The following is a 72089-nucleotide window of genomic DNA, read 5'->3' on the forward strand; positions in this document are numbered from 1 at the left end:
CAAGGGACACTAAGGCTGTGAAGCCTAAGCTGAGTCCAGTCAATGCCAAGTTGCATACTTACACCAAAGAACTCATTCCGGTGATTGGCATTGCAGTCGTCAAGGTGTTGTATGATGGCGTGGCCCATGATCTACCGTTATGGATCGTTCCAGGAAATGGTCCAACGCTGTTCAGCTTGAAAAACTCAAATGGAATTGGAACGATATCAAAGCGTTATCATCGGTGGATGACACTTCATGTGCTCAAGTGCTGAGCAAGTTTCCCTTGCTGTTTGAACCGGGCATCGGCAATTTCACGGGAGCCAAGGTACACATTCACCTGGACTCGGGTGCAAGAGCCGTCCATCACAAAGCTCGGGCTGTTCCGTACATGATAAGGGAGGTGGTCGAAATTGAGCTGGACAGACTCCAACGTGAATGGGTCATATCACCGGTCGAATTTAACGAATGGGCCAGTCCCATTGTTCCTGTGTTAAAAATGATGGCCCTGTCACAGGATTTGTGAAGAATACAAAGTTACAATCAACTGATTTTCGAAACAGGATCAGTACCCGTTACCAAAGGCTGATGACCTGTTTGCAACGCTAGCCGGCAGGAAGTCGTTCACTAAACTGGATCTGACGTCGGCCTATATGACAACACATCGAAGAAACTTACGTGCATCAACAATCATAAAGGACCTTTTGGAATTCGCTCGGATGCAGCCATATTTCAGAGGAACAAGGAGCGTCTACTGAAGTCCATCCCTAGAACTGTCGTGTTTCAAGATGACATTCTGGTCACCAGTCGTGACACTGCCAAACACCTGAACAACCTTGAAGAGGTTCTACATCGTCAGGACAAAGTGGGACTCAGGCTGAAACATTCAAAGTGTGTCTTCATGGCACCGGAAGTCAAATTTCTGGGGAGGAAGATTGCTGCTGATATTAGGCCTATGGACTCGAAAACCAAGGCCATCAAAAATGCACCCAGGCCTCAGAATGTGACAGAGCTGCATTCATTCCTTGGGCTACTCAACTACTTCGGTAATTTCTTACCTAGATTGAACACTTTATTAGAGCCATTGCATATGCTACTCAGAAAAGGCGACAACTGGGTTTGGGGTGTCGAGAAAGCTACAAATCTGCTTTGCTCTAACAAGTTGCTGGTGCATTATGATCCGTGTAAGCATCTAGTATTGGCCTGTGATGCATCATCCTATGGGGTTGGCTGCATGCTCCAACAAGCTATGAGTCGGGTAAACTACAACCTATTGTGTATGCTTCGAAAAGTTTGTCAAAGGTGGAAAGAGCCTACAGCATGGTAGCAAAAGAAGCTTTAGCTTGCATGTATGGGGTTAAAAAGATGCATCAGTACCTGTTTGGTCTTTGTTTTGAACTCGAAACGGATCACAAGCCACTCATTTCATTGTTTTCGGAAAACCAAGATAGCAATACCAATGCATCCAGAGGTGGGTGCTGACATTATCTGCATATGATTATGTAATTCGCCATAGACCTGGCACCGAGAATTGTGCCAATGCACTGAGCCATCTGCCTTTGCCCACACCGGAGCTGGAGACGCCACAACCTGCAGATCTACTATTAGTTATGGATGCTTTTGAGAGTGAAAGAACCTTTGTCACTGCTCAACAAGTTAGGACCTGGACCAGATTTTAAATCGGTTGTAAAACATTGTGCCCTTAGTGGTGATTGGTCTGCTATACCTATGGAAATGTGGGATGAGACCAAACCTCGCAAAGACAAACTATCCATTCAGTCAGATTGTTTACTGTGGGGTAATCGTGTTGTTATGCCTAAGAAAGGCAGAGATAAATTTGTACATGATCTACACAGCACTCATCCTGGTATTATCATGATGTAAGCCATCGCCAGGTCTCACATATGGTGACCTGGAATTGACTCTTGTAATGTCTCTGCACCTTGTTACAAACTCACACGAGGCATGGATATATCAGACACGGTCACTCTGTGACCTTGACTTTATTTCCAGGACTGAAGAGTCCTGATCCTGGGTGGGAACTCCCCTTTTATACCTGGAAGCCCAGGTGAGGAGCTCACTCCCTGTGGTTAGGGTGTGCATTACAAGGGTACAGGTACAGTATGCATGAGTTACAGTTACATACTTAGAGTCATTGCAAGATGGTGAAATACTGACAACTCTGATCTGGAATCACGTGTGCATCAGTGTAACACTTGCATGCATCTAAGCAAAGTATCAGCAGAATCTCCGCTGAGTCTGTGATCGTGGCCATCCAAACCATGGTCGAGGATCCACATCAAGTTTGTGGGTCCCTTCCTGGATAAGATGTTTTTTGTTGTGGTGGATGTATTTTCCAAGTGGATAGAGTGTATAATCATGTCATCCAGTACATCCACAGCTACCATTGAGAGTCTTCATGTTATGTTTGGTACTCATGGTCTGCCCGACATCGTTGTGAGCGACGACGGACCTTTTAGTTACAGGACAAGACCCCACACGCTTACCAGCGTCTCCCCTGCTGAACTATTGATGGAGATGGCTCAAGACCAAGCTCTCTCTCTCGTCCATTCTGATTATGTTGAAAACAGACGTCAAAATCAGCAGTGACATTATGATCGTGCTGCTGTGTCACGCAACATCTATTAACGATCTTGTGCATGTGCTAAATTATGGTCAAGGTCCCAAGTGGGTCGCCGGTACTGTTACAGCCAAGGAGGGTAACAGTGTTTATTGTCATGCTCAAGAATGGGCAAACACGCAGGAAACATGTTGATCAGATAAAGCTACAGCACACCGAGGAACTGGAACAAGTTGAGGAAGATACGATCGGTGACCAACCAACCTATATTCATTCATCAGAGGACTCCGCCGTCATCAATGAATCTGGACTTTCAATCTCTGACATGGTCATTGCCCCTCCCATCCCATCAGCTTCCCACCCTCCAGTCATAACTGACTCAACACTTGCCCAGAACTGGAGTTGAACTGAGATGATCAATTTGTGAGCGGAAAGCCCCAGACCATCTTAACTTGATCTTGAAGGGAGATGTTGTCATGTATGTATGCTTGGGATTTCTAGCCACCAGGGACACCACTGTCAGAGGTGATTGGGCTGTACGCACACGTGTGTGGGCCAGGTATTTAAAGTAAGCCACCATGTAATGGGGGCACTGTGGGACTGAATAAAGTTGAGCTAGCTTTGCACCTTGAGTGATTTTACAGTATTCAGTCTATTGAGTTATTACATATGTAATACCATCCCAATGACTGCCTTCAGCCTTACCTATGTTTCCTCATCACCTCACCGAAGGGCACTGCTCAGCACCGAGCTTACAGCTCGCATCCCGCCGTAGGCAACTAAGCTCATACAGCAGTGCCTGGTCTCCAGTTGTCTTGGACCCCCTTGCCACTGGATTAAGACCTTGCTCAGTTAAGCCTGTACGGTAGCCGGTGTGCAATGGCCACCCCACGTCAAAAGAACTTACGCACAGGCATCTTCCACCCTTCCAAATGAAGTTCGGGACCTGGAATGTCAGTGCCCTCATGGACTGAACTGTTACAGTACTTGTGTCATCATTGGTCATTCTGGGACTGTACCTATAACTATAATGCTGCTATTCTGTGACAGGGAAGGAAATAGTCTTCTTTCTTTAATCTTTCTGGAGGATCAGAGGTCACCTTTCAGAAGCTAACTGCAAGCAACAACCGTGTCCCTAGGTTGCCAGAGGTATAAATCAGTCAGGGTACCTGCTCTGGATCAAGCAGTGTCCCCTGCTTGAAATGTACATTTGTAAATATCAGGTCTGAATAGAAACAGGCTCCAATGTGGTGGTCTCCACTGTCAGTGAATAATGGCCTCTTGAATGACCAGTGTCCATGGAACGGTACCGCCTCACAGCAAGAAACCAGTGGAGGTGAAGAAAAGCTAGTGAGAAAATGAAAATAAAAAAAAATAAATAAAAGAATTCTCAGTAAAGCTTACACATGAACAAAGGCAGGCTTCACTGAGAATTCTCTTGGTTCTCTGATATTGTTTCTATTTGTGACTTTTTAAATCATTTACACACACTTATGGGATCAACCTTATCCTTTGAAAAGTCTCACTTTCACTTGAGTGCATCAGAAGAAAATCACAACCTTGTTCTGCTAGTAGTGATTGGTGTGGTTCTAATATTTTTAGGAACAGCGAGCAATTCACCTTCCAATTGTGATACAAACTGCTTCTTTAGGGATTGCAACACAACACATTATCCTCATCCTACTTAAAAGGGAACTTAGGTACTTTAAAAAAAAGTTACAGCATATGATAAAACGCGTAAAGAATTAATGAATGTATGCCTTATTTTGTAATGGTATCTTGATCTGAATGAACCAAACCCTTGGGCAGCGAGAATGATTTCACCACTTTATAAAATCAGAGCTTAAAAATAAAGAGATGAACAATATGCCATTAGCACAGCAGAGCTCTGATGATGGTGGGCATGGATTGGAAAGCTGGGACCCTGACTTTGTGCCCAATTATGCAAAGCTTAGTTTTGGGGAGGATATTACTACTATAATCTGTTATTGTTCTGCTTGTTTTAAATTTTGTTTGTTGGTCTGTACAGAAATTCGATCAACCTACTTATACTGCAACATTATTGGGTCGTTTTACTCTAAATATATTTTGGCTTCTGTTACTCAAATTTTCATGACAAACCTGTATATCCTCAAGTGTGTTTCCACTGCCTGCAATATCTGGGTAGGTTTGATATCGTGCCCAGGCTAAAACAGAACATTTTAGATTTGCTTTAGGCCCTGGTTCTATTCCATGTCTCCGCAGGATCCTCCTCACATTTGTAAGTGGCAGAATGACACAACTTTGTTTTTAGGCTTTAATTACCACCAAATTTATTGAACAATAATTCAACAAGTAAGTAGATAGATGGTGCATAATATGGCCTGGAATTTCCTCTTCAGGGAAAGGTTTCAGCAGAGTGGTACATCTGCCTCCACTTCCATAGGCACGGCCCATCTTGGATCAGAACTCATTAGACATGCATGGTGGCCTCTCAGAGAAGGGAGCCTGCCAGGAAACTCCAGTAGTGTTACAGTGGGGATAGAGTAGGTAAAAGGGGCAGAGGTGCCCCCATCATCAGAGCAAAAGTCTTGGCCAAGACTGAGGCTTTCATTGGGTAAGACTCTGGAGCCATCTGGATGGAGCGACAACTGCAACAGACTTTCTCCACCCATTTGGGTATTTACCACCACTTCCTAGAGCATACCACACCTCTGTATGGCAATCCTGGGGAAATGGTAGTGGGTGGGGAAGGAGCAAGCTGTCACTGTTCCACTGGGGGGCAGGGGCAGGCTGTTCAAATCATCATAGGCGGTCCCTCGAACGAGGATGACTTGCTTCCACAAGTTCACAGATGTTTCAATGAAGGACCTGACATTTCAGTCCTGAACTCCAATTGAAGGGTTGGAAGATGCCTGTGCGTGGATTTATTATTATTATTATTTTTTTTATAAACGTGTGGTAACCGTTGCACATCAGCCACCACACGGGCTTGACAGAACTAGGTCTTGGTCCAGTGACAAGGATTAACCAGGACGACTGGAGACCTACTCTGCTGCACAGACCTAGTGCACGCACATATCGCAGTGTGGGCTGGCCCTGGGCCTTCGCCTCTTCTGGGCCCGGCGTTCCAGCTCTACTTATAGCCCCGACCTGCAGTGGTGTTCTCTCACAGGTCTGGGTGGTCCACGATGTGGTGAGGTGACAGTAGGCCTCACTGCATGGATTTTCTGACATTCTCCAGTGCGATCCTGTCCACTTATGGGTGCGTTTTGCAGAAATTACCAATATTTCGCAAAGATTCCTGGTACCTTCCCCCCCCCCCCCGCCGCGCCCCCCGCGCGCCCCCCCCCGCCCCCGCACCGCGCCCGCCCCCGCCCCGTGTTTGGACTCATAGGAAAGGGAATTTACTTTGGAACTCGATAAACATTTTGGTATCCTAGGAAAAACTGAGGTAGATACCCAAGAGCTTTACAAGTTTAAGATCTCTAAAGGAGCATTTTGGAACAGACTGCCAGAACAGGGGGGTGGGACTTCACTCAGTTTGGACATTGGAGCTAATCAAATTGTCTGGGAATTGTTCAGCCTTGAAACTTGCCCCTAGAAAACATTAGCATTTAAACAATCGACCATGGAAGAAACAGTATCACCCCACCCAGAGGATCCAAATGTCACATACATATTCCAACACCTTTTCAACAGGCATAGAAATATCTGGCTCAGGCCAGACTCGTACAATGGACGAGAGCTTATCAATTTCGAAAAGCCTATTAATGCCAGATTAAAACCAATTAATCAAGTTTCAGTTACCTGGAGTGCACAATCGAAACAAAGAGCTGGGCAAGATTTTTTTTTGGGGGGGGGGGGGGACAGCGGGAAAAGGAAAAAAAAAAAAAGAGATAAAGCCTTTTTGGGGTATATCTATTCCCCAGTTTTACAAGGAGAAACTTACAGAACACAGACTCGAACACTGACAGGACACAGACACAAGCAACAGGAGCTGGGGAGTGAAGAAATGGAATAGTGAAGGAAACGACTAGAACTCATCAAAAACTGACCGAGCATGAGGCCCACGAAACGGAAGGTTGTCAGCAACCAAATTGACAATCACTCTACAATCTACTTCTGAACGACCCAACGGGGGAGAAATTACCAAAAAGGACTAACTAAAACGATTCCTAACCAAAGAAATTGGGTACTTACCCCATACATCCAAAATGCAACTTACCGCATCAACGGATGCGCACCAACTGAAGACTACGCAGTCCGAAGTCCTCTCCTCCATCCGGGGTACGGCTCGCCGAGGCGGCCAAGTGCAGCGAACCCCGAAACCGCAATTCACCGGCAACTGTCAAAAGGGATTGGTGAGCATAGCCCCCGAACTCCCCCCCCCCCCCCCCCCAGAGCTATAACTTAGTTAGTAAGGGGAATTGAGAGGGGGGAGGCTAGGATAACGTGTAAATGTATCTGCATTCTCCTCTTTACCCCATTTAGAGTTTAAGCTGTATTCTTTTCCCCACAGGCTGTAATTTGACACTTTATTCAATGTGTTGTACCCCTCAGGATGTATTGGTATTACTATTGTGTGTGTGTGTTATTAAAGGTGTGCCTTTTTACTTCTTTTTAAACAAAATAAAGCCATACCTGCTTCCTACCTTGAAACCGATTGTCTGTCCAAGTCTGTCACAGTCCTTTCATAATTCCAGTGTCTAGAACCAAGGGTGTGGGAGCAATTCAGAACCGCTCAAAGGTCAGAAGGGAAAGCTGACCCCCTGAAAACCACCCCTTACAGTTTGCAGGAGAATTACCCCATATTTACAATAGATGTTGGCAATGCTAACTTCTTATAGTAGCAAATAGGAAAACCATTCCATTGACTTGTATGGCAAGTCAATGATTGAATTTTGATGTAGAAGCACAGATCAATATCCATCACAATCAAGTGCATCATTCCCACTGCACCAATGAAACACAACACAGATAATTGAAGAGTAGTTATATACTGGCATAAATAAATTTATTAAAATTTATATGATGAAATAGCATACTTACAACAGAAACTATTTACAACTTAAATAACACTTTAAAATTATTATTGACAGCTTCGAACAGTCTAAGTTACTTCCTTGAACAATAAAAACTAGAAAATAGCTGATAGCATTCATGTCAAACTATTGTAGCTTCTAATCTGCCCACGGCTGCTCTTAACAATTCCCAATACTCAATATTGCATGATTCAATCATTGCAATGCTCCTTTCTAGCTGATGCAAAAAAAAGTGACCAGTAACATGATAGAAATGTCACAATCTTTGGTACAGCTACAGACACACCTACTATGATGCATGACATCTGTGCCCCACATAAAAAGTGCACTAAAAATCTGTTACAGGCAGATCCCCATTTCCTCTCATAAATACTTATTTCATGATGGAACCATTGCAGTGCATTGGAAAATAAGGGTCCCATTCTACTAGAAGTTAAACAACTCACGGCATCTTCTTTTCACAGGCGGAAATAAATTCTCTGAATTCCCCGGAACAGAACTAAATGTACTACAGTGTGGTTCCAGTTTGTGATGAACATACATTATAAGGTAATAGTCCAAATGAAACAATGGTCAGGAATATCCCTGACAGCAGCAGGTATCTCATTGGTAGCAGCCGAGAGCCGTCTGAAAGTAACTGATAATATCTGAGATCTTCATTTAAGTCTCTTTCAACATCTGAAGTATAAAAGAAATGGAAGGTTAACCACAGATAAATTGATATTCAAGCCTAAACATCAAATGTGTCAGATATCTCATTGGTAGCAGCCGTGAACCATCTGAAATTAACTTGTAATGAGATCTTTTGTCTCTTACTATCTAAAGTATAAAATATTGGATGGTTAAGCACTGAAAAATTGATATTCAAGCCTAATCATCAAAAGGTGAGTCATAGATTTCATTATCTCCAAAATAGAGGTCACCTTTGGAGATTACCCCACTGCTCCCTACCTCACCCAAATCTCCTATGTACGTTAAACCAAAACCTCCATCTTGTTCCGGTTTCTCACTTCTGTTCCTTTCTACCCTCTCAAAGCTTCTCATCTATGCAACCCCCACCTTCTAACTCCTCATTTCTTCCCCACCCAGTCCTCCAGCCATCATTCCTCGCCTCTTCAAAGCCACCATCACCCTCGCCTCAAAAACGCCCAACCATCCATTTTCTGCAAATATCACTTCTAAAAAAAAGGTCCCTTAATGGATGCATTGGTTGTAATTTACCAAAATTCCCTGGATTCTGGGGAGGTCCCAGCAGATTGGAAAACTGCAAATGTAACGCCCCTATTTAAAAAAGGCAGACAAAAAGCAGGAAACTATAGACCAGTTAGCCCAACATCTTTGGTTGGGAAAATGTTGGAGTCCATTATTAAAGAAGCAATAGCAGGACATTTGGATAAGCAAAATTCGGTCAGGCAGAGTCAGCATGGATTTATGAAGGGGCAGTCATGTTTGACAAATTTGCTGGAGTTCTTTGAGGATGTAACGAACAGGGTGGATAAAGGGGAAACCAGTGGATGTGGTGTATTTGGACTTCCAGAAGGCATTTGACAAGGTGCCACATAAAAGGTTACTGCACAAGATAAAAGTTCATGGGGTTGAGGTTAATAGCATGGATAGAGGATTGGCTAACTAACAGAACAAAGAGTCGGGATAAATGGTTCATTCTCTGGTTGGCGACCAGTAACTGGTGGGGTGCCGCAGTGATCAGTGCTGGGACCACAACTATTTACAATCCATATTAACAACTTAGAAGGGACTGAGTGTAACGTAACCAGGTTTGCTGATGATACAAAGATGGGAGGAAAAGCAATGTGTGAGGAGGACACAAAGAACCTGCAAAAGGACATATAGAGAGGCTAAGTGAGTGGGCACAAATTTGGCAGATGGAGTATAATGTCAGAAAGTGAGAGGTCATGTACTTTGGCAGAAAAAAAAAATCAAAGAGCAAGTCATTATTTAAATGGAGAAAGATTGCAAAGTGCTGCAGTACAGCAGGATCTTGGAGTACTTGTGCATGAAACACAAAAGGATAGTACACAGGTACAGCAAGTGATCAGGAAGGCCAATAGTATCTTGGTCTTTATTGCAAAGGAGATGGAGTATAAAAGCAGGGAAATCTTACTATAGCTACATACGGTATTGGTGAGGCCACTCCTGGAATACTGCATGCAGTTTAGCGAAGGTTCACTAGGCTGATTCTGGGGATGAGGGGGTTGACTTATGAGGAAAGGTCGTGGAGGTTGGGCCTCTACTCATTGGAATTCAGAAGAATGAGAGGTGATCTTATCGAAATGTATAAGAATATATCAGGGGGCTTGACAAGGTGGATGCAGAGAGGATGTTTCCACTGATGGGGGGCGTCTAGAACTAGAGGGCATAATCTTAGAATAAGGGGCCGCCCATTTAAAACAGAGATGAGGAGAAATTTCCTCTGAGGGTTGTAAATCTCTGGAATTCGCTGCCTCAGAGAGCTGTGGAAGCTGGGACATTGAATAAATTTTTAAAGACAGAAATAGACAGTTTCTTAAACGATAAGGGGATAAAGGATTATGGGGAGCGGGCGGGGAAGTGGAGCTGAGTCCATGATCAGATCAGCCATGATCTTAATGAATGGCGGAGCAGGCTCGAGGGGCCGGATGGCCTACCCCATTTCCTATTTCTTATGTTATGTTCTTAATGTGTCACTGCCTCCCAGCTTCATGCCCAAATCTCCTAAATGTAACCTCTACTTTTCAGAAAGCACTGAAATAACCCTAGCCAGTAATGTATGACACTGTGACCGTGGTGTATTATCTCTCCTCGAAATTTACACCTACAGCTCACCAACCTTGTTTGTGTGCTCACAAGCAGTAATGTGGATTATTAGCAATACATGCTGCTACAAGTTTCTATACTGAAATGTCCATTAAGATTCAGGTTACAAGACTTTAAATATTTCTTACCACAGTTGCCTTGAGATCCCTGAATACAGTGCAAAATCCCATAGCTGCACCTACACCATGTACAATTTTTGCGCACCCATGCTCCTTCAGGAATATATTCACAGTTCCTGTCAGAGGGGAAAAAAAAGAGTAGACTATTCAGTATAAACTATCTACATGTATCCAGGTTAATGGATAGCTCTCATCAAATAAGACATTCACTCAAAATGTTTGATGTTTTTTCCTCCCCTTCTCACTTGAAGATTGATTCCTGCTAGGGTATGATTCACATTTTGGATAGTGTTGGGGTATCTCACCCAAGCAGTTTTCTTCATACATGAACCTAAACAGTGATTGTCAGCAAGCTAATTGATTGTGAAGGGCATCATACCAGAGCCTGATCTTGTTCTCACTAAACAAACACAAGCCCTTTCTAACAGAACTACCCAGATAGCAACAACAACTTGTTTTCTTTAGCATTTTTAACGTAGTAAAACATCCCAAGGCACTTCACAGGAGAGTTAGAATACAAAATTTGGCAGAGCCATAAGGAGATTTTAGGGCAGATGACCAAAGCTTGGTCAAAGAGATAGGTTTTAAGCAAAGGTTAGAGAGGTTTAGGGAAGGAATTCCAAGGCTCAAGGCCTAGGCAGCTGAAAGCACGTCAACCAATGGTGGAGCGATTAAAAATCGGGGTTGCTAAAGTGGCCAGAATTGGAGGAACGTAGCTATCTCAGAAGGTTGTGGGGCTGGAGGAGATTACGGAGATAGGGAGGGTCGAGGCCATGAAGAGTTTTGAAAATAAGGATGAGAATTTTAAAATCAAGGCATTGCTTAACCAGGAGCCAATGTAGGTCAGCAAGCACAGGTATGATGGGTCAACAGGACTTGTATAAGAACATAAAAAAAAGAGGAGGAGGAGTAGGCCATTTGGCCACTCAAGCTTGCTCCACCATTCAATATCATGGCTGATCTTCTACCTCAACTCCATTTTCCTGCACTATCCCCATATCCCTTGATTCCCTTAATATCCAAAAATATATCGATCTCTGTCTTGAATATTCTCAAAGACTGAACCTCCACAGCTCTCTGGAGGTAGAGAATTCCAAAGATTCAACACCCTCAGATTGAAGACATTTCTCCTCATCTCAGTCCTAAATGGCCAACCCCTTATTCTGGGACTGTGATCCCTGGTTCAACACTCCCCAGTCAGGGGAAATATCCTCCCTACACATACCACGTTAAGCCCTGTAAGAATTTGTATGTTTCAATGAGGCTTGTTAAAAAAAAAAGGAACGGCAATAATCATGGCCGATTTTAACCTTCATATTGATTGAACAAAGCAAATTGGCCAGGGTAGCCTTGAGGAAGAAGTCAGAGTGTATCCGGGATAGTTTCCTTCAACAGTACATTGCGGAACCAACCAGGGAGTAGGCTATCTTAGATCTGGTACTGTGTAATGAGACAGGATTAATAAACGGTCTCCTAGTAAAGGATCCACAAAAAGAGTGAGTGACCATAGCATGGTTGAATTTCAAATTCAGTTGGAGGGTGAGAAAGTTGGATCTCAAACCAGTGTCCTAAGCTTAAATAAAGGAGACTACAAAGGTATGAAGGCAGAGTTGGCTAAAGTGGACTGGGAAAATAGATTAAAGTGTGGGACGGTTGAGGTGCAATGGCAGACATTTAAGGAGACATTTCATAACTCTCAACAAAAATATATTCCAATGAGAAGGAAAGACTAAGAGAAGGGATAACCATCCGTGGCTAACTAAGGAAATAAGGGATGGTATCAAATTGAAAACAAGGACATACAAAGTGGCCAAGACTAGTGGGAGGCCAGAGGATTGGGGAAACTTTTAAAAGCCAGCAAAAACGACTAAAAAAAAAAGAAAGAGAGGGAAGATAGATTATGATAGCAAACTAGCATGAAATATAAAAACAGATAGCAAGAGTTTCTTCAGGTACATGAAAAGGAAGAGAGTGCTTAAAGTAGTTGTTGGTCCCTTAGAGGATGAGACTGGGGAATTAATAATGGGGAACAGGGAAATGGCAGAGAATTTGAACAAATCTTTTGTATCGGTCTTCATGGTAGAAGACACTAAAAACATCCTAATAATGGATAATCAAGGGGCTAAAGGGAGGGAGGAACTTAATACAATCACTAAAGTAGTAGTACTTAGTAAAATAATGGGACTAAAGGCAGACAAGTCCCCTGGACCTGATGGTTTGCATCCTAGGGTTTTAAAAGAAGTAACTGCAGAGATAGTTGATGCATTGGTGGCAATCTACCAAAATTCCCTGGATTCTGGAGAGACCCCAGCAGATTAGAAAACAGCAAATGTAACATCCCTATTTAAAAAAGGAGGCAGACAGAAAGCAGGAAACTATAGACCAGTTAGCCTAACATCGGTCATTGGGAAAATGCTGGAGTCCATTATAAAGGCAGCAGTAGCAGGACATTTGGAAAAGCAGGATTCAATCAAGCAGAGTTAGCATGGATTTATGAAGGGGAAGTCATGTTTAACAAATTTGCTGGAGTTCTTCGAGGATGAAATGAGCAGGGTGGATAAGGGGGAACCAGTGGATGTGGTGTATTTGGATTTCCAGAAGGTATTCGATAAGGTGCCACATAAAAAGCTACTGCATAAGATAAAAGTTCACGGGGTTGAGGGTAATATATTAGCATGGATAAAGGATTTGCTAACTAACAGGAAACAGAGATTCGGGATAAATAGGTCATTTTTTCGCTTGGCAAACAGTAACTAGTGGGGGGCTGCAGGGATCGGCGCTGGGGCCTCAACTATTTACAATCTATATTAATGACTTGGATGAAGGGACTGAGCGTAATGTAGCCACGTTTGCTGATGATACAAAGATGGGTGGGAAAGCAAATTGTGTGGCGGACACAAGAAATCTGCAAAGGGATATAAGTGAGTGCACAGAAATTTGGCAAGTGGAGTATAATGTGGGAAAATGTGTGGTTAGCCACTTTGGCAGAAAAAAAATAGAAAAGCAAATTATAATTTAAATGGAGAAAAATTGCAAAGTGCTGTAGTACAGAGGAACCTGTGGATTCTTGTGCATGAAACACAAAAAGTTAGTATGCAGGTACAGCTAGCAATCAGGAAGGCAAATGGAATGTTGGCCTTTATTTCAAGGGGGATGGCATATAAAAACAGAAGTCCTGCTACAACTGTACAGGGTATTGGTAAGACCACACCGAGTACTGTGTGCAGTTTTGGTCTCCGTACTTAAGGACGGATATATTTGCATTGGAGGCTGTTCACTAGGTTGATTCCAGAGATGAGGGGGTTGACTTAAGAAGATAGCTCGAGTAGGTTGGGCCTATACACATTGGAGTTCAGAAGAATGACAGGTGATCTTATTGAAAGTTATAAGATAATGAGGGGGCTCGACAAGGTGGATGCAGAGAGGATATTTCCACTCATGGGGGTAACTAAAACTAGGGGGCATAGTCTCAGAATAAGGGATCGCCCATTTAAAACTGAGATGAGGAGGAATTTCTTCAGAGGTTTGTAAATCTGTGGAATTCTCTGCCCCAGAGAGCAGTGGAGGCTGGGTCATTGAATATATTTAATGTGGAGATAGACAGCTTTTTGATAAATAAAGGAATAAAGTGTTATGGGGAGCAGGCAGGGAAGTGGACCAGAGTCCTTGATCAGATCAGCCATGATCTTATTAAATGGTAGAGTAGGCTCGAGGGGGCCAAATGGCCTACTCTTGCTCCTATTTCTTATATTCTATGTTATCACCCCTCATTCTTCTGAAAAGGTCTAATCTATTCAATCTCTCCTCATAGGACAATCCCCACATCCCAGGAATCAGTCGGTTGAACCTTTGTTGCACTCCCTCTTATGGCAAGTATATCCTTTCTTCGGTAAGCAGACCAAAACTGTACATAATACTCCAGGTGTGGTCTCATCAGGACCCTATAAATTTGCAGTAAAGCATCTTACCTGATTGAATTTTTTGAGGAGGTAACCAAGAAGGTCGATGAGGGTAGTGCGTACGATGTAGTATACATGAACTTTAGCAAGGCTTTTGATAAGATCCCACATGGTAGACTGGTCATGAAAGTTAAAGCCCACGGGATCCAGGGCAAAGTGGCAAGATCCAAAATTGGTTTGGAGGTAGGAAGCAAAGGGTAATGATTAATGGATGTTTTTGTGACTGAATAGATGTTTCCAGTGGGGTTCCGCAGGGCTCAGTACTGGGTCCCTTGTTTTTCGTTGTATATATCTAACGATTTAGATTTGAATATAGGGATTATGATTAAGAAGTTTGCAGACAAAACTAAAATTGGCTGTGTGGTTGATAAAGAAGAGGAAAGTCATGGGCTGCAGGAGGATATCAATCTACTGGTCAGGTGGGCAGAGCAGTGGCAAATGGAATTTAATTCAGAGAAGTGCGAGATGATGCACTTTGGGAGGACTAAAAGACAGACAGACAGACATTAAGCGGTAGGCCACTTAATAGTGTAGATGAACAAAGGGACCTTGGAATGCTTGTCCACAGATCCCTGAAAGTAGCAGGCCAGGTCGATAAGGTGGTTAAGAAGGCATACGGAATGCTTGCCTTTATTGGCCAAGGCACAAAATATAAGAGCAGGGAGGTTATGCTTAAATTGTATAATACTTTGGTTAGGCCCCAGCTAGAGTACTGCGTGCAGTTCTGGTCACCGTATTATAGGAAGAACATAATTGCACTAGAGAGGGTGAAGAGTGTTGGGTATAGAAACATAGAAAATAGATGCAGGAGTAGGCCATTCGGCCCTTCTAGCCTGCACCGCCATTCAATGAGTTCATGGCTGAACATGCAACTTCAGTACCCCATTCCTGCTTTCTCACCATACCCCTTGATCCCCTTAGTAGTAAGGACTACATTTAACTCTTTTTTGAATATATTTAGTGGATTGGCCTCAACAACTTTCTGTGGTAGAGAATTCCACAGATTCACCACTCTCTGGGTGAAGAAGTTCCTCCTCATCTCTGTCCTAAATGGCTTACCCCTTATCCTTAGACTGCGACCCCTGGTTCTGGACTTCCCCAACATTGGGAACATTCTTCCTGCATCTAACCTGTCTAAACCCATCAGAATTTTAAACGTTTCTATGAGGTCCCCTCTCATTCTTCTGAACTCCAGTGAATACAAGCCCAGTTGATCCAGTCTTTCTTGATAGGTCAGTCCCGCCATCCCGGGAATCAGTCTGGTGAACCTTCGCTGCACTCCCTCAATAGCAAGAATGTCCTTCCTCAGGTTAGGAGACCAAAACTATACACAATACTCCAGGTGTGGCCTCACCAATGCCCTGTACAACTGAAGCAACACCTCCCTGCCCCTGTACTCAAATCCCCTCGCTATGAAGGCCAATTTGCCATTTGCTTTCTTAACCGCCTGCTGTACCTGCATGCCAACCTTCAATGACTGATGTACCATGACACCCAGGTCTCGTTGCACCTCCCCTTTTCCTAATCTGTCACCATTCAGATAATAGTCTGTCTCTCTGTTTTTAACCACCAAAGTGGATAACCTCACATTTATCCACATTATATTTCATCTGCCATACATTTGCCCACTCGCCTAACCAAGTCACTCTGCAGCCTCATAGCATCCTCCTCACAGCTCACACTGTCACCCAACTTAGTGTCATCCGCAAATTTGGAGATACTACATTTAATCCCCTCGTCTAAATCATTAATATACAGTGTAAACAGCTGGGGCCCCAGCACAGAACCTTGCGATACCCCACTAGTCACCGCCTGCCATTCTGAAAATGTATGTATAACATAAGTATACTCCCTGTACACTATGTACAGTTACATAAGACTACTGGATGTACCTTCACACTGTATACACTATGCTTGTACCACCATAAGAACACAAGAACTATTAGGAACAGGAGTAGGCTATCTAGCCCCTCGAGCCTGCTCCGCCATTTAACAAGATCATGGCTGATCTGACCGTGGACTCAGCTCCACTTACCCGCCCACTCCCCGTAACCCTCAATTCCCTTATTGGTTAAAAATCTATCTATCTGTGATTTTGAATACATTCAATGAGCTAGCCTCAACTGCTTCCTTGGGCAGAGAATTCCACAGATTTACAACCCTCTGGGAGAAGAAATTCCTTCTCAACTCGATTTTAAACTGGCTCCACCGTATTTTGTGGCTGTGCCCCCTAGTTCTAGTCTCCCCGACCAGTGGAAACAACCTCTCGGCCTCTATCTTGTCTCTCCCTTTCATTATTTTAAATGTTTCTATAAGATCACCCCTCATCCTTCTGAACTCCAACGAGTAAAGATCCAATCTACTCAATCTATCATCATAAGGTAACCCCCTCATCTCCGGAATCAGCCTCGTGAATCGTCTCTGTACCCCCTCCAAAGCTAGTATATCCTTCCTTAAGTAAGGTGACCAAAACTGCACGCAGTACTCCAGGTGCAGCCTCACCAATACCCTATACAGTTGCAGAAGGACCTCCCTGCTTTTGTACTCCAGCCATCTCGCAATGAAGGCCAACATTCCATTCGCCTTCCTGATTACCTGCTGCACCTGCAAACTAACTTTTTGGGATTCATGCACAAGGACCCCCAGGTCCCTCTGCACCGCAGCATGTTGTAATTTCTCCCCATTCAAATAATATTCCCTTTTACTGTTTCTCTCTCTCTCTCTCTCTCTCTCTCTCTCTCTCTCTCTCTCTTCTTCCCCCCCCCCCGCCCCCCAAGGTGGATGACCTCACACTTTCCGACATTGTATTCCATCTGCCAAATCTTAGCCCATTCACTTAACCTAGCCTCTGTGTGTCCACGACACAACCCGCTTTCCCACTAATCTTTGTGTCATCTGCAAATTTTGTTACACTACACTCTGTCCCATCTTCCAGATCATCTCTGTATATTGTAAACAGTTGTGGTCCCAGCACCGATCCCTGTGGCACACCACTAACCACCAATTTCCAACCTGAAAAGGACCCATTTATCCCGACTCTGTTTTCTGTTCGCCAGCCAATTCTCTATCCATGCTAATACATTTCCTCTGACTCCACGTACCTCTATCTTCTGCAGTAACCTTTTGTGTGTCACCTTATCGAATGCCTTTTGGAAATCTAAATACACTACATCCATCGGTACACCTCTATCCACCATGCTCGTTATATCCTCAAAGAATTCCAGTAAATTAGTTAAACATGATTTCCCCTTCATAAATCCATGCTGCGTCTGCTTGATTGCACTATTCCTATCTAGATGTCCCGCTATTTCTTCCTTAATGATAGTTTCAAGCATTTTCCCCACTACAGATGTTCAACTGACTGGCCAAAAGTTACCTGCCTTTTGTCTGCCCCCTTTTTTAAAAAAAAAAACAGAGGCGTTACATTAGCTGCTTTCCAATCCGCTGGTACCTCCCCAGAGTCCAGAGAATTTTGGTAGATTATAACGAATGCATCTGCTATAACTTCCGCCATCTCTTAATACCCTGGGATGCATTTCATCAGGACCAGGGGACTTGTCTACCTTGAGTCCCATTCGCCTGTCCAGCACTACCCCCCTCTTGATAGTGATTGTCTCAAGGTCCTCCCTTCCCACATTCCTGTGACCAGCAATTTTTGGCATGGTTTTTGTGTCTTCCACTGTGAAGACTGAAGCAAAATAATTGTTTAAGGTCTCAGCCATTTCCACATTTCCCAGAGGATGCAACTGGTGGAGACCTAGGGGTCACCTGTACACAACAGGTAAACAGGTATAAAAGGGAACTCATTATGCTGTACCCTCACTCAGGAGCTGTAAAAAATGGACTAAGGTCACCACAGTTCAAGTACAATACCTTACCTCGTGGGGTAATGACTAGAGTGCTTAGACATAATACAGAGGAGCTTTACTAGGATGCTGCCTGGAAAGGAGAATCTTAGTTATGAGGACAGATTGGATAGGCCGAGTTTGTTCAGAGGAGACCTCATTGAGGTGCACAAAGTTTGAGGGGCCTGGACATAGTAGATAGTAAGGGTCTATTTCCATTGGTGGAGGGGGCATAGTTTTAAGGTGGTTGGTGGAAGGTTTAGAAGGGATTTGAGAGGGGGGCTTCTTTACGCAGAGGGTTGTGGGGATCTGGAACTCGCTGCCTAGAAGAGTGGTGGATGCAGAAACCCTCACCACTTTTAAGAGATGGTTGGATGGCACTTAAAGTGCCGTAACCTACAGGTTTACGGACCTCGAGCTGGTAATTGGGATTAGACTGGATGACCTTTTGTTGGCCAGCGCAGATATAATGGTAAGTACTGCAGGAAACAGAATACAGCCAGGGTGATCTCCTGGACTAGTTTCGATCGCCTGGATGGGTCAGAGGGAAATTTTCCCAGATATTTTCTCCCTAAATTGGCCTGGGTTTTGCCTCTCTCAGAAGATCACATGGCTCCGGTTGGGGTGGAGTGTAGATGTTTTTACTATAAGGGATGTTGCAGTGGTGTGGGGCGGACTGGTTAGGCTGGGTGCTCTTTGCCTTTCCGTCTGTCATGTATATAACCATCATGCAACAGTAATCTTCATGTAACTGTAAGCTTCATGCAACTCCTGTACACTGTATTTATACCCTAGAAATGCACACCCTGACCACAGGGGGTGAACTTGTGGGAGACACTCCTCACCTGGGTTTCCAGGTATAAAAAGGGGAGGTCCCACCCAGGGTCAGCACTCCTTGGTCCTGGGAATAAAGGTTATGGTCACAGTGATGGTGTCTGCAGTACATGCCTCGTGTGAATTTGTAGTAAGGTGCAGGGACACCACACCATCATTGTTCATGGGTTTGTATGTAACCTTTAGGGCGGCTAACGAAATGGCCTCCTTTTACGCTGTAAATTTCTATGTTTCTATCTTTACACTCATATTCAAATCCTCTTGCCATTTGCTTTCTTAATTGCTTGCTGGACATGCATGTTAACTTTCAGTGATTCGTGTACAAGGACACCCAGGTCCCTCTGACCAGCAACATTTCCCAATCTCATTTAAAAAATACTCTGCTTTGCCATTTTTCCTTTTTAAAAAAAAAAAGTGGATAACTTCACATTTCTCCACTTTATATTCCATTTGCCATAGAATCATATAAATTTACAGCACGAAGAGAGTAAATTTCGGCCCATCATGTCTGTGTCAGACGACAAAGAGCTATCCGGCCTACTCTCACTTTCCAGCTCTTGGGCCGTAGCCCTATAGGTTATGGCACTTAAGTGCACTTCCAAGTACTTTTAAAATGTGGTGAGGTTTTCTGCCTCTACCACCCTTTCAGGCAGTGAGTTCCAGACCCCCACCACCCTCTGGGTGAAGATATTTGCCCTCAAATCCCTTCTAACCCCCCCCCCCTCCCCCACCCCAAATTACTTTAAATCTGTGCTCCCTGGTGTTGACCCCTCTTCTAAGGAAAATAGGTATGTCCTAACCAATCTACCTAGGTCCCTCATAATTCTATACATCTCAATAAAGGTCTCCCCAATTAGGGATGGGCAATAAATGCCAGCCTTGCCAGTGACACCCACAACCCAGGAATAAAACAAATCAGTCTCTGGTTGAAAAGTTACCACTGATCTGAAGTGGGCAGATGTTAAACCTTTGAGGGATGTATTTAAGGAGAAGCCAGATAGGTGTACGAGGGAGAAAAGAATAGGATATACCAACAAGGTGAGGTGAAGCAGGGTGGGAGGGGGCTCGGGTGCAACAGAAACAGCAGCATGGACATGTTGCTGTGCTGCAGACCCAGTGAGCAACATGTCTTAAGCAGCGCCATTACCTGGGGATCGGGCACTGCCCTGCCTCGGCAAACAAACTCACACTAACGGGTGCACGACCAGCACCTGGGCCCTGAGCTGCTCAGACCCTGGGCCCTGAGCTGCTCAGACCCCAGCGTGTCTCTACCACCACCCCAACACCCCCCCCTCCTTTTTTCTTTCGGTCTTAATCGGTCCCGCCTGAACCTCAAAATAGCAGTGACTGCAGCATCGTCCAACACAGCACAGGCTCGGGGGACGGGGGGGTCGGGTGCGCACGGCGCAGGCAGGGCTTGGGGACGCACTTCCTCTCGCTCACGTGCCAGGCCCTGCCACGCGACGGTTGCAATTCAAATGCAGCCTAGAGCGCAAGTCGCAGGTCAGTGCATGTGCGCCCACCCGCCTGGGGGAGCGGGGGGCGGATGAGGGTCACAGGTCACGGCCATTGACTACTCACTCTTTGCTTTGTTGAGGTGCAGCGAGTGGTCAGAATCTGGCCCACTGAAAACCTTCCCTGGATACACATGGCTTCCCGTGTAGTGTTGCTCCCTCTTGGTGGCTTTTACACAGGTAACGACCTCCACCAGCAGACTGGCAATGAACAGAACTGTGCATGGCCTGCCCATTCCATTAGCCATGTTCTTGCACACTCACTTAGCCTGTCTATATCCCCTTGAAGCCTTTTTGCATCCACCTCACAACTTAAATTCCCACCTGACTTTGCATCATCAGCAAACTTGGATATATTACACTTTGTCCCCTCATCCAAATCATTGATATAGATTGTGAATGAATAGCTAAGGCCCCAGCACTGATCAGAGTTACAGGCTGCAACCCAAAATTGACCCGTTTATTCCAATCTCTGTTTTCTGTCCATTAATCAATCCCCAATCCATACTAGTATAGTACCTCCAATCCCATGAGTCCTAATTGTGTTTAATAACCTCTTGAGACAGCTTTTCAAATGCCTTTTGAAAATCCAAATACACCACATCCACCAGTTCCCCCGATGTATTCTGCTCAATACAACCTCAAAAAGCTCCAGTAAGTTTGTCAAACATGATTTCCCTTTCATAAATCTGAGTTGACTCTGTCCAATCCTATTATTATTTTCTAAGTGCCCTATTGCCACGTCTTTAATAATAAATTCTAGCATTTACCCTACTACTGATGTCAGACTAACGAGGTCTGTACTTTCCCATTTTCTCTCTCCCTCCTTTCTTAAATAGTGGGGTTAAATTTGCTACCTTCCAATCCATGGGAACCTTTCTAGAATCTATGGAATTTTGGAAACTGGCAACCAGTCAGACTCAGACAATTATGACACAGGAGGCAGCCATTCAGTCCATCTTGTCTGTCGGTCGAAAAAGAGTTACCCAGCCTAATCCCACCTTACAGCACTAGGTCCGTAACCCGATAAGTCATGGCTCTAAGTGCATATCCAAGTACTTTTTAAATGTGATGAGTGTTTCTGCCTCAATCACCCTTTCAGGCAGTGAGTTCCAGACCCCGCCTCTCGGTGAAAATGTTTTCATCATCTCCTCTCTAATCCTTCTATCAACTACTTCAACAAATCTATGTCCCCCTCTGCTAAGGGAAATAGAGTGAATAGGAAGGACCTATCTAGGCTCCTCATAATTTCACACACCTCAATTAAATCTCCCCTCAGCCTCATATGTTCCAAAGAAAACAACCCCAGCCTATCCAATCTTTCCTCAGCAAAAATTCTCAGTCCTGGCAACATCCCCATAAATCTCCTCTGTACCCACTCTAGTGCAATCACATCTTTCCCTAATAGGTCCAATTCATTCATTCGTTATCCTCTTGCTCTTTATGTAATTATAAAACATCTTTGGGTTTTTTTTAAATTATACTTGCCAGTATGTTTTCATGCCCTCTCTCTGCTTTCCTAATTTCCTTCTTAATTTCACCCCTATACTTTCTATACTCTTCGAGGCTTTCTGCAGTATTGAGCGCTCAATATCTGATACAAGCTTCCTTTTTTGCCTTATCTTACCCTTTGCTTCCTGCCACTGAATCAATGCACCTTGTCATCCAGGGGAACAGTTCTATCCTTTTCTTTATGGGAATATGTTTACCCTGAACCCCATGTATCTCCCTCTTGAATACCTCCCACTACTCGGATCTTCAAGTTGCTGTTTCCAGTCTACTTTTGCAAAATCACTTCTCAACCTAGTAAAATTGGTCTCTCGTCTCCCACCCCCCCACCCCCCAAAATTAGAACCTTTACTCCTGTTTTATCTCCGTTCTTATCTATAATTTTGCTAAAACTAACTGAATTATGATCACCACCACAAAAATGTTCTCCCACTGATGCTCCTGCCACGTGCCCAGCTTCATTTCATCAAAATAAATCCAGAACTGGCCCCCTCCCTCCTGTTGGGCATGAATAAGAACATAAGAATTAGGAACAGGAGTAGGCCATCGAGCCCCTCGAGCCTGTTCCGCCATTCAATAAGACCATGGCTGATCTGGCCATGGACTCAGCTCCACTTACCCGCCCGCTCCCCGTAACCCTTAATTCCCTTATTGGTTAAAAATCTATCTATCTGTGATTTGAATACATTCAATGCGCTAGCCTCAACTGCTTCCTTGGGCAGAGAATTCCACAGATTCATAACCCTCTGGGAGAAGAAATTCCTTCTCAACTCGGTTTTAAATTGGCTGCCACGTATTTTGAGGCTGTGCCCCCGAGTTCTAGTCTCCCCGACCAGTGTAAACAACCTCTCCGCCTCTATCTTGTCTATCCCTTTCATTATTTTAAATGTCTCTATAAGATCACCCCTCATCCTTTTGAACTCCAATGAGTAAAGACCCAGTCTACTCAATCTAATCATCATAAGGTAACCCCCTCATCTCCGGAATGAGCCTAGTGAATCGTCTCTGTACCCCCTCCAAAGCTAGTATATCCTTCCTTAAGTAAGGTGACCAAAACTGCACGCAGTACTCCAGGTGCGGCCTCACCAATACCCTGTACAGTTGCAGCAGGACCTCCCTGCTTTTGGACTCCATCCCTCTCGCAATGAAGGCCAACATTCCATTCGCCTTCCTGATTACCTGCTGCACCTGCAAACTAACTTTTTAAGATTCATGCACAAGGAAACCAAATTTTAATTTGATTTTACGTTTTAAAGTTTAATTTGTTTTCATTGCCGGTGCTTTTAGTGTCCCCCTCCCCTTTTATAGGGGGCACTGGAAAAATTTGATTTTAGCGCCCCAAAAAAAAACGAAAAAAAAAAGGGGCCTTGAAAATGTCTGCTGTGTCACCCAGGCGGGTGGCATGGTTTTAATGTTTATGTTTATTTTCAGGTAAACTCAAAAGAGTTTCATGCACAAGGACCCCCAGGTCCCTCTGCACCGCAGCAGGTTGCAATATCTCCCCATTCAAATAATATTCCCTTTTACTGTTCCCCCCCACCCCCACCGCAAGGTGGATGACCTCACACTTTCCGACATTGTATTCCATCTGCCAAACCTTAGCCAATTCGCTTAACCTATCTAAATCTCTTTGCAGCCTCTGTGTCCACGACACAACCCGCTTTCCCACTAATCTTTGTGTCATCTGCAAATTTTGTTACACTACACTCTGTCCCATCTTCCAGGTCATCTCTGTATATTGTAAACAGTTGTGGTCCCAGCACCGATCCCTGTGGCACACCACTAACCACCAATTTCCAACCTGAAAAGGACCCATTTATCCCGACTCTCTGTTTTCTGTTCGCCAGCCAATTCTCTATCCATGCTAATACATTTCCTCTGACTCCACGTACCTCTATCTTCTGCAGTAACCTTTTGTGAGTCACCTTATTGAATGCCTTTTGGAAATCTAAATACACTACATCCATCGGTACACCTCTATCCACCATGCTCGTTATATCCTCAAAGAATTCCAGTAAATTAGTTAAACATGATTTCCCCTTCATAAATCCATGCTGCGTCTGCTTGATTGCACTATTCCTATCTAGATGTCCCGCTATTTCTTCCTTAATGATAGTTTCAAGCATTTTCCCCACTACAGATGTTCAACTGACTGGCCAAAAGTTACCTGCCTTTTGTCTGCCCCCTTTTTTTAAAAAAAAATAGAAGCGTTACATTAGCTGCTTTCCAATCCGCTGGTACCTCCCCAGAGTCCAGAGAATTTTGGTAGATTATAATGAATGCATCTGCTATAACTTCCGCCATCTCTTTTAATACCCTGGGATGCATTTCATCAGGACCAGGGGACTTGTCTACCTTGAGTCCCATTAGCCTGTCCAGCACTACCCCCCTCGTGATAGTGATTGTCTCAAGGTCCTCCCTTCCCACATTCCTGTGACCAGCAATTTTTGGCATGGTTTTTGTGTCTTCCACTGTGAAGACCGAAGCAAAATAATTGTTTGACGTCTCAGCCATTTCCACATTTCCCATTATTAAGTCCCCCTGCTCATCTTCTAAGGGACCAACATTTACTTTAGTCACTCTTTTCCATTTTATATATCTGTAAAAGCTTTTAATATCTGTTTTTATGTTTTGCGCAAGTTTACCTTCGTAATCTATCTTTCCTTTCTTTGTTGCTTTTTTAGTCATTCTTTGCTGTTGTTTAAAATTTTCCCAATCTTCTAGTTTCCCACTAACCTTGGCCACCTTATACGCATTGGTATTTGATTTGATACTCTCCTTTATTTCCTTGGTTATCCACGGCTGGTTATCCCTTCTTTTACCGCCCTTTTTCACTGGAATATATTTTTGTTGCGCACTATGAAAGAGCTCCTTAAAAGTCCTCCACTATTCCTCAATTGTGCCACCGTTTAGTCTGTGTTTCCAATCTACTTTAGCCAACTCTACACTCATCTAACTGTAGTCCCCTTTGTTTAAGCATAGTACCCTCGTTTCTGACACAACTTCCTCACCCTCAATCTGTATTACAAATTTAACCATACTGTGATCACTCCTTCAGAGAGGATCTTTTACGAGGCGATCATTTATTTTTCCTGTCTCATTACACAGGACCAGATCTAAGATAGCTTGCTCCCTTGTCAGTTCTGTAACATACTGTTCTAAGAAACAATCCCGTATGCATTCTATGAATTCCTCCTCCAGGCTACCCCGTGCAATTTGATTCGACCAATTGATATGTAGGTTAAAATCCCCCATGACTACTGCCATTCCTTTTTCACATGCCTCCATTATTCCCTTGATTATTGCCCACCCCACCGTGAAGTTATTATTTGGGGGCCTATAAACTACGCCCACCAGTGACTTCTTCCCCTTATTATCTCTAATCTCCACCCACAATGATTCAACATTTTGTTCATTAGAGCCAATATCGTCTCTCACAACTGCCCTGATGTCATCCTTTATTAACAGAGCTACCCCACCTCCATTCCCTTCTTATCCATCTTTCCGAATCGTCAGATACCCCTGTATGTTTAATTCCCAGTCTTGGCCACCCTGCAACCATGTTTCTGTAATGGCCACCAAATCATACCCCTTTGTAATGATTTGTGCCGTCAACTCATTTACTTTATTTCGAATGCTGCTTGCGTTTAGGTAGTGTTTTAATCCTAGTTTTTAAAACCATGATTTTTAGTTTTGACCCCTCCTGCAGCCCCTTTATATTCAGTGGCCCTTTTTGTTTTTTGCCTTGGGTTTCTCTGCCCTCCACTTTTACTCATCTCCTTTCTGTCTTTTGCTTTTGCCTCCTTTTTGTTTCCCTCTGTCTCCCCTTCATTGATTCCCATGCCCCTGCCATATTAGTTTAACTCCTCCCCAACAGCACTAGCAAACTCTCCCGCATGGACATTGGTTCCGGTCCTGCCCAGGTGCAGACCGTCCGGTTTGTACTGGTCCCACCTCCCCCCAGAACCTGTTCCAATGCCCCAGGAATTTGAATCCCTCCCTGCTGCACCACTGCTCAAGCCACGTATTCATCTGCGCTATCCTGGGATTCCTACTCTGACTAGCACGTGGCACTGGTAGCAATCCCAAGATTACTACTTTTGAGGTCCTACTTTTTAAATTTAGCTCCTAGCTCCTTAAATTCATCTCGTAGGACCTCATCCTTTTTTTTACCTATGTCGTTGGTACCAATGTGCACCACGACAACTGGCTGTTCTCCCTCCCTTTTTAGAATGTCCTGCACCCGCTCCGAGACATCCTTGACCCTTGGACCAGGGAGGCAACATACCATCCTGGAGTCTCGGTTGCGGCCGCAGAAACGCCCATCTATTCCCCTTACAATTGAATCCCCTATCACTATCGCTCTCCCACTCTTTTTCCTGCCCTCCTGGACCATCTACGGTGCCATGAACTTGGCTGCTGCTGACCTCCCCTGATGAGTCATCCCCCTCAACAGTACTCAAAACAGTGTATCTGTTTTGCAGGGGGATGACCGCAGGGGACCCCTGCACTACCTTCCTTGTACTGCTCTTCCTGCTGGTCTTCCATTCACGAGCTGGCTGTGGACCCTTCACCTGTGGCAAGACCAGCTCGCTACACGTGCTACTCACGTCATTCTCAGCATCGTGGATGTTCCAGAGTGAATCCACCCTCAGCTCCAATTCCGCAACGTGGACCGTCAGGAGCTGGAGGTGGACACACTTCCCGCACATGTAGTCGTCTGGGACATCAGAAGTGTCAGAGTTCCCACATGGTACAGGAGGAGCATATCACGTGACCGAGCTCTCCTGCCATGACTTAACCCTAAGATACACTTAAATTGGCAACAACATTAACAAGTTACTTACTTGTGGATAATGCATCCACTATCTCTATAACCACTTCTTTCAAAACCCTAGGATGTATGTCATCAGGTCTAGTGGATTTATTGGCTTTCAACCCCAATAATTTCTCCAGTACTTTTTTTTTTACTAATACCATTTCATTTCAATTCCTCAATCTTGCTAGACCCTTAGTTCTCCACCATTTCTGGGAGATATTTTGCGGCTTCTTCTGCGAAGACAGAAAGTATGTATTTAATTTCTCTGCCATTTCCTTATTTCCCCATTATAATTTCTCCTGCCTCAGCCCATAAGGGACTCAGTTACTTTCAATAATCTTTTCCTTTTTACATACCTAGAGAAGATTTTACAGTCTGTTTTTATGTCTCTCGCTAGCTTACTCTCATTCTATTTTCTGTTTCATCAATTTCTTGGTCATCCTTTGCTGAATTCTAAAATCCTCCCAATCTTCAGGCTTACTACTCTTTTTGGCAACATTATAAGCCTCTTCCTTGATGCAAGTTAGGTCATGGACAGCAGAGTTTTGGACAACTTCAAGTTTATGGAGGGTAGCATGTGGGAGAATGACAAGGAGAGCATTATAATACTCAAGTCTAAAAAGGTAACTGAGGCATGGATGAGGGTTTCAACAGCAGATGACCTGAGGCAAGGGTGGAGTCAAGCAATGTTCCAGAGATGAAAATAAGCTGTCTTACTGATGGCACAGATAGGTGGTCGGAAGCTCGGTTAAATATGACACCAAAGTTGCGAACAGTCTGGTTCAGCCTCAGACAGTTGCCAAGGAGAGGGATGGAGTAGATGGCTAGGGAACGGAGTTTGTGGCAGAGACCAAAGACAATGGCTTCAGTCTTCCCAATATTTAATTGGAGGAAATTTGTGCTCATCCAGTACTGGATATCGGACAAGCAGTCTGATAATTTAGAGAGACTGTAGAGGAGTCGAGAGAGATGGTGGTGAGGTAGAGCTGGGTGCCGTCAGCGTACATATGGAAACTGATGCTTTGTTTTCGGACGGTGTCACCAAGGAAGCATGTCGATGAGAAATAAGAGGTGGCCAAGGGTAGATCCTTGGGGGTGGGGGGGTACCAAGGGTAACGGTGCAGGAGTGGGAGGAGAAGCCAGTGTAGGTATTTCTCTGGCTATGATTTAGATAAGAATGCAACCAGGTGAATGCATTCCCACCCAGCTGGACGATAGTAGAGAGGCGTTTGAGGATGGTGTGATCAACCGTGTCAAAGGCTGCAGATAGGTCAAAAAAGGACATGTAGGGTTAGTTTACCTTTGTCACAGTCGCATAGGATGTCATTTGTGATTTTGATAAGAGCTGTTTTGTTACTATGGCAGTGGCAGAAACCGGATTGGAGGGATTCAAACATGGAGTTCTGGGAAAGATAGGCACAAATTTGGGAGGCGACATGTTCAAGGACTTGAGAGTAAAGGGAGATTGGAGATGGGGCGGTAGTCTGCAAGGACTGAGGGAGTCAAGAGTTGTTTTTTTTTTTTTGAGGAGAGGTGTGATGATGGAAGATTTCAGAGAGAGGGGGACAGTACCCGAGGAGAGAGAATCGTTAACAATATCAGCTAAAATGGAAGCCAGGAAGGGAAGTTAGATGGCCAGCAGTTTAGGGGGAATAGGTTCGAGGGAGCAGGAGATGGGTCTCATGCACAAGATGAACACTCAGAAGTGAAAAACCTGGTTAATTTTTCTCCTCCCTAGCTGAGGACAGAGGAGGATAATAGTAACAAACTAAATCCTGATCAGATAACTCAATTCAAGTCTGGGACATTCAAGTCTGTTACCTTTATCCATTCAGCCAACCAACTATTGACAAAGCCTCAGATTCATAGAATTTATGGCACACAAGGAGACCACTCAGCCCATTTTTAGCCAGCACAGACACAAAGAGCTATCCAAAATAAGCACACTTTCCAGCTCTTCATCTGCAGCCCTACAGGTTACGGCACTTCAAAGTGTGTATCCAAGTACTTTTTAAAATGTGATGTGGGTTTCTGTCTCTACCACCCTTTCAGGCAGTGAGTTCCAGACCCCCATCACCTGAAAAACATTCTCCTCAACTCCCCTCTAATCCTTTTAATTATTTTAAATCTATACCCCTTGGTTATTGACCACTCTGCTAAGGGAAATAGGTCCTTCCTATCCACTCGAATTACTCCAGTCATAATTTTATACACCTCAATTAAGTCTCCCCAATCCCAACGAAAACACCAGCCTATCCAATCTGTTCTCATAGCTAAAATTATCCAGCCCTGGCAACATCCTTTTAAATCTCCTCTGTACACTCTCTAGTGCAATCACATCTTTCCTGTAATGTGGTGACCACAATTGTACACATTACTTGAACTGTGGCCGAACTAGTGTTTTGTACAATTCAAGCATAACTTCCTTGCTCTTATATTGTATGCCTTGGCTAATAAAGGAAAGTATCCCATATTTCTTCTGAACTACCTTATCTACCTGTCCTGCTACCTTTAGGGATCTATGAACATGCACTCTTAGGTCCCTCTGTCCCTCTACACTTCTCAGTATCCTACCATTTATTGTGTATTCCCATGCCTTGTTAGCCCTCCCCAAATGCACTACGTCACACTTCTCCAGATTGAATTCCATTTGCCATTTTTCTGCCCACCTGACCAATCCATTTTGATCTTCCAGCAGTCTACAGCTTTCTTCCTCACTATCAGCCAAACGGCCAATATTTGTATTGTGTTTTCCACTGGAGTGCAGTTCCATGAGCGACAGTTAATCACTTTGCTCAAATGACCAATATTCATGTGCGAACCTTGAAAATAAAGCACTGCAGTATGGCCAACTGTGGAAGATATCCCAATTAAGTCTGATATAGGTAATGACCTGTGTTTTGGTCCTGAACTCTAAGTTTGGCCAGATAGACCCAAATAATCTTTTTCAGTCCCAAACATATCTGTGTTCCTCACTTGGCATCCAAATATGCACTAGCATTAAAGGATATCTATCAGGGATGAGGCCAGATTTTGTATTTCCTTACTTGGAGCACTGCAACCAATCGCAGCATCTTTGCCACAGCACCAGCTTAAATCAGTTAACTCAATACAGACTGGGAACTGACTTGCTAACTTTGAGATGGTTGCGATTCTTAAATTCGAACAACACAACTGATCTTGCCTGATCCGTTCATCATATTCACAGTTTCTCCCCAGGAAGTGTTTAGGACAAACACAAAAACTGCCAAGTACGCATGTGCCTCCATTCTGACAACAACTCCTGTTCAGTCTGCTACCTAGGGAGAGAGAAATAAATTAAACATTTGAAATATAAAAATTAATATATACATTCCTGCCAGGGTGTCCCTAGAGATGGAGTACACAGTGTCTAGGATCGTATGTTGCCACCCTGGTGCAAGGGTCAAGGATGTCTCGGAGCGGGTGCAGGACATTCTGAAAAAGGAGGGTGAACAGCCAGTTGTCGTGATGCACATTGGTACCAACGATATAGGTAAAAAACAAAGGGATGAGGTCCTACGAGACGAATTTAAGGAGCTAGGAGCTAAATTAAAACATAGGACCTCAAAAGTAGCAATCTCGGGATTACAGTGCCACGTGCTAGTCAGAGTAGGAATCGCAGGATAGCTCAGATGAATACGTGGCTTGAGCAGTGGTGCAGCAGGGAGGGATTCAAATTCCTGGGGCATTGGAACCGGCTCTGGGGGAGGTGGGACTAATACACACCGGACGGTCTGCACCTAGGCACGACCGGAACCAATGTCCATGGGGGAGTGTTTGCTAGTGCTGTTGGGGAGGAGTTAAACTAATATGGCAGGGGGATGGGAACCAATTCAGGGAGACAGATGGAAACAAAATGGAGACAAAAGCAAAGCACAGAAAGGAGATGAATAAAAGTGGAGGGCCGAGAAACCCAAGGCAAAAAACAAAAAGGGCCACTGTACAGCAAAATTCTAAAGGGTCAAAGTGTAATAAAAAGGCAAGCATAAAAGCTCGGTGCCTCAATGCAAGGAGTATTCGGAATACAGGAGAGGGCTCTGAGCTAGTTAGAATGGGTGAGAGCTCAGATGAACAGGATCCCAAGAAAGAATGCAAAAGGCAGGAGGCAACAGAGCAGAGTAGCACTGGGGTAAGTGTAAACCACAAGGTGATAGGAAGGGACAATATGTATGAATATAAAAGGGGCTGCAGGAGGAGTCAAAACTAAAAATCATGGTTTAAAAACTAGTATTAAAACACTCTACCTAAACGCACGCAGCATTCGAAATAAAGTAAATGAGTTGACGGCGCAAATCATTACAAATAGGTATGATATGGTGGCCATTACAGAAAAGTGGTTGCAGGGTGGCCAAGTCTGGAAATTAAACATACAGGGGTATCTGACAATTCGGAAAGATAGACAAGAAGGGGAAAGAAGGTGGAGTAGCTCTGTTAATAAAAGGATGATATCAGGGCAGTTATGAGAGACGATATTGGCTCTAATGAACAAAATGTTGAATCATTGTGGGTGGAGATTAGAGATAATAAGGGGAAAAAGTCACTGGTGGGCGTAGTTTATAGGCCCCCAAATAATAACTTCACGGTGGGGCGGGCAATAATCAAGGGAATAGTGGAGGCATGTGAAAAAGGAACGGCAGTAATCATGAGGGATTTTAACCTACATATCAATTGGTCGAATCAAATCGCACGGGGTAGCCTGGAGGAGGAATTCATAGAATGCATACGGGATTGTTTCTTAGAACAGTATGTTACAGAACCTACAAGGGAGCAAGCTATCTTAGATCTGGTCCTGTGTAATGAGACAGGAAAAATAAACGATCTCCTCGTAAAAGATCCTCTCGGAATGAGTGATCACAGTATGGTTGAATTTGTAATACAGATTGAGGGTGAGGAAGTAGTGTCTCAAACGAGCGTATTATGCTTAAACAAAAGGCGACTACAGTGGGATGAGGGCAGAGTTGGCTAAGTAGACTGGGAACATAGACTAAATGGTGGCACAATTGAGGAACAGTGGAGATTTTAAGCAGCTCTTTCATAGTACTCAACAAAAATATATTCCAGTGAAAAAGGGCGGTGAGAGAAGGGATAACCAGCCGTGAATAACCAAGGAAATAAAGGAGAGTATCAAATTAAAAACCAATGCGTATAAGGTGGCCAAGGTTAGTGGGAAACTAGAAGATTGGGAAAATTTTAAACGACAGCAAAGAATGACTAAGAAAGCAATAAAGAAAGGAAAGAGAGATTACGAAAGTAAACTTGCGCAAAACATAAAAACAGATAGTAAAAGCTTTTACCGATATATAAAACGGAAAAGAGCGACTAAAGTAAATGTTGGTCTCTTAGAAGATGAGAAGGGGGATTTAATAATGGGAAATGTGGAAATGGCTGAGACCTTAAACAATTATTTTGCTTCAGTCTTCACAGTGGAAGACACAAAAACCATGCCAAAAATTGCTGGTCACAGGAATGTGGGAAGGGAGGACCTTGAGACAATCACTATCACTAAGGGGGTAGTGCTGGACAGGCTAATGGGACTCAAGGTAGACAAGTCCCCTGGTCCTGATGAAATGCATCCCAGGGTATTAAAAGAGATGGCAGAAGTTATAGCAGATGCATTCGTTCTAATCTACCAAAATTCTCTGGACTCTGGGGAGGTACCAGCGGATTGGAAAGCAGCTAATGTAACGCCTCTGTTTAAAAAAAGGGGGCAGACAAAAGGCAGGTATCTATAGGCCAGTTAGCTTAACATCTGTAGTGGGGTAAATGCTTGAAACTATCATTAAGGAAGAAATAGCGGGATATCTAGATAGGAACAGTGCAATCAAGCAGACGCAACATGGATTCATGAAGGGGAAATCATGTTTAACTAATTTACTGGAATTCTTTGAGGATATAACGAGCATGGTGGATAGAGGTGTACCAATGGATGTGGTGTATTTAGATTTTCAAAAGGCATTCGATAAGGTGCCACACAAAAGGTTACTGCAGAAGATAAAGGTATGCGGAGTCAGAGGAAATGTATTAGCATGGATAGAGAATTGGCTGGCGTACAAAGCAGAGAGTCGGGATAAATGGGTCCTTTTCGGGTTGGAAATTGGTGGTTAGTGGTGTGCCACAGGGATCGGTGCTGGAACCACAACTGTTTACAATATACATAGATGATCTGGAAGAGGGGACAGAATGTAGTGCAACAAAATTTGCAGATGACACAAAGATTAGTGGAAAAGCAGGTCGTGTAGAAGACACAGAAAGGCTGCAGAGAGATTTAGATAGGTTAAGCGAATTGGCTAAGGTTTGGCAGATGGAATACAATGTCGGAAAGTGTGAGGTCATCCACCTTGGGGAAAGAAAAAAAAAAAAAACAGTAAAAGGGAATATTATTTGAATGGGGAGAAATTACAACATTCTGCAGTGCAGAGGGACCTGGAGGTCCTTGTGCATGAATCCCAAAAAGTTAGTTTGCAGGTAATCAGGAAAGCGAATGGAATGTTGGCCTTCATTGCGAGAGGGATGGAGTACAAAAGCAGGGAGGTCCTGCTGCAACTGTACAGGGTATTGGTGAGGCCGCACCTGGAGTACTGAGTGCAGTTTTGGTCACCTTACTTAAGGATATACTAGCTTTGGAGGGGGTACAGGGACGATTCACTAGGCTGATTCCGGAGATGAGGGGGTTACCTTATGATGATAGATTGAGTAGACTGGGTCTTTACTCGTTGGAGTTCAGAAGGATGAGGGGTGATCTTATAGAAACATTTAAAGTAATGAAAGGGATAGACAAGATAGAGGCAGAGAGGTTGTTTCCACTGGTCAGGGAGACTAGAACTAGGGGGCACAGCCTCAAAATACGGGGGAGCCAATTTAAACCGATTTGAGAAGGAATTTCTTCTCCTAGAGGGTTGTGAATCTGTGGAATTCTCTGCCCAAGGAAGCAGTTGAGGCTAGCTCATTGAATGTATTCAAATCACAGATAGATAGATTTTTAAACCAATAAGGGAATTAAGGGTTACGGGGAGCGGGCGGTTAAGTGGAGCTGAGTCCACGGCCAGATCAACCATGACCTTTTTGAATGGCAGAGCAGGCTCGAGGGGCTAGATGGCCTACTCCTGTTCCTAATTCTTATGTTCTTATGTCTACCGGTACGCTCGCGGCCTTCCACAAGAGGTGGACACCAGAGGGACTGGAGTGCATCATCAATTTAAATTTAAAGACCAGGAAAATGATTTTGTACCCTGCTGCATTTGAAAATCTGGATACAATGTTGAGAAACACCCCACCCCCCCCAAAAAAGCAATTGGCAATTGGAGGATATTCACATTGAGAGTCAGGGTCAGTTTTGGTCAGTCTTGTGGGTGGTCAGTTTGTCGATGGAGATTCCTTTGCACAGATGGGTTTGATGGACAGACATAAAATATTGAGGCTACTTGGACTATTGTAGTTATGTGCATAACTCACTTGCATCCAAAGCTCCATTATCTGTTATGGTATGTAATTTGATTACACCAAGATTACATGTGCATCTGGGTGCAAATATGGAGGAAATTCCAGGCCACAATCTAGTCATGTATCTCATTGATGTTTGTGGAACCTTGCTGTGCGCAAATCGGCTGCTGCATTTCCCTACATTACAACACGTCAAATATACTTCATTGGCTGTAAAACACTTTGGGGCGTCCTTCTGTCGTAAAAGGTGCTCTCGAAATGCAAGTCCTTTCCTTTTTATCACTGTTGCCTCAGAGAATTTTACCACCAATCAGAACAACAATGCCAGTTATGGCACATGTTGAGCGAGGTGGCTCATCAGGGGAAGGCATCAGCAGCCAAGTTCATGGCATCAGGGGTGACTCTGCTGCACAGGAGGGCAGGAAAAAGAGTTGGAGAGTTATAGTGATAGGGGATTCTATTGCAAGGGGAATGGCTAGGCGTTTCTGCAGCCGCAAATGAGACTCCAGGATGGTATGTTGCCTCCCTGGTGCAAGGGTCAAGGATGTCTCGGAGCGGCTGCAGGGCATTTCTGGAGGGAGACGGTGAACAGCCAGCTGTCGTGGTGCATATAGGTACCAACGATGTAGGTAAAAATTGGAACGAGGTCCTACAAGCTGGATTTAGGCAGCGAGGAGATAAATTAAAAAGTAGGACCTCAAAAAAAGTAGTAATCTCAGGATTGCTACCAGTGCCACATGCTAGTCAGAGTAGGAATAGCAGGATAGTTCAGATGAATATGTGGCTTGAGGAATGGTGCAAGGGGAACAAATTCAAATTCCTGGGACATTGGAACCAGTTCTGGCAGGAGGGGGGCGGGGTGGTGAGATGGGACCAGTATAAACCAGATGGTCTGCACCTGGGCAGGACTGGAACCGATGTCCGAGGCAGAGTGTTTACTAGTGCTGTTGGAGAGGGTTTAAACTAATATGGCAGTGGGATGGGAGTCTATGCAGGGAGGCAGAGGGAAGGAAAAAGGGGGCAGAAGCAACAGGTAGGAAGGAGAAAAGTAAGAGTGGAGGGCAGAGACATCAAGGGCAAAAATCAAAAAAGGGCCACATTACAACATAATTCTAAAAAGGACAAAGAGTGCTAAAAAAAAACAAGCCTGAAGGCTAAGTCTCAATGTGAGGAGCATTTGTAATAAGGTGGATGAATTAACTGCGCAGATAGCTGTTAACGGATATGATGTAACTAGGATTACAGAGACATGGCTCCAGGTGACCAAGGCTGGGAACTCAATAGTCAGGAGTAGCCAATATTCAAGAAGGATAGACAGGAAGAAAGAGGTGGCATTACTTGTTAAATAGGAGATTAACAATAGTAAAGAAGCACATTAGCTTGGATGATGTGGAATCTATATGGGCAGAGCTGCGAAACATCAAAGGGCAGAAAATGTTAGTGGGAGTTGTGTACAGACCACCAAACAGTAGTAGTAAGATTGGGGAAGGCATCAAAAAGGAAATTAGAGATGCATGCAATAAAGGTACAGCAGTTATCATGGGTGACTTTAATCTACATATAGATTGGGCTAACCAAACTGGTAGCAATACTGTGGAGGAGGATTTCCTGGAGCGTATAAGGGATGGTTTTCTAGACCAATATGTTGAGGAACCAACTAGAGAGCAGGCCATCCTAGACTGGGTCTTGTGTAATGAGGGGGGATTAATTAGCAATCTTGTCGGGAAGAGTGATCATAATATGGTAGAATTCTTCATTAAGTGACATAATTAATTCAGAGACTGGGGTCCTGAAATTAAAGAAAGATAACTTTGATGGTATGAGACATGAATTGGCTAGGATAGACTGGCAAATGATACTGAAAGGGTTGATGGTAGGTAGGCAATGGCAGACATTTAAAGATAACATGGATGAACTACAAGAATTGTACATCCCTGTCTGGCATAAAAATAAAACGGGGAAAGTGGCTCAACCGTGGCTAACAAAGGAAATTAGGGATAGTGCAAAATCCAAGGAAGAGGCATATAAATTGGCTAGAAAAAGCAGCAAACCTGAGCACTGGGAGAAATTTAGAATTTAGTAGAAGAGGACAAAGGGCTTAATTAGAAGGGGGAAAATAAGAGTACGAGTGTAAGCTTGCAGGGAACATAAAAACTGACTGCAAAAGCTTCCATAGATATGTGAAGAGAAAAGGATTAGTGAAGACTAATGTAGGTCCCTCGCAGTCAGAATCAGGTGAATTCATAATGGGGAAACAAGGAAATGGCAGACCAGCTGAACAAATACTTTGGTTCTGCCTTCTCTAAGGAAGACACAAATAACCTCCCGAAAATACAAGGGGACCGAGGGTCTAGCAAGAAGGAGAAACTGAGGGAAATCCTTATTAGTCAGGAAATGGTGTTAGGGAAATTGATGGGATCGAAGGCAGATAAATCCCCAGGGCCTGATGTACTCTGGGATGCAGACTTTCAGGAAGTGGCCCTAGTGTCCATTTTCCAACATTCCTTGGACTCTGGATTAGTTCCTATGGATTGGAGGGTAGCTAACGTAACCGCACTTTTTAAAAAGAGGAGAGAGAGAGAAAACAGGGCATTATAGACCGGTTAGCCCGACATCGGTAGTAGGGAAAATGCTGGAATCAATTATTAAAGATGCAAGCGCAGCACATTCGGAAAGCAGTGACAGTATTGGTCCAAGTCAGCATGGATTTATGAAAGGGAAATCATGCTTGACAAATCTTCTAGAATTTTGTGAGGATGTAACTAGTAGAGTGGATAAGAGAGAACCAGTGGATGTTATCATGGGCGACTTTAATTTACATATAGATTGGGCTAACTAAACTGGTAGCAATGCGGTGGAGGAGGATTTCCTGGAATGTATTAGGGATGGTTTTCTCGACCAATATGTCGAGGAACCAACCAGAGAGCTGGCCATCCTAGACTGGGTGATGTGTAATGAGAAGGGACTAATTAGCAATCTTGTTGTGCGAAGCCCCTTGGGGAAGAGTGACCATAATATGGTAGAATTCTTTATTAAGATGGAGAGTGACACAGTTAATTCAGAAACTAAGGTCCTGAACTTAAGGAAAGCCAACTTTGACAGCATGAGGCATGAATTGGCTAAAATAGACTGGCAAATGATACTTAAAGGGTTGACGGTGGATAGGCAATGGCAAACATTTATAGATCACATGGATGAACTTCAACAATTGTACATCCCTGTCTGGAGTAAAAACAAAATAGGGAAGGTGGCTCAACCGTGGCTAGCAAGGGAAATTAACGATAGTGTTAGATCCAAGGAATAGGCATATAAATTGGCCAGAAAAAGCAGCAAACCTGAGGACTGGGAGAAATTTAGAATTCAGCAGAGGACAAAGGGTTTAATTAGGAGGGGGAAAATAGAGTACGAGAGGAAGCTTGCCGGGAACATAAAAACCGACTGCAAAAGCTTCTATAGATATGTGAAGAGAAAAGGATTAGTGAAGACAAATGTAGGTCCCTTGTAGTCGGACACCGGTGAAATTATAATGGGGAACAAAGAAATGGCAGACCAATTGAACAAATACTTTGGTTCTGTCTTCATGAAGGAAGACACAAACAACCTTCCGGAGGTACTAGGGGACCGAGGGTCTACTGAGAAGGAGGAACTGAAGGATATCCTTATTAGGTGGGAAATTGATGGGATTAAAGGCTGATAAATCCCCAGGGCCTGATTGTCTGCATCCTAGAGTACTTGGGGAAGTGGCCCTAGAAATAGTGGATACATTGGTAATCATTTTCCAACAGTCTATCGATTCTGGAGCAGTTCCTATGGACTGCAGGGTTGCTAATGTAACACCACTTCTTAAAAGAAAAAAAGGAGGGAGAGAGAAAACAGGTAATTATAGACCTGTTAGCCTGACATCAGTTATGGGAAAAATGTTGGAATCAATTATTAAGGATGAAATAGCAGCGTATTTGCAGAGCAGTGACAGGATTGGTCCAAGTCAGCATGGATTTATGAAGGGGAAATCATGCTTGACAAATCTTCTGGAATTTTTTGAGGATGTAACTAGTAGAGTGGACAAGGGAGAACCAGTGGATGTAGTGTATTTGGATTTTCAAAAGGCCTTTGACAAGGTCCCACATAAGAGATTAGTGTGCAAAATCAAAGCACATGGTATTGGGGGTAATGTACTGACGTGGATAGAGAATTGGTTGGCAGACAGGAAGTAGAGAGTCAGGATAAACGGGTCCTTTTCGGAATGGGAGGCAGTGACTAGTGGCCTTCATAACTAGGGGATTTGAGTATTGGAGCAGGGAGGTCTTACTGCAATTGTACAGGGCCTTGGTGAGGCCTCATCTGGAATATTGTGTTCAGTTTTGGTCTCCTAATTTGAGGAAGGACATTTTTGCTACAGAGGGAGTGCAGCAAAGGTTCACCAGACTGATTCCAGGGATGGCTAGATGGACATACGAGGAGAGACTGGATCAACTGGGTCTTGATAAATTGGAGTTTAGAAGGATGAGAGGGGATCTCATAGATTCTGACGGGATGGGACAGGTTAGATGTGGGAAGGATGTTCCCGATGTTGGGGAAGTACACAACCAGAAGACACAGTCTTAGGATTAAGGGATAGGCCATTTAGGACTGAGCGGAGGAAAAACTTCTTCGCGCAGAGAGTTGTTAACCTGTGGAATTCCCTGCCGCAGAGAGTCGTTGATGCCAGTTCATTGGATATATTCAAGAGGGAGTTAGATATGGCCCTTACGGCTAAAGGGATCAAGGGGTATGGAGAGAAATCAGGAAAGGGGTACTGAGGTGAATGATCAGCCATGATCTTATTGAATGGCGGTGCAGGCTCAAATGGCCTACTCCTGCACCTATTTTCTATGTTTCTATGTGATGTATTTGGACTTTCAAAAAGCTTTTGACAAGGTCCCACACAAGAGATTAGTGTGCAAAATTAAGGCACATGGGATTGCGGGTAATGTATTGACGTTAGAGAACTGGGGTTGGCAGTCAGGAAGCAAAGAGTGGGAATAAACGGGTCCTTTTCAGAATGGCAGGCAGTGGCTAGTGGGGGTACCGCAAGGTTCGGTGCTGGGACCCCAGCTATTTACAATATATATATTAATGATTTAAATGATGAAGGAATTGAATGTAATATCCCCAAGTTTGCAGATGACACTAAGCTGGGTGGCAGTTTGAGCTATGGAGGAGGATGCTAAAAAGCTGCAGGGTGACTTGAACAGGTTAGGTGAGTGGGCAAATGCATGGCAAATGCAGTATAATGTGGATAAGTGTGAAGTTATCCACTTTGGTGGCAAAAACAGGAAGGTAGATTATCTGAATGGTGACAGATTAGTAAAAGGGGAGGTGCAACGAGACCTGGTGTCATGGTACATCAGTCATTGAAAGTAGGCATGCAGGTACAGCAGGCAGTAAAGAAAGCAAATGGCATGTTGGCCTTCATAGCGAGAGGATTTGAGTATAGTAACAGGGAGGTCTTACTGCAGTTGTACAGGGCTTCGGTGAGACCACACCATGAGTATTGTGTACAGTTTTGGTCTCCTAATCTGAGGAAGGACATTCTTGCTATTGAATGAGTGCAGCGAAGGTTCACCAGACTGGTTCCTGGGATGGCAGGACTGACATATAAAGAAAGACTGGATCGACTAGGCTTATATTCACTGGAATTTAGAAGAATATAAAATTGACAGGATTGGACAGGTTAGATGCAGGAAAAAATGTTCCCGATGTTGGGGGAAGTCCAGAACCAGGGGTCACAGTCTAAGGATAAGGGGTAAGCCATATAGGACCGAGATGAGGAGAAACTTTTTCACCCAGAGAATTGTGAACCTATGGAATTCTCTACCACAGAAAGTTGTTGAGGCCAGTTTGTTGGATATATTCAAAATGGAGTTAGATGTGGCCCTTATGGCTAAAGGGATCGGGGGTATGGAGAGAAGGCAGGAGTGGGTTACTGAAGTTGCATGATCAGCCATGATCAAATTGAATAGTGGTGCAGGCTCGAAGGGCCGAATGGCCTGTTCCTGCACCTATTTTCTATATTTCTAGTTTCTATGAAGATAAAAAGCATGGACACTCCAGATGAAGCAAATTTTCAAGAAGTAGATCCAATTAACTTCAGTAGCCCTACACATCCTGATATTTGAAAGCCAAAATTCAAACAAAATCTTAATACTCCCAATAGGCTGAATCCATACATTCGGGTTTATTCTATCCTGAACGATTAAAATATGTCCTTTTGTATATTTCTACAGGTAGGCACCAGTTATGATTCAGAAACAAGATTTTTCCTCCGAAGATTTCCCCATCCAGCAGGTAGTCGCTGTGTGGATGATAATAAAACCAAGTGAGTGTCGGGTATGTTTACTTAGTAAAGACTGATTTGTTTGGATAAGGATTAAAAAGCTGAGGAGAGATGATTGAAGATTTAATTGATCTGGAGAGGGAGGGTGGAATTGAAGCTAAACTCGGGTCAAGTTTACGACTTCTGTCCAAATATTGCAGTATCGCCTCCACGTTTTTTTCTGTTCATAATAAACCATTTTATAAAAGTGATCGGTTGCCGTTATTTAATAATTATGCATATTGGTAACTGACGACCAATCTCAAAATGCTGTAACTATGTACAGCACAAATACTTAAATCTTGTTGATGACCTCTAGCCTGTCCGATTGCTCTTACTTACTGTCCGTTAGTCCAATGAACGGTATGATCGCTCCACGGCTTCGAGATTTTCGGTCTTCCGCCTGTTCGTTGAATTGTTTAAAATGCCCGAAAGCGGAGCCGTGGGGTTTCTCGGTGTGTTTCTGAGCAGCCGGTTCGGAGGTACCTTTATCTTCACAATTTTGACCTTCACAGGCTGAAACTAACCAAACATATCCGCTGGACATTACTGGACGCCAAAAGAAATTGACTAATCTTGATACATCTTAGCAATGCAAATCACCATCATCATTTTCAACACTTACCAGCCCCAATCCCTGTCGTCTGTAAAGTGAACAGCACGATAGAGAAAACTCTTAAAATAAAAAGGGAAACCCACATTAATACCCAGAAATTCTACACCAAAACTTTGAGCCCGTCCATCATACTTTCAGCAAACTTACCGAGCGGCCCTTCCAAATTTCATTTTCTTTTTCCAGATATAATAATTCCTTCGTTTGAAATCCAACAACCCGTCAATTTCACCAGCTGGGTTTCAGAGAGAAGCCAGTGGGAGTTGCTGAAATCCTGTCTCTGCGCTTTCTGATCATTCTTCAACTGGAGCTAAACGATCAGCAATTAACAGTTAATTCTCACCTCCTGCCTCCTGAGTTTTCGGTAAACCAATGCAATCCTGAATGCCCGCCTCCTCATTCAAATCAGGATTTCCAGCATTTTCTGTTTTATTTCAGATTTTTCACCATTTGCAGTTTTCCCTCCCCCTTTTTATCTCTATATTCAGGCCACCCGTTGGTACCGACATTAACGTACACAGATGGAACCAAACAATTGGGAAAAGGAGTCCATTTACTATAGCAGTTGAACATTCCTTACTTTCTAATTTAAAAACTGCGACTCTTTTAAAATTTACTTTGTCTGATACCAGTTTTAGATATGTCGTTGCGAATTCCTCAGCACTTTAGCTGGCGTCTTTCAGGAGCTGCATCAAATCGATCATAAATAAACGATCCTGGGTGACTGGAATTGGTTAACTGCGGCTGAAGGTTGACAGGTAACACATTCCGGGGGTTGGGGAAGGAAGGCTACAGACTACACCGCCTCAAAAACAGCCAGGTGTGATCAAATGCCCATTGGTTGAGGTGACTGTTGGGACATTGCACATTTTGCTGTTAAAAGAAATAGAATAGACCCCAATGGCTCAGTTGGTAAACGCACCATTCTGAGCCACACGCTGGGCAAGGTCCTCACCAAATGAACCATCTCATTCCGAGTGGCTCTCCAGTGGGTTGTTTTTCATTCTCTCCCCCCCGATTTATTCTCTCTTTTCTTCCTCCCTTGAATACAATATTGGGATACAGTTGCTTAAGTGTCAGCAGCCTTCCAGCACCGCACCCAAGTCCCGGTCCTTAGGGTGAGTCTGATCAGAGTATCAGCTAAATGGCGGAGCACGTCCAACCAAAGTGTGATCCTGTCCTTACTCAATGGCCACCCAAAAGCACTTTCCAGCGGGGGGTCACCGGATAGCAATTAGAGGTGAGAATCCTGGCTCTTTTCCACTTGTTAGCCCCGGGTTATCAAGGCCAAATGTCATGACTTGCTTGAGATTAGCAAACTCAGAAAAGTCCCAGGATTGAACATGAGATCTTCCTGCTCTGTGACTTAATATCAAACCATGCAGCACATTTACCAATACATTCTCATGCTAATATCACTCCTGTCATTTAACCATCTCCTGTTTTGCACTTACAGGTCATTCTATTTATTTCCCTTTGTGTGGTTTTGTTACTCTTTTCACCTCCCTCCCACCCCCTTGCTCTGTTTCTTTTAAAATGCTGTTCACCTGTAACATGCTTCAGTTCTGAGGAAGGGTCCATATCCAAACAGATGTCCATAAGTCTTGTTTGTTCTCTCTACAGATGCTGTTTGAACTGTTGGGTGTATCCAGCATTTTCTGGTTTTGTTTCAGATTTCAGAAGTGTAAGAGTTATATTTCTTTTTATTCTCTTTTATCTGCCAAATGTTCCACTCCCCACCTCTTCAGATAATACAGATTTTTCTCTTTGGGTGCTTGCTGAGGTACAGTGTCCATATTTTTCTGCCCCCAGGCCATTGGCGTGGTTCAGGTCATCATCATAGGCAGTCCCTCGAAATCGAGGAAGACTTGCTTCCACTCTAAAAGTGAGTTCTCAGGTGGCTGTACAGTCCAATGTGGTAATTACAGTCTCTGTAACAGGTGGAGCAGACAGTGGTTGAAGGAAAGGGTGGGTGGGGAGCCTGGTTTGCCGTATGCTCCTTCCATTGTCTGCGCTTGATTTCTGCATGCTCTCGGCAACAAGACTCGAGGTGCTCAGCGCCCTTCCGGATGCTCTTCCTCCAATTTGGGCGATCTTGGGCCAGGGATTCCCAGGTGCCGGTGGGAATGTTATGCTTTACCAAGGAGGCTTTGAGGGTGTCCTTGAAGCGTTTCCTCTGCCCACCTGGGGCTCGCTTGCCATGTAGGAGCTCTGAGTAGAGCACTTGCTTAGGGAGTCTCGTGTCAGGCATGCAGACAATGTGGCCTACCCAACTGAGCTGGTCAAGTGTGGTGAGTGCTTCAATGCTGGGGATGTTGGCCTGAGCAAAAACACTGACTTTGGTGCATCTATCCTCCCAGGGAATTTGCAGGATCTTGCAGAGGTAGCGCTGGTGCTACGTCTTCAGTGCTTTGAGGTGTCTGCTGTATACAGTCCACGTCTCTGAGCCATATAGGAGGGCAGGTAACACCACTGTCCTGTAGACCATAAGCTTGGTGCCAGATTTGAGGTCCTCATCTTCAAAAACTCTCTTCCTCAGGTGACTGAAGGCTGCACTGCCACACTGTTGGACCTCGTCATCGATGTCTGCCCTTGCTGGTAGTAGACTCCTGAGGTATGGAAAATAGTCCATGTTGTCCAAGGCCGAGCTGTGGAATTTGATGACTGGGGTGCAATGCTGTGTGGCAGGGTCAGGTTGGTGCAAGGCCTTTGTCTTACGGATGTTTAGGTTAAATCCCATTCTTTCATACACCTCGGTGAAGGTGTTGACGATGGCTTGGAGTTCGGCCTCTGAGTGTGCGCAGATGCAAGAGTTGTCCGTGTACTGTAGAGGATGGGACGACCTTGGATCTAGCTTTGAGGTGAGGTAGATTGAACAGGTTCCCATTGGTTCTATAGTTTAATTCCACTCCAGTGGAGAGCTTGTTCATAGTGAGATGGAGCATTGCAGCAACGAAGATTGAGAAGAGTGTTGGTGCGATGACGTAATCCTGCTTGACCCCGGTCTGGATGTGGATTGGGTCTGTGGTGGATTTGTTGGTCAGGATCACAGCTTGCATGTCGTTGTGGAGCAGGCGGAGGATGGTGACAAACTTTTGGGGGCAGCTGAAACGGAGGAGGACGCTCCATAGTCCCTCACGGTTGACAGTGTCAAAGGCCTTTGTAAGGTCAAAGAAGGCCATGTACAAGGGTTGGTGCTGTTCCCTGCATTTTCCTTGTAGTTGTCGCATGATGAAGATCATGTCTGTTATACCCTTTAGTGGACAGAATCCGCATTGTGACTTTGGGAGGAGCTCTTCAGCCACAAGGAGAAGACGGTTGAGGAGGATTCTTGCAAAGACTTTCCCAGCGGCCGACAGCAGGAAGATTCTTCTGTAGTTGCCACAGTCAGACTTGTCCCCTTTTTTGAAGATAGTCCACGATTACGGCATCTCTGAAATCTCCTGGCATGCTCTCCTCCTTCCAGATAAGAGAGATGAGATCATGCATTCGTGACAATAGTGCTTCTCCATCATACTTTAGTACCTCAGCAGGGATTCCATCTGCTCCTGATGCCATGTTGTTCTTGAGCTGACAGATGGCCTTTTCTATCTCGTGCAGGACTGGGGTTTTGCTGAGATGGTGGTGGGTAGCATGCTGCGGGATGGAGTCGAAGACACTCGTGTCGAAGGCAGAGTCTCAGTTGAGGAGATCTTCGAAGTGTTCCTTCCAGCTGGCCCTGCCTGCTTTGGTGTCCTTAATGAGTGCCTCTCCGTTCTTGGCCAGCAGTGGGGTGGGGCCTTGGGCCGTAAGTGGCCTTGACTGTGCTGAAGAATCGTCGCATGTCATGGTTGTCGGCCAGCTGCTGAATCTCTTGTGCTTTCTCCACCCACCATTTATTCTTTAGGTCACAAGTTTTTTGTTGGACCTTGGCCTTCAGCCGCCTGTAGAGCTGCTTTACTGCTCCCGAGTTGGGTTGCTGCTTTAGGTTCAGAAATGCCTTGCGCTTGTGGCTTATTAGCTCCTGGATCTCCTGGTCATTCTCGTCAAACCAGTTAGACTCCGAATGGAGGCCTACCCCCTGGCTGGGCCATGCAGCTGCACGTTAGGGAGGAATTGGGAGCACAGTTTAGATGCCTCTGAGTCCTACATCTGCTCTCCTGGCCATAAAGATTGAGGCCTTCTTTGCTGCAGGAGACCAGTAGTAAAAAATCCCCGAAAGCTTCTTTCATCCTGAGGAAAGTGGTAAAATAAGAATGCTTAACTTGTCTGCCATATCGTCGGCCAAGACCATCATAGCCCTAATCCCCATGGGTCAGGGGTGGCATTTATTACAGCTTTTTATTAAAAAAAACTCTGGGCTGGGGCACCCAATGCACATAACCCCAGAAAAGGAGGCAGGAGGCTGAGAATGACCGCTAACCTCATTAAAACATAAATACTGGGCCTGCGCCTACTACAGGTTATGTTGCAGGGAAAGCCCCTAAAAATGATAGGGCAGCATAGTTGAAGTAGAATCCTAAATCAGCTCTCCACTCCTTTTTTTTCCTTCCTCTGTGAAATGCTGATTCCGCAGGTGAAGAAAATGAAAATCTATTCTACTGAGTCCTTGCTTTCGGAATCCGTCTTTCGGAGGAGATGTTAAACCAAGGCCCTGTCTGCTCTCTCAGGTGGAAGATAGTAAAAGATCCTATGGCACGATTTTCAAGAAGAGCAGGGGAGTTATTCCCAGTGTCTTAGCTGATACTTATCCCTCAATCAACATCACTAAAACAGATTATCTGGTCATTATTTTTGGGAGCTTGCTGTGCATGAATTGGCTGCCCTGTTTCCTACATTACAACAGTGACTACGCTCCACAAAGTATTTCATTGGCTGTAAAGTGTTTGGAACGTATGGTGGTCATGAAATGCGCTATAAATGCAAGTTTTTCTTTTATCTTTCTTCTTGCTGCAGTATGATCCAATGGATGTGAGACACCCTCTAGTAGATTGCCCTGGTGGCATTCTTCATGTGTTAGCCCAGGCAATGAGTATCAGCAGACTATTTGGCTGTGGATGGCCTTGTGATTAATTCTGTTCTCACCTTGTTATGTATGCAACCCTATTTAACCAGTATTATACTGCCACCAGAGGGCGTACCTGTTGGAGTCCCAAGAGATCCCAGCATCCCTTGAGAGCACTGTATATAAGCAGGCCTCTCATGCTGTATCAACACTCTGGAGTTAGAATAAAGGAACCACGGTCACACTTACTCACGTCTACAGTACTCAGTTACATTACTTTATTAAGAACATAACACACCTAATATCCACACATACCTAGTTCTAAGGTGGGAAACTGGACATGTGATCATAAGTGAGATCTCTGGTCAATTTTCCCCTCCTTGATCCAGGGGGCTAAGGCCACTTGTCACATCATTACTCCATGACACTGTCTTAACTTGATCATACCTCGGGCCTTCCTGCTCTATATGAGTGAGCTACTTATTGCTTTGGTCAGCTGATCCATCAAAGCATGAATTATACCAAGTCCAACTCGCCGATCATCCCCGTCCTCACTGACCTACATTAGCTCCCTGTCCCCCAACAGCTCAAATTTTAAATTATAATCCTTTAAAACCTTTCATAGCCTCACCTCTCATTATCACTGTAACCTCCTCTGGATTAACTGCCCCCCCCCAAAGTCTCCATTCATCTGACACTAGCCTTTTGTGCATCCCCTCTTCCCTTTGTCCCACCATTGGCGTTGTGCCTTTGGCTGCTTAGACACTATGCTGTGGAATTCCCTCCCTAAGCCCCATTATCTCTCCACCTCCCTCACCTCCTTTAAAATCTTCTTGGAAACCCATTTCTTTGACTAACCTTTTGATCACTGCCCCCACCCCCACATTTTCTTCATTATCTCAGCATCCATTTTTTATTACGCCTTTATGAAAGGTTTTGGGATGATTTTCTACATTCAAGGCACTATATAAATGCAAGTGATTATTTCTATTTTTGTTGTTTAACATCATTCCCCACACACTCAGTGATCAGTAAACCCACTTGCAAACGTATGAATTACTCTCAAGGACTGGCCAAAACACACACTATTGTATTCCTGATGCAAGTCACTCAAATGGTTCTAAAAAGATTAGAGAATTCTAAACTTGATTATTATTTTTTGCATTCTAGAATTTTCTCCATTAAACAAACAGATTGTAAAATCTATCATAACTATGGCATAACATTAAATAACATTTTAGATTATATTTTGATTTCAGACAGTGTTAATATAACCTTGAAGGGGGAGAGGCACTTTAATATCCCCACATTAAACTACTAAGTAATAAAAATGAACTCAATGGTATGTACCCCACATTTGTTGTATAAATGTATGATTTTTCTCAGGGTGAGAAATGTATAGTAAACAGTATATTGTTACAACTTCACAGTAATACCAATGTGGAGTGTTGTAAATCATTAACTCTTTCCATTGACTATCTTGTCTTCACTCAACACAGTTGAGAAGAAAATGTATTAAGGCAGGAGATTTGCATTCCATTGAATACTATCTTATTTGTCGCTCAGCTCTCATTAGTTTATCGGGATGAATGCCATTCAAAGCTCACATCCAAATTAGGCTGATTGAAATATTTTGGACGGCTCAAAAATAATTTTCATCCTCCTTTTTCTGCCAATATTCTCCCTTCCCCCTCTCCTGATGGAATTTGACTCTTTGCATAAGTATGACTATGGGTGTTAGTGGCTCTTCACATGTGAACCTAGTCTATGAGTGTTGGCAGGCTACAACAACAACAACAACAATTTGCAATTATAAATTGCCTTTAACGTCGTAAAATGTCCAAGGCGCTTCACAGGAGCATTAGCAAACAAAGTTTGACATTAGGCCACATAAGGAGATATTAGGACAGGTGACACTTGGCCAAAGAAATAGTTTTTAAGGAGCGTCTTAAAGGAGTAGAGAGAGATAGAGAGGTGGAGCGGGTCAGGGAGGGATTTCAGTATCTGATAATGCAACAATTAGTAACCAGTTGGAGGCAGTTTCCTCCAGGCTGAGACTGCACATAAGGTTTGCTAGCAGAGACGGAGAACTGCTGAATGATGCTGTACATATATTTTGGTCGAAAACCTTATTAGAGCTGTTCCTTTTCATTAATCTTAGATTAAAAGAATAGTGAGATAAATTCAAAGGAAGAACATTACTCTGATATGGATCTTAATTGGCACTGCCCCTAAACATGAGTGTAATTTATAATAATGCAAATTCAGAGTTTGTAATCTGGACAGTTTAATATTGGTTCTGATTTAAGATCATTGAGCTGAAATGTTGGGGGAATTTTAACGAGGTGGAGTGCATGGGTTTAGGTTGGGAAGCCGGGTCCAATCGATTGACTTCCACGTTAGTCTGCGTGCACACACCCTCCTTGGGAGCGGTGGGTTGGCAATTAATGTATTTTTTTTATTCATTGGATGTGGGCAGCGCTGGCAAGGCCAGCATTTATTGCCCATCCTTAATTGCCCTTGAGAAGTTGGTGGTGAGCCGTCTTCTAGCACCACTGCAGTCCGTGATATTGCTTTCTAATGATTTGATTCCACTTTGGCTTACTAGGCCATTTCAGAGGGTAGGTAAGAGTCAACCACATTTCTGTGGGCCTGGAATCACATATAAGCCAGACCAGGTAAGGATGGCAGATTTCCCTCCCTAAAGGACATTAGTGAACCAGATGGGTTTTTACAACAATCCAGTAGCTTCACGGTCACCATTACTAGCATTTTATTCTAGATTTATTTAAGTAACTGAATTTAAATTCCCCAGCTGCCATGGTGGTATTGGAACTCATGTCTTCAGATCATTAGTCCAGGCCTCTGGATTACTATTCCAGTAACTTAACCACTATCCTACCCAACTCTTCAGTTAAGGCGATATTTACACAGACTTTTGACTTTAACATCGCGTCCACGGATTTCCTGGGCTTCCTGAAGCCTGCCAAGGTGTGTATACAGTGGTAATTGAGAGGATCAATTTAGCACTACATACTCAGTACTCACAGCTGCTTTTCTACCTGCTAGTGGGAAAGAGTGTTCGCAATCCTTTTGAAGGGACATTACTCTCTATACTTTGGAGGTTTGTTCTATCACATCAGCACTTTGGCTGCCTTAGATTAGGAGCAATATGACCAGCATAAGCAGGAGCACCAGCACCAACAGTCTGCTTGTCACAGACCTGTAACTGCACAGGAGAGAGGGGAGTAGCAGTGAGGGGTCCAGCTCACAGGAGGAACCATGCACAAAAAGGGGTCTACAACAGAAGCTCAGTTTCCTTGACAGGTCTGAACAGCAGTGTCTCAGAAGATTCAGGTTGTTGTGTCGTTGGTAGCAGACATCTGCAGCCTCCTAGAAGAAGAGGAGGAGGAAGACGAGGAGGAGGGCGGTGATGATGACGATGCACACTGAGCTGCTCACGTTGCTGCCCAGGATGCAAGGGATGCCCATATCAATGCAAGGTTCACTTAGGTTGCACTAGTGGACCCATGTTATAAGCACATGTAATGGTCACTCTTCTCGTCCTCCACCCCCCGCAACAATGTCACTGACACAAAGCGGTGCTGCAAACAAGCAACCATCACATTAACATCCACCCGCTGCCCCCCATTGGTCCCCATCAATTCATGTCTTCCCATTCATCATCTAATGGATTAGGAAAATAGATTAAAGTGTGGGACGGTTGAGGTGCAATGGCAGACATTTAAGGAGATATTTCATAACTCTCAACAAAAATATATTCCAATGAGAAGGAAAGACTGTAAGGGAAGGGAAGGGATAACCATCCGTGGCTAACTAAGGAAATAAGGGATGGTATCAAATTGAAAACAAGGACATACAAAGTGGCCAAGACTAGTGGGAGGCCAGAGGATTGGGGAAACTTTTAAAAGCCAGCAAAAACGACTAAAAAAAAAAATAAAGAGAGGGAAGATAGATTATGATAGCAAACTAGCATGAAATATAAAAACAGATAATAAGAGTTTCTACAGTTACATAAAAAGGAAAAGAGTGGCTAAAGTACATGTTGGTCCCTTAGAGGATGAGACTGGGAAATTAATAATGGGAAACAGGGAAATGGCAAATATTTTGTCACGGTAGAAGACACTAAAAACATCCCAATAATGGATAATCAAGAGGCTATAGGGAGGGAGCAACTTAATACAATCATTATCACTAAAGAAGTAGTACTCGGTAAAATAATGGGACTAAAAGTGAACAAGTCCCCTGGACCTGATGGCTTGCATCCTAGGGTCTTAAAAGAAGTGGCTGCAAAGATAGTGGATGCATTGGTGGTAATCTATCAATATTCCCTGGATTCTGGGGCGATCCCAGCAGATTGGAGAACCACAAATGTAATGCCCCTATTTAAAAAAGGAGGCAGACAGAAAGCAGGAAACTATAGACCAGTTAGCCTAACATCTGTCATTGGGATAATGCTGGAGTCCATTATTAAGGAAGCAGTAGCAGGACATTTGGCAAAGCAGGATTCAATCAAATAGAGTCAACATGGTTTTAGGAAAGGGAAATCATGTTTGACAAATTTGCTGGAGTTCTTTGAGGATGTAATGAGCAGGGTGGATAAGTGGAAACCAATGGATGTGATGTATTTGGATTTCCAGACTGCATTCAATAAGGTGCCAGATAAAAGATCATGGGGTTAGGGGTAATATATTAGCATGGATAGAGGATTCGCTAACTAACAGAAAACAGAGAGTCGGGATAAATGGGTCATTTTCCGGTTGGCAAACAGTAACTAGTGGGGTGCCGAAGGGATCGGCGCTGGGGCCTCAACTATTTACAATCTATGTTAATGACATGGATGAAGAGACTGAATGTAATGTAACCAAGTTTGCTGATGATACAAAGATGGGTGGGAAAGCAAATTGTGAGGAGGACACAAAAAAATGCAAAGGGATATAGACAGATTAAGTGAGTGGGCAAACATTTGACAGATGTGGGAAAATGTGAGGTTACCCACTTTGGCAGAAATAATAGAAAAACAAATTATAATTTAAATGGAGAAAATTGTAAAGTACTGCAGTACCGAGGGACCTGGGGGTCCTTGTGCATGAAACACAAAAGGTTAGTATGCAGGTACAGCAAGTAATCAGGAAGGCAAATGGAATGTTGGGCTTTATTGCAAATGGGTTGGAGTATAAAAGCAGAGAAGTCCTACTACAACTGTACAGGATATTGGTGAGACCACACCTAGAGTACTGTGTACAGTTTTGGTCTTCATATTTAAGGAAGGATATACTTGTTTTGGAAGCTGTTCAGCTGTCACTAGATTGATTCCGGAAATGAGGGGGTTGACTTATGAAGATAGGTTGAATAGGTTGGGCCTATACTCATTGGAGTTCAGAAGAATGAGAGGTGATCTTATCGAAACATATAAGATAATGAGGCGGGCATGAGAAGGTGGATGCAGAGAGGATATTTCCACTCATAGGGGAAACTAAAACTAGGGGGTATAGTCTCAGAATAAGGGTCGCCCATTTAAAACTGAGATGAGGAAGAATTTCTTCTCTCAGAGGGTTATAAATCTGTGGAATTCTCTGCCCAGAGAGCTGAGGAGGCTGGATCATTGAATATATTTAAGGTGGAGCTGGACACATTTTTGAGCAATAAGAGAATAAAGGATTATGGGGAGTGGGCGGGGAAGTGGAGCTGAGCCAATGATCAGATCAGCTATGATCTTATTAAATGGCGGAGCAGGCTCAAGGGGACAAATGGCCTACTTCTACTCCTATTTCTTATGAACAAGTTAAAAAGCGATTTGCCACCCAACACCCAAAAATGGGCAAGCATGAAAGTGGTGCAAAAGAATAATATTTATGTAACCCAACTAAAGAACAGAAACTTAACAACACAACATTATCTCTTGCATCTATGTGCATACCTTTGTGCAATTGCAAAGTCTTAATGCTTCCTTTTCCTACAACTCCTACGTGTTGCAATCCCTATGGCTTGAGCAGAGGCTCAAATGCTCTGATTGCTGAGAAGCTGAGAAGCTCTTGACCGATGCCCTCTGGATTTTGGAGCCTGTGAGAGCCCCGCTAAAGACTGTTCCCTCTGCAGGTGCAGGGGCAGACATGGCCATCAGGAGATGAGGAAACGTGGAGCTCGGTCTGAGGGTGGGGGAGCAATGGGTGAGAAGTGGAAGCATTTTGAGTGGAATCCCCACTTCCATGTCCCCTTTCGCTATCATCTCCCTCATGACCCAGCTGCATTTCACTGCTACCACTGTGCTGAAAAGCACTTTGCTGCAGATCAGTGGGGTGCTGTAAGGCCAAGGCTAAGATATCTGTCATCCTATTTAAAGTGGCAGACATGTTGGCATCCAGAGTTTGCACCGCCACGGTCAAGGCATGCATGGACTCATTTGATTGGAGTCTTTGGTATTTCACGGCACTGGCCACTCTTTCCATTGAAGAACACATCACCCCAATGGCCTGCAACATCTGATGTCATGCTTGCTGAGCAATCGTGATGTGTGTCCTTGGAATGCCTGCCAGTGCATTGCACATTATCTGCCACTGCTCAATGATTCTCCTTTTCCTCGACGGCATCCAGGGTACAACGTCTGTGTTCAGCTGAGCAGAGCTTGAAAAGGGCTGCACCCTCTGACGCAGACTCTCCACTGCTGTCCCTGTTACCACCTTCTGCTCTTGCTCATTTGTGAAGTATGTGTCATCAGGTGAAAGCCCAACTATCTGTCTACGAGTTCCGACCGAAGTGCAAGTATCTGAGCTGGTGCATGGTATACATGAGTTCTGTGACGGTGCACCCTCAGAAGGATTTGGCACCTCTGAGGAATCATCATCTGCAACCTCCAGCAACTCCTGCTGCATACGTGAAGGCCCTGCCAGTGATAAAAGACATAAATAAGTACTGACAAGGTTGGAATGTTGAAAGTTACTATGAAGCTGATCATTCACTGTTGAAATGAAGTCAACTTAATCACTGCCGTATAACATGTCAGTGGCTGATATTTAATTGTGTCACCAGGTAGCTGGGAGATCCTTGTCTCCCTATCTCTGATGGCCAGGCATGCTGTAACTCTACTGATCTGCAGTGCCTCCTCCTCTGCAGTTGTTAGTTGTGAGATGGCTGGAGGGTGACCTTCCGTTCTCTCCCTCTCTCTAATGTTCTGTGCTCTCTTCTCCTGGAACGAGGGAAAGAACAGACCTATGAGTGAGTGTAATAGCCTGTGTTCAGCCGATGGATAGAGTTCATTTGGTGAGAGTGAGTATCAGGAGAGGCATGAAATTGCATAAGGATGGGGGTGAGTGGTAGTGGTGGATGGATAGACGGGGATATGAGGAAGTGCATAGGGAGAAGGATGGGTGGGCATGCAAGGTAAGTGGGTGTGAGGAGTGATGTGAGGAGTAGGCTTGAGAGAGCAAAGTGAAGGGTTGGGGTAATGCATACAGCAGGATGTAAGTGAATGAGCAATTGTACTCAACTTTCCTGACCTGGTTAGGTCATTAAACCACTTCTTGCATTATATCCAGGAGCTGTAGCACTACGCTTCTGGGCAACATCATAAAGGTGGGAGTCTGGAACTCACTGCCTGAAAAGGTGGTAGAGGCAGAAACCCTTATCACATTTAAAAAGTACTTGGATGTACACTTATAGGGCCCAAGTTTCGGGCCGTGCCTAAAACGGTGCAGCCCGGACATGGACGTCCATTTTTCGCGCCAGAAAGTGCGCCTAAAAAAAACGTACCTATTCTCTGGCTCTCTGCAGGCCCTCTGGAGCTGGGCGCGATGCAGCACGAGCTGTAGGGGGCGGAGCCAGGTCCCTGTGCTGAAAACAGTGCCGGGACCTCTGCACATGCGCGCTACAGTGGGCACGCATGTGCAGTAGCTCCAGGCGCCCAAAACTGTGGGAGGGGCTGAAGCACGCAGCCCGTAGCCCTGGCCAAATGGCCTCACTGGGGCTGTGTGGATAAGGCTCCTCCCACCTGACCAGACCCCAGCTCTGCCCCCCCCCCCCGACCTCTGCGACTCGACCTCTGCTTCCCCCCCGCCCCCCCACCTCCCGGCAACCCAACCCCCGCCGCCCCCGGTGACCCGACTTCCGCTCCGCCCCCCCCTGCCCCCGGACCTCCGCGACTCTTCCGTCCCCCTCGGACCTCCGCGACCCTCCCCGAGACCCGACGCCACCTACCTGTAAATCCAGCCTGAAGTCTTGGGCCCGGCCATTCAGTCTCCTTCTCTCCCTTCCCCCTCCCTCCCCTCCCTCCTTCCCTCCCTCCTTCCCTCCCTCCCTCCTCCCCTCCCTCCCTTCCTTCCCTCCCTCCATCCTCTCTCCTTCCCTCCCTCCTCTCTCCTTCCCTCCCTCTCTCCTTCCCTCCCTCCCTCCCTCTCTCCTTCCCTCCCTCCCTCCTCTCTCCTTCCCTCCCTCCCTCCTCTCTCCTTCCCTCCCTCCCTCCTCTCTCCTTCCCTCCCTCCCTCCTCTCTCCTTCCCTCCCTCCCTCCTCTCTCCCTTCCCTCCCTCCATCCTCTCTCCCTTATCCCCTTCTCCCCCTCTCCCCCCTCTCCTCCTCCCTTTCTCCTCGCCCCATCTCTCCTTCTCCCACCCCCCCCACCTCCTCCCCCCCCACTTCCTCCCCCACCCTCCTCCTCCTCCCCTCCTCCCCTCCCCACCTCCTCCCCCCCCACCCCACCCCATCTACCTCCCTCCTCCTTCCCCCTTCTCCCCCTCCCCCTCCACCCCTTCTCCCCCTCCCACTCCCACCCCCCTTCTCCTCCTCCCACCCCCCTTCTCCTCCTCCCCTCGCTGTCAGAAACACAGACACTGACAGACAGAGAGATAGAGACACACACACACAGACACACTGGGGGGGCCATCCCAGCACGCTGTTGGAGGACTCCCGGTGCTGCAGTTGGTAAGTAGAAAACGTTTTATTTATTGACTTTTAAAATTTGTTTTATTTTTTATTAATTTTTTTTGATTGATTTATTGGTTGATTTATTGATGTATTTATCATTTATTATTGATGATGGCTCTTTATTTGTAAAACTGAAGTGTTTAATGTTTGTAAACTTCCCTTTAAACCCCCCCACCATTCCCTACGCCTAATTTGAAACCTATGCCTGATTTTCTAAAGTGTAGACAAGGTTTTTTCGAACGTACAAAAATCTTCACTTACTCCATTCTAAGTTAGTTTGGAGTAAGTTTTCACTGCCTAAACTTTGAAAATAGTCGTAAGTGGCTGGACACGCCCCCTTTTGAAAAAAAAATTCTGTTCCAAAGTGAAACTGTTCTAACTGACTAGAACTGCAGCAAACTAAATGCCGAGAATTCAAATTTCTAAGATACTCATTCTAAACCAATTGCTCCAAAAAAACAGGAGCAATTCAGGCTGAAACTTGGCCCCAAAGAGCTGTGATCTACTGGGCTACAGACCTAGTGCTGGAAGGTGGGATTAACTTAATAAAAACATTTTTAGCATTTTTTAAAAAGGAATGGTGGGGTGGTTAACAGATGAAGATATTTTTCCAACAAAATATGACAAAGAATTTCCAAACTCCTTTCGGACTTTAGTTACCTTTTTCGACCAGCATGGACACGATGGGCTGAATGGCCTCCTTCTGTGTCGTAATTTTTCTATGATTCTACATAAAGTACATCTTGTTCACTTTTCTTACCTGCCACCAATATACTGAGAAAAAAAACAAGTGAGTCAAGACACAAGTCTGCATAGCAGAAGCACTGGGGACACATACTATTCGGTATGGGGGCTTGAAGCCTACTACACTGATCACAGGGTGCTGGAGGCACGAGAAGCCTGATCAATTGTTTGCACAGGTCATGAAGGCCTCAAATTAAGATGTCTCCCCATAATGCAGCTGGAGCACCTGAGCATTGTCAGCCCTAGAGATTACAAAAATAAGAATAAAATAACATATAGTATTTAAGAAAAAACTCTGTAATACAGTAACTCAGAGTTAAGTTTTAAGGAGGGTCTTAAAAGCAGAGAGGCTTAGGGAGGGAATATCAGAGCATAGCGTCTAAATGGTTGAAGGCACGGCCGCTAATGGTGGGGCGAAGGGAGTGATGGGTGAATAAGAGGCCAAAGTTGAAGGAATGCAGAGTTCTCCGAGGGTTGTAGGGCTGTAGGAAGTTAAAGAGATAGGGAGGGGCAAGGCCATGGAGAGATTTCAACACAGGGATGAGAATTTTAAATTTGAGGCATTAGAGGACTAGGAACCAACGTAGGTTGATGAGCACAGGGGTGATGGGTTCGGGACGGAATACTGACAACAGTGTTTTGGATGAGCAGAAGTTTATCAAGTATGTGAGTCTTTCAAAGCTTCCTCAATCTTCTAGGCTAACAACAAGCTTTTAAATGTTAAAGCTGCACATGGCATTGATTTAATTATTTTTTTAAATCTTAAGTATTCTTATCTATTTTACCTAAGAATATATAAACAAAAAAACCCATTAACAGTCCATCCAGCACTTTAGATCCCATCAACATCAGCCATTCAGACTAGTTTAATCTCCATCTGACCTTGATTCAATTTCCATATTCTTTGTTCTACATTAACAACCAAAGTTTCTATTTTGCATATAAATAGTAACAGACAATCCTTTACCTAAACCACTGCAAAGAGGGCCTACTGAGTTTTAAATTGAAATACTGTTGTTATACATACAGTATATCGTTAAAATGATTGAGGCGGAGGAGCGGCGAGAGATCGTGGCAGAAGTGCGGCAAATGATTGGGGTGGAGGAGCGGTGAGAGATCATGGCTGAGATGTGGAGAAAGATCGTGACGGAGGTGCGACAAATGTTTGGGATAATAATACAGTATATCATCAGTATACCACACGTTAAAAAAATCCACGCACAGGCATCTTCCACCCCTTCAATTGGAGATCAGGACTGGAATATCGGGTCCTTCATTGAAACATCTGTGAACTCATCCCTTTTGGTGTGGAAGCAAGTCATCCTTGTTCGAGGGACCGCCTATGATGGTGATGATATCATTAAAGGGATGCAACTGAAGCACATTGTGAACATTCTCCCATTACAGAAGGTAGAAACCATCATTCCATTACTAGACTCTGATGCTGACCTGGCCCACAGGTAGGTCCGGGGAGGGGAGAAAAAGAAGCCAAGTTGAGGGGGGCAATCCTGCTCCTTCTGGCTCCATAAAAATATAACTTTAAAAATGTTTTGTGGCTGTTGTTTGAGCATAAATTTACTGACAACAACAGAAGAGTTGCTGACATAATCCTTCCAAAATGCATCTTAACTCTGATTTGCTGTGTGGCACAGAAGATTGGAGAGTTACAAAGGATTACATAGAATCATAGAATCATAGAATAGTTACAGCAGGGAAGGAGGCTGTTCGAACTGTCGAGCCCATGCCAGCTCTCTGCAAGAGTACTTCAGCTAGTCCTACTCCCCCTCTCTTTCCCCGTAGCCGTGCAAATTTTTTCCTTCAGGTACTTATCCAATTCTCTTTTGAAAGCCACGATTGAGTCTCGCTCCATCACCCTTTCAAAAGCTGGCTACTCGCTGCGTAAAAAAGTTTTTCCTCATGTCGCCTTTATTTCTTTTGCCAATCACCTTGAATCTATGTCCTCTGGTTTTCGACCCTTCTGCCAATGGGTACAGTTTCTATCTACTCTGTCTAGACGCCTCATGATTTTGAATACCTCTATCAAATCTCTCAAACTTCTCTGTTCCAAGGAGAACAACCCTAGCTTCTCTAGTCTATCCACGTAACTGAAGTCTCTCATCCCTGGAAGTATTCCCGTAAATCTTTTCTGCACCCTCTCTAAGGCCTTCACATCCTCCCCAGACTTGGGCACAATACTCCAGTTGAGGCCGAGCTAGTGCTTTATAACGGTTCATTATAACTTTCTGGCTTTTGTACTCAATGGGCCCGAAATTGATCACCTTACTGCCCACTGCCACCGACTGTCGCCCACTGCCGCCAACATTCCTCGTGAAGATCCGCCCAGTGCCACTTTCGATGTGGGCTGGAGCGGGTGGGAGGGGAGAGCCGCTGGGATGCGGCCACTGACGTCAGCGGACGGCTGAGTGGTGTAAGTGGACTCCCGCCCGCCGAGGTGCCAGATTCAAGTGGGCAGGAGTTGGCGCCAGAACGGGAGTGGACCGCTGCGAGGAGGCTGCTCTGTCCCCGACGGTAGATATGAAGATCCTGAAAAAACGATTAGTAAACTTAAAAAAAAATTCACAGCACTTAGCTCAGTGGTGTCTTTCGATGGATTTTTTTTTCTGATGATTTTAATTTTCAGGTCTTCAACCCTCCGTGGGCCCGACTCCAACCTTTGCCGCCGAGAATGAGAGCTCCCGCCAGCTGCCGCCCAGATTGGTGGCGTACATCGCAGATTTGCCGCCCGCCGACCTTCGAGGGACCTGGGTGATGAAAACCTCACCTAAAGAACATAAGAACATGAACAGGAGTAGGCCATACAGTCCCTCGGGCCTGCTCCGCCATTCAATAAGATCATGGCTGATCTGATCATGGACTCAGCTCCACTTCCCCGCCCGCTCCCCATAACCCCTTTATCACTCAAGAAAATACACAGATTTACAACCCTCTGAGAGAAGAAATTCCTTCTCATTTCTGTTTTAAATGGGCAGCCCCTTATTCTAAGATCATGCCCTCTAGTTCTAGTCTCCCCCATCAGTGGAACCATTCTCTCTGCATCCACCTTGTCAAACCCCCTCATAATCTTATACGTTTCGATAAGATCACCTCTCATTCTTCTGAATTCCAATGAGTAGAGGCCCAACCTACTCAACCTTTCCTCATAAGTCAACCACCTCATCCCCGGAATCAACCTAGTAAACCTTCTCTGAACTGCCTCCAAAGCAACTATATCCTTTCATAAATATGGAAACCAAAACTGCACGCAGTATTCCAGGTGTGGCCTCACCAATACCTTATACAGCTGTAGCAAGGCTTCCCTGCTTTTATACTCCATCCCCTTTGCAATAAAGGCCAAGATTCTATTGGCCTTCCTGATCACTTGCTGTACCTGCATGCTATCCTTTTGTGTTTCATGCACAATTACCCCCAGGTCCCGCTGTACTGCGGCAATTTGAAATCTTTTTCCATTTAAATAATAACTTGCTCTTTGATTTTTTTTCTGCCAAAGTACATGACCTCACACTTTCCAACATTATACTCCATCTGCCAAATTTTTGCCCATTCACTGAGCCTGTCTATGTCCTTTCTGTCAGGGACATCGGCGGTCCTTTGGGCGGCACTTGGGCGGGCAGGGGCCTTCATCAAGTTCGGGCCCTAAGTCTCTATTTATGAAGTCCAGGATCCAATAAGCTTTTTTAACTGCTTTCTCAACCTGCCTTGCCACCTTCAATGATTTGTGCACATACACCCCCAGAAACCTTTATTCATGCACCCCCTTTAGGATTGTACTCTTTAGTTTATATTGCCTCTCCTCGTTCTTCCTACCAAAATGTGTCACTTTGCACTTTTCTGCGTTAAATTTCAACTGCCCCATTTCATCAGCCTGTCTATGTCTATTTGAAGTCTATCATTATTCTCCTCACTGTTCACTATACTTCCAAGTTTTGTGTCATTGCAAATTTATTAATTGTGCCCTGTACACCCAAGTCCAATTAATATATATCAAGAAAGGATATACAGCACAGAACTAGGTCATTTGGCCCAACCGGTCCAACTTTCCTCATCTAACTCTATCAGTACAATCCTCTATTCCCTTCTTCCTCATATGCTTATCTAGTCTTCCGTTAAATGCATCTATACTATTCGAATTAACCACTCTCTGTGGTAGCAAGCTCCACATTCTCACCACTCTGTGGATAAAGATGTTTCCTCTGAATTCTCTATTGTATTTCTTGTTGACTATCATAGAAAGTTAAAATACTTAAAGAGTTAAAATGCAAAGAAACACAAGATTATGTATGAAGAGATTTTTCTTATGCATACGGAACCTATACTCTTCTCATGATGCAGTCAAACATCCAAACATATTTCCAACCAGACAGTTTTCTCACATCATATCATGATGTTACTGAAGTAAGGTGTTGCACAGTGTTTGTAGATAGCAGGTATTGACTGTGTTCTAGTCATAAGTCATCTGGTGGAATTTCTGAGACAACAGGTTTTGCCCTCCTCATCCTGTTATCTGCATAAGTGCAATACTTTGGGGGCAGGTACATCTTCTGCCATGACCAGAAGATAGGGTGCATTTTAGAACGGGTCTAACTCTGGTGTATTAGACTTACATTCCAAATTCTGGACCCTTATACAGGAACTGACACACTTTCCCCGCCCTCCCCAAAGCCGATGTTTTTACCAACATCCAAATGGCAGCCTTATTCTGGTGGTGGGTAAAATAATTTACACTGCAGGCTGATGGTGTCAAGGCAGAGGTGTTTCCAGCATTTTCTTTTTTTGTTTCAAATTATAGCATTGTCGATATTTCTTTTGTTTATAATTTAATTCACTGCCACTTTTCTTCCTGGAATGCAAATCTTGAAGAAATTCTGTCTCTCTCTCTCTGTATAAGAACATAAGAAATAGTAGCAGGAGTAGGCCCTTCAACCCTTCAAGCCTGCTCCACCATTCAATGGCTGATCTTCGACCTCAACTCCACCTTCCTGCACTATCCCCATATCCCCTTGATTCCCTTAATATCCAAAAATCTATCAATCCCTGTCTTGAATATACTCAATGACTGAACATCCACAGCTCTGTGGGGTAGAGAATTCCAGAGATTCACCACCCTCTGAGTGAAGAAGTTTCTCCTCATCTCAGTCCTAAATGGCCGACTCCTTACTCTGAGACTGTGACTCCTAGTTCTAGACTCCCCAGCCACGGGAAACATCCTCCTAGTATCTACCCTTTAAGAATTTGTACAGGTTTCAATGAGATCACCTCATTCTTTAGTGGCTCAGTTGGTAGCACCTTTGCCTCTGAGTCAGAAGGTTGTGGGTTCAAATCCCACTCTAGAGATTTGGGCACAGAAATCTAGGCTGACATTCCAGTGCAGTCTTAGGGCATGCAGCACTGTTAGAGGTGCTGTTGTTTGGAAGAGATGTTAAACCGAGGCCCCGTCTACCCTCTCAGATGGACGTAAAAGATCCTATGGGATTATTTCAACGAGCAGGGGAATTATCCCCAGTGTCCTAGCCAATATTTATCCCTCAATCAACATCACTAAAACAAACAGATTATTTGGTCATTATCACGTTGCTATTTGTGAGAGCTGACTGTATGCAAATTGACTATACTTCAAAAAGTACTTCATTGGCTATAAAGAGCTTTGGGGGGGTCCGATGGTTGTGAAAGGTGCTATATAAATGCAAGTCTCCTTTCTAAACTATAAGGAATATAGGCCTGGTCTAATCAATCTCTGCTCATAGGACAGTCCCCTCATCCCAGAAATCAGTCTAGTGAACCTTTGTTGCACTTCCTCTAAGGCAGAGGTGGGTAAAATATGGCCCACGAGTTCATTCTATCCACCTCGCTGGTGCTCGCGTTGCACAGTCGTCTGAGACTTGCGAGGGGTGGTCCTTGAGGAGAGTTCGCTCAAGGTTACTGCAGCCTCGGAGCAGACTGCGACCATGAACCGGGGCAATTTAATAAAATGGTGCTGGGACTGCTGCTATATGCCTGTTGGAGATCTGCTTCAATTATGTGTCTCGGAGCCGGCCTAATGTCTGCCTGCTGCTCTCTCCCGCTCTGGCTCCGTGAGCCACTTTACAACAATCCGCCAAATCCGCTGCTCATTGCTGGCTGTCATGGCTGCTCATCTCGACATCTCTTAGATCTACTGAGGAAAGAGACCGGCACTGCGTCTTTTTCCTCTCCAAAACTGATAAGGTTTTACCATATGTATATACAATCCTCTTGACAAATTAATCCAATGAGACAGTAAACTGCAAAATATTCTATGGGGGCCGAAATTGGTCAATGCGCAAGGTCCGCTTATTTCTCAGCAGTATGCCGGCGGTGCGTCGTTTCACACCGTCGGCATAGCGCCGAGACCAAAAAGGACAAAATTGGTCAACATTTTTTTGGCGGTATGCCAGCGGTTGACATTGGGCGGTATGTATCCTAGTAGTCGAACCAGATCGATTTTCTGTTCGATGGGCGGTGCAGCACGGAACGGCATATGCACAAATCTTTTTTTTTCATTTTTTTTTACAGAAGCGTTTTACCAGCTATTTCGCGGGTCAGGGATCACCCGCACACGCGCAGTGAGTTGAAGAGGAGGGAGAGAGAGTGAGAAGGAGCAGCAAGCTAGTCGACGGCCAGTTACTTGAAAAATATATAGCAAATATATTCCTAACAACTAATAATTCTTCAGTTTGAAGATTAAAAAGAGATATTTAACAAAGCAAATATCATACAAATAGAAAGATTATGGCAATGTTAAAAAATAAATCAAAGCGCAGGAACACCGAGAAGGAGGGGAGGTTGAGGGCGCCTGCCTTCGATGAGACAGAGTTACCTACCCTTCTGGAGCATATAACAGAGAGGTACTCTGAGCTAACGAAGGGTGGTCGTGGAAAGCTCCCCACAAAGGAGTACAACCGAATTTGGGACAAGATCGAGGAGGCTATGTCCTCTAAGAGTACCATGGTACGCAGCGGAGAAAGGTGCCGCAAGAGGTGGAATGACCCGGTGAGGGTAGCACGAGTAAGTAATGATTTTATTTATGCACCCGCCCCCCCTACCCCCCATGTGCTATGTACCATGTAAATGTAGGTTCAGTGTCACACGGATGATGTTATTTATCTTAAGGTTAAGGCGATGTATTTGTGCTTTTCAGGCAATGACAAGAGGATCAACGCAGTGCTCTTTTATGTGTGTCTGTATCTGTGTGTGCGATGTTAAATGGATTGAAGATTTTTACTTTGATTTACTTTACTTTCTGCAGAAGAAGACATCTGCAATAGCGGCTGATCAGCGTCGCACAGGGGGAGGACTCACAACCCAGGAGCCGCTTACTGATTGAGATCCGTGCCCTGTCCCTGGTTGGGGATAGTAACCGTGCCAGCACCGGCATTGGAGCTGACCCACTCACACAGGATGGTAAGTTGAATAAAATGCAGTCTGTGTTGCGGTCCTCTCATGTCATGTAATGTTACTGTAACTGTAATGTTGGCCTGATGTAATGTATTGTAAGTTTATTGCACTGTAATGTTAGCCTCATGTGTTGTACTGCAATGTTGAGGGCATATAACGCAATGCATATGTGTATTCTGTCTGCGATATGTAATGCAGTACTGCAGCAGTGATGGACATTTAAGTAAGACTACGATAAGTCACTGTACTATGTATTCATGTAACCCTCACCCCTACGCTGCTGCCAAGCTTTTTTAAATGTTGTTTTGTACTTCCAGACTCAGATGGTTCAGACCACAGTGACACAGGCGACAGACCCACTGCCTCCACCTCTGGCGTCACCCAGCCCCTGATGAGGAAGACGAAAAGGAAGGGGAACAGGAACAGCTGCTGATCCTGCAGTCAGTGGAGGTGGAGCTGGGGGTGAAGATGGAGGAGGATGCAGCAGCTCCATGTGGGATAGCTGGAACATTCTCCACCACGGAGCCTGTATTCAGGGGATTCCCCCATGGCTCCTCTGATTCTGACGGATCCAAGCCGTGTGCAGCAACGCACCCCCAGCGTTGCATCGCCTTTGCCACAGTGACAGAGGTTGGTGCAGGAAAGGTCGGTTGCTGTAGGCGTGTACCAGGACATTGTGCATATGTCACAGGCCAGTGTTGACATAGGTTGAGAGCTGCTCAAGGCCATGACTACAATAGCCGCTAACATTGTGGCTCTATCAAAGTGGCAGTCGGAGGAAAGCTTGCGTATGATCACCGCGATGGAGCGAACCACCAACGCCGTCGAAGCCGTGCTGCAATCGACGGGATTGGGACATGGCACGGAACCCACCCCCCCCATGCCAAAGTAGTCAGGTCGACAGCACCTGAGGGTGGGGAGTTGACATCATCTTCCAGCCCTGAAGCCTCGCCTTCCACATCGCGAGCTTCTCCTGAGGCTCCATTTATTGCACCTGCAATGTCTCACCCCCCGCCCCCCCAACGACAGCAACAGCATTTCGGGTACAGTGTTGCATGCCGGCTTGGTATCAACATGGGGAGGTCCATGTCCAGGGGAACTGGGAAAGGGAAGGGCGGGAATAAAAAAGGGGGAATAGCACGTGGGCATGGACAGGGCAGAGGTCGTGGCCAAGGAAAGTAAAGGGTCTGTTTGTTGTAATTGAAGTTTGATTTGTAAAAATTTATTAAACTTGTAAAAGTTTGGTTAAAGTTGTTACTAACGTTGTTACAGGTGTTTTATAATACGTTTTAAAATTGTTGTATATTTTTTACATTTTTACATAAACGTTTGAATTGAATTTAAGCACTATTGTACAGTGTCAAACTTTTGGGGTAACAGTCATCAGGGTCCCAAAACGCAGCTCTCCACAGTCAAGCAAAACATTCATTTATGAGCTGCTGATGTAACAATTTTGCAGTGGCATACGTTCCGCGTGCCCTCTGCTGTGGTGTTGGGCGGGGGGGGCGGTGGTGCCATTGGTCCATCTGGAAACTTCTCGTCATCCTCCTGCCCCTCATTGTCCTCTTCTTCTTCCTTCATCTCCCGCACTCTCTCCTCAGGTGGTCCCACAGTCACCTGTGGCAATTCCTGTCCCTGCATGATGGCTAAATTATTCAACATGCAGCACACCACTGTGAACTGAGCAACCTGCTCAGGGTGGTATTGCAGCCTGCCTCCCGAACGCGCTGCTTCAGTACTCCAATTGTCTTTTCAATTATGTAGCAATATGGCTCTTATTTTATCGTTGCTCAGGTTCTGTGTGAGGGTTCCACAGGGGGGGTCAAGAGCCAGATGGCGAGCTGCACCCTTTGTCCCCCAGAATCCAGCATTTACCTTGTGGCTCAGACTTCAACAGGTCAGGCACAGTGCTCTCACGCAAGTTATGCACATGGATGATCCCTGGAAAGTTGGCATTCACTGCCATTATGCGCTGTGTATGGTCGCATACAAGCTGCACGTTGAGGGAGTGACATCCCTTACGGTTTCGGTACACCTCCGCCTCCTGTAATGGTGCTCGCAGGGCAATATGGGTACAGTCAATAGCACCCTGCACCTTGGGGAAGCCGGCAATATGTGCAAATCCCAAAGCCTTGTCACTCTGTGCCTTCCTGGTCATTGGGAAGTTTACAAATTCCATCTGGCGGGCATACAGTGCTTCGGTTACCTGTCGAATGCACTGATGAGTAGCGTACTGAGAAACAGAGCATATGTCTGCAGCTGATGCCTGAAAAGAGCCATTAGCATAAAAGGAAAGTGCCACAGTCACCTTCATCGCCACAGAGAGTGCAGTAATGCTGGTGGTACTGGGCTACAGGTCTGGCAAATCTCAGTGATGACCTCTTTTCGGATGCGCAGCTTTCGAACACACTGTCAATCGGTCAGGTCCAAGTATGTACACTTCTCCCTGGAAATCCTTTGCGGATGAACCTCCTCCTCATCATCAGCATCAGTCTGCGACCTCCTCCATTACCCTTAAATCTTTCTCACATCTGGTTCCTCCATTAGACAAGTTGTCAGCAATACAGGCTGAGATAATACAGACCCATTCTTTTTAAATCTCCACAATATTTTTTGAATATACCTAAAATGCCTTCTAATTTAATATATTACTCAGTAACAATAAAAATACCTTTTCCAATCTAAATCACACTGTAAAATCACTGTTCACCTCAGAAATACAGAGGTGGTGCTTTAGCTGACAGTTCCCGGTTTCCAAAATGGCAGATCCATGTACACCGCCCAATCCCACCCACTTAACATCACGTAAAACCACCTTTTCCAGGACGGAATGCATACCCGTCCGCCGTGCAGGACTGCCCGCATACCGCCCAAAAAGTCCGATTTTCATCACATACCACCGACATACCACTGGAGCTGGTATGTGATGAAAATCGGACTTTTTGGGCGGTATGCGGGCAGTCCTGCACGGCAGATGGGTGTGCATACCGCCCGGCGGTATGTCAATGATGAATATTCCGCCGAGCAGTATGTCGGCGGTATGTAGGTGGTTTTTGACCAAAATTATATTTTTGGGCGGTACGCCGGTGGAACGGGGGCGGTATGTCAACCAATTTCGAGCCCTATATGTTACATATGTTGCGCACAAAAAAACATGCATCATATCTGCACTAATCTCTTTAAACACTGCAAATGGAAGGCAATAATCAGCAATGTGAGTACTCAATTATTTTTCAAATATGAATAAAATTACATTTTATGGTCACTTTAAGTTTTAAATATTATAATGTAAACCTACAAATGAAACAGACTCAGAATCACTTGGACATTCATCCTGCCACTCTGATTACTCTAATGCTAGTTATGTTACTGCAGGAAATTTTAAAATATATCATTGTAGGAATCCATTTTTAAACAATATTATTTTCCAATATTACTAATTACATATATATTACTATATAGAGAGCAAAGCAAATGGTTTGCTCCAGTCCCAGTACCCAGAGTACGACAGCAAGGGGGTTCTCATTGCCGTCTTAAACACAGGGGTGGATCCCGGAGCACAAGGGCTCCAGTTAATAGTAGGCGATTGTAGTTCAGGCCTTGCGAAGCCTCGGGCTCCCCTACTCAGCATACTAAAAAAAAAACATCTCTCGTGTCGGAGGCCCTGCAGACGCGAGCCACATAGTCTTTCAGTACAACCAGTAATCGATCAATCAATCATTTCATTCATTTAATAATGGAAGATTATACTATTTTCCATTACATTTTGTGCATTTATCTGACTTTATGTTTATGGTCATGCAATGTTCCCTCTACTTTTTTTTGTGCGTGGTCCCTTTAAATTTGCATGTGTAGTATCTCTTCCAGTGGCAGGAGTTCACAATTGGTGAACAGCAGCGTACCTTAGCAGAAACATTGGTGTGCGGCTTTCAACAGCTCACCAAAATTTGTTAAGTGGCACTCCAGCCTAAATAATTGCCGACCCCTACTCTAAGGCAAGTATATCCTTCCTTAGGAAAGGAGACCAAAACTGTACACAGTACTGCATGTGTGGTCTCACCAAGGCCCTATATAATTATAGTAAGAATTCTTTACTCTTAAACTCCAATCTCTTTTGTAATAAAGGCAAATCTGCCATGATTTCTGTTTATATGTATTACCCTGTTCACTTTCATTGCTACGCCTTTCTCTTCTTGTTTTTGATCATGTATTTGTGAAGATTCATTTTCACAGCCTTTTTCACATGTCATTTCTCAGCACCTGACTTCAATTCTGACTCATTCCACATGGATTCCAGCTCAAATTTCACCCTTCCTGTTTAGAATCAACCCATGATCACTGATATATCCATGATGTTCCCCTAACCACAGCTCTCACCGTTTCATGAAATCCACCCTCTCCCTCCATCACCAACTAGCCAAACTTGTTCCACCTTGAACAACTTCTCCTTTAACTTCACTCACTTCCTCCAGATAAACATTGTTGTTATGGGAACCCTGCTATGCCATTCTTTTTGAATCAGTGACTCTAGGAGAGGAGGGAAGAAAGGGGAAAAACTTGGGGAAAATAATTGCCATTAAATAAATAATTTATCATTCTCATACATTCAAAATAAAATAGTCCAAATTCATTCCTTTAAACTGATGCCCATTTTTCTATTGAGTCTCTTGATCTGAACATCTACCCCACACACCATATAGAAGGACAAATATATTCATACTGGGTGAAAAGATAACAGAAAAGCCTCAGTTTCAGGAATGGATGTGAACGGCTTTGTTTGGGTTGGGCAGATATTCTCTTGCTTTAGTTCATTGTTTGTCCAATATCCACTTGAAAGTACTGGCTCTGTTGGGCCACATCTGTGCGCTTTGTCCTTTAGAAAACATTGCTGTGCAAACTCTAATTGTCATTTGTTTCTCTTCTGTTGTACCCAAACAGTTGCTCTCACAGAACAAACATTTCACAGCTGTTTGATCCCTTTTACTAACTCTAACACAGCAGCCTGATTTTTCTATCTTTACCTTGAAAGTCAGAGGGGCTGAAATTACCCTTCTCCTTAAGGCCTGTTAATACCGCAAATCGGCGGCCACGCTGCGGAGTGGAATGGCTATTGACTTTTCATGGAATGGCCACTGATAACCCAATTGCCCTTTCGAGTTTTCACAATGGTGCCCTGATTACCCCCTCCCCACTGCCGCCGATCCGTGGTAAGCGTGTCATCACCGTGCGTACTGCCAATCTACCCCCTGAGGGCGACATTCCGCTCTGAAAATCTTCAGCCTGCCCAGCGGTGCCAAAACCTGTTTTTTGCCGGTGGTCCAGTGAGGCTGTGGCCCTCTATAATGGCGGTGCGGCTTCTCTTAAAGGGGAGGACGCACTGCCGCTGCCACCATGTTTTTTTTTCAGCTGACTACCAGGTCGGCCCGACAATTATGCCCTCGGGTTCGGCCAGGCCGTCAACATGCAGCCTGACACCCCCTCTTGGGTGCCAGGCCGCTGGCCTGGCCGAAACCCTCCTGGTAGCCCAGTGAGCCAAAGTTTTAAAATCGCGAAGTGGAGGGGAGAGCCGTGGTGACGCGGCGCCGGGTGACGTCATCGCGGCGGTCACTCTGTATCCACCCCCAACTTCTGCTCCTCAAATGTACTCACCGCCCCAACTTCCACCCCTCTCATGTAGTCACCGCCCCCATTAAGAGCGACTTCCGGATCCAAATAAAAAAAACAACGAAGAGCATAATTTCGCTCAAGAGGCGACCTCTACCACAGCTGCGGTAAAAACCATTGAAATGGGGTGTGTGCGCCCTGTTTCGGGCGTGGGGCAATTTCTACCCCAGAGTGTTTTCCAACATATGCGCCAATTCTGGGATTTGTGGGATTGTGTAAATGTGTTGTGGGTAGCTAAGTGATAGAATCAGAAGGGCAGAAGTTTTGATTTCTGGTCTGTGCCAAACTAGCTGATGCTAGCTACGCTCGCAGTAGGGGTGATGTAACTGAGTGAACCCAGATTAGAGGCAGAAAAATCCGTCAGGTTTCCGACTCCTGATTGCCATTCAATGGCCCTTTCTGGAAGTGCACATGTATAGGTGTCGGGAGGGGACAGAATCAGGCTCCATTGTGATGTCTTCTGAAGTCTAATCCACTGGAGATGCTCAGGTTTAGGCTTACACCTGAAGAATTCTCAGTTCACTGAGGCACTGGAGAGTGCGTGGTGTCCATCAGGAAGTCAATACCCTCAGCAGAGGAAGAAAGAAGGACAACAAAATCGCAAAATAAAAGAAGGAAAACAATTAAAAGAATTATTACCAATGTCTATTTACTTCCATCAATCATTTCAATAATTTCCAACTATAAATAGTTAGCTTGTTTTCCTTGTTCCGGAAAGATTTCCTCAATTCATTCAACAGGAATTGTCACTTTGTGGACTAAATAATCAAGTTAAGTGACTGTGGTATGTTTGTTTGATAAAGGCTAAGCTTGTTTAGTTAAGGATGAAAAAAACATGAAGAGATAATAGGTAATGATCTGAGTGATTACGAAAAACTGAAGACAAAGCTAGAAATTCAGGCCAAGTTTACAACATTTGACCTAAATATTTGACAACATCGCTAAACTTCAATAACTAACTTCAAATTTATCTAAGATTACATTAATAAAATGTTATGTTCAAGTAATGTTTCAAATACTTTAAGTTGCTCCCCAGGTGCGGAACTGAGCTATACAGACAAGGAGGGTCTCAGTTTATTTCAAGATGGAATGTATCAAGGCTGAGCCTAATCCTATTGTCACCTGACATCCACTTTCCAGCAGGAACTACTGGATAGTGATTAGGGCTGGGATCCAAAATTGACTTTTCACCTCCTTAGTCTAGTAGCACTAAGTCAGATGTGGTTCGGTAGGTAGCACACTTGCCTCTGAGTCAGAAAGTTGTGAGTTCAAGTCTCACTCCAGGGAATTGAGCACGTAAATCTAGGCTAACACTCCAGTGCAGTGCCGAGATTCCTCTGTAGTTACCGCAGTCAGACTTGTCCCCTTTTTTGAAGATGGTCACGATTACGGCGTCTCTGAGATCTCATGGTATGCTTTCCTCCTTCAGAGAATGAGAGAAATGAGGTAACTTATTCATGCCAAAGGTGCTGCTCCACCATGCTTTAGCCCTTCAGCAAGAATTCCATCTGCTCCTGTTGCCTTGTTATTCTTCAGCTGACAGATGGCCTTTTCTACCTTGTGCTGGTCTGGGATTGTGCTGAGATGGTGGTGGGTAGCATGCTGCGGGATGGAGTCAAGGACACTTGAGTCGAAGACAGAGTCTCGATTAAGTAGATCTTCGAAATGCTCCTTCTAACGGGCACTGACTGCCTCTCTGTCCTTGATGAGTACCTCACTGTTCTTGACCAGCAGTAGGGTAGGGCCTTGGGTGCTTGGGCCGTAGGTGGTCTTGACTGCGCTGAAGAATCCACACACGTCGTGATTGTTGGCTAAATGCTGGATCTCCTGTGCTTTCTCCACCCACCATCTGTTTTTTAAGTCACAGGTTTTTTGTTGGACCTCGGCCTTCAGCTAACTGTAGAGCTGCTTTCTTGCTCTCGTGTTGGGTTGCTGTTTTAAGTTCAGAAATGCCTTGCGCTTGCGGCAATTAGCTCCTGGATCTCCTGGTCGTTCTGGTCGAACCAGTTTTGCCGTTTCCTGGTCGAGTGACCGAGCGTTTCTTTGCAGGTGCTGATTATGGAGGCCTTGAGGGTGGACCAGGCGTGGTGGACACCCTCAAAGCCTCCTTGACAAAGTGCAACATCCCCACCGACTCCTAGGAATCCCTGGCCCATGATTGCGTTTATATAGGGCCTTTCACAAGCCGTTTCACAGCCAATGAGGTTCTTTTTGGAGTGTGGTCACTGTTGTAGAGTACGGAAAGGCGGCTGGCAATATGCACGTGGCGGGCTCCCACGGACAGCAATGTGATGGTGTGTTTATTGTGGTGTTGGTTGAGGGATGGATATTGACCAGAACATGGGGAGAGCTCCCCTTCCCTTCTTCCAAATAGTGATTGTGGGATTTTTTGCATCCACCTGAGAGAGCAGACGGGGTAGGGATAGAGGCAGGATAGGAATGGGGCAGGATAGGAGTGGGGCAGAATAGCGCCAGGACAAGATAGAACAGGACAGGATATAAGATGGATAATAGCGGGTAGGGCAGGATAGGTACAGGGCAGAATATAGGATAGGGGCCAGACAGGACAGGTGTGAGGCAGCATAGCATCCATCTGTTTATGAGTAGGATAATATGAGGCAGGATAGAACGGGGTAGGTCAAAAAATGAATATAAATATAATCCTCCATGGATGATATTGAAATAGGTGAAAATGACGTTTTAAGAGATCTAGGGATACAAATAGATTGCCATGCTATGAGGCAAGATTGGATAGGCTGGGATTGTTTTCTTTGGAATAGAGGAGGCTGAGGGGAGATACAATTGAGGTGTATAAAATTATGAGGTGCCTGGATAGAGTGGATAGGAAGGACATATTTCCCCTAGCAGAGTGGTGAACAACCAGAGGGCATAGATTTAAAAT

The 72089-nt window shown here is 44.6% G+C and overlaps 1 protein-coding gene across 1 annotated transcript; it reads right to left on the bottom strand.

The window, feature by feature from the left end:
* Window positions 1-8092: 8092 nt before the first annotated feature.
* LOC139228812 (cryptic protein-like) lies at window positions 8093-41360 on the bottom strand. The gene is made up of 4 exons (XM_070860207.1): window positions 41156-41360; window positions 30182-30296; window positions 10527-10633; window positions 8093-8262 (listed from the first exon to the last, which is right to left on the bottom strand). The coding sequence occupies exons 1-4, from the start codon at window positions 41358-41360 to the stop codon at window positions 8093-8095; spliced, it is 597 nt and encodes a 198-aa protein (XP_070716308.1).
* Between the last annotated feature and the right edge of the window lie 30729 nt (window positions 41361-72089).

The sequence above is a fragment of the Pristiophorus japonicus genome, chromosome 2 (genome assembly GCF_044704955.1).
Source record: "Pristiophorus japonicus isolate sPriJap1 chromosome 2, sPriJap1.hap1, whole genome shotgun sequence".
Taxonomy (NCBI): domain Eukaryota; kingdom Metazoa; phylum Chordata; class Chondrichthyes; family Pristiophoridae; genus Pristiophorus; species Pristiophorus japonicus.

Bases quoted from the DNA above. Each gene is read 5' to 3' on its own strand.
- LOC139228812 (XM_070860207.1), bottom strand. From the start codon at position 41,360: ATGTCCAGCGGATATGTTTGGTTAGTTTCAGCCTGTGAAGGTCAAAAT. The intron at 10,634-30,181 runs GCAAGATCAGTT...CCCCTCTGACAG, and splicing joins GAATATGATGAACGGATCAG to GAACTGTGAATATATTCCTG. The intron at 8,263-10,526 runs GTAAGAAATATT...TTTATACTTCAG, and splicing joins GGGATCTCAAGGCAACTGTG to ATGTTGAAAGAGACTTAAAT.